General features: G+C 48.3%; 2 protein-coding genes across 2 annotated transcripts; one reads left to right on the top strand and one right to left on the bottom strand.

The window, feature by feature from the left end:
* Positions 1-38948: 38948 nt before the first annotated feature.
* Positions 38949-41143, bottom strand: LOC146425713 (uncharacterized). Its single transcript, XM_085041537.1, has one exon. The coding sequence runs from the start codon at positions 40059-40061 to the stop codon at positions 38985-38987; it is 1077 nt and encodes a 358-aa protein (XP_084897663.1). The 5' UTR covers positions 40062-41143; the 3' UTR covers positions 38949-38984.
* A 25954-nt stretch (positions 41144-67097) lies between these two features.
* Positions 67098-68933, top strand: LOC146425714 (uncharacterized). Its single transcript, XM_085041506.1, has 2 exons — positions 67098-67190; positions 67506-68933. Exons 1-2 carry the CDS (start codon positions 67098-67100, stop codon positions 68931-68933), a joined length of 1521 nt encoding a protein of 506 aa, XP_084897632.1.
* Positions 68934-71623: the final 2690 nt, after the last annotated feature.

The following is a 71623-nucleotide window of genomic DNA, read 5'->3' on the forward strand; positions in this document are numbered from 1 at the left end:
TGTATCAACCAAAAATTCAACATCATCTTTCCCCAGCTTAATTATAACCGAAGGCTCCGCTGGGGTGGATAATGCCTTCGGTCCCCGTCGATTCCCATTCACAGCTAATTGAGAAGATGTGGGCATCTCCTTCGCCCGCATTGGACACTCGTTCTTCCAGTGTCCCTTCTTCTTGCAGATGGCACACTGGTCCTCGGCTAGAGGAGGGTGAGGTGGACCCTTTCTTTTCCCTTGACCCTGTTTCTTCTTGTAGTGGGGTTTACCAGTATCCTTATCTGTTGAATCCCTATTTTGGTATACTTTCCAGGCTGCGTTCAACAACCTATTTATATCATACTCATCCAATTTTTGCAGCTTTTTCCTTATATCAGGTGTAGATTGGCCTACAAATATGTAGGATAAATGAGACTGCTGCATTGGGGAATCCAAGTCCAAGTTTGTGTACTTCCGTGCAGCCTCTTTGAGCCTGTTCAGGAAATCTGTGGGGGTCTCAGTTAGACCTTGCCTAATTTCATATACTTTGGCCCAATTAATTGCTTTAGGAATAGCACATTTTAGTCCAATAACTATCCACTTTTGATACTGTTTTAATTTGGCCATTTCCTCTGGCACATTGGGATCCCAACCTGGATCTATCAAAGGAAAAATATTACCAACAGGTCCTTGAATGGTTCCAGCTGCAATTTGAGTTTCCACAGCATTTACAGCAGCCTTGATAACCATCTGCTTTTCTGTACTATCCAGTACCTCATCTAACATTACATTCAGGTCACTCCAATCTGGGTTTTGTGCCTTGATAGCTAATTCAAACCGCATGGCTACTTTCTCCGGATTATCTCTGTATGTTCCAACTGATTCTTTCAATTGTCGGAGTTCTCCGAGGGAAAAAGGAGTTTTGATATAAACCATCCCTTGATTCCCGACAGCCTGCCTTAGGGGTGCTTCCAGGACAGGCTCCCCCTTCCTTGGTTCATCCATCTTAGACCTGGTACGCTTTGCCACTGGACTGGGAGCTCCGATAGCTTCCCGGGCTATTTTCCCCCTTTTCTTCCCAGCAGGTTTGCTGCCTGCAGCTTCAGCCTCGGTTTCCCCTTCTACTTCTGAGCTATCTGCATCTGCACTGGATTCATCTGACTCACGCTTGATTTGGATTTTTTCCTTCTCAGCTCTAGTGGAGCTGTGGGGAGGGTGCCGCCCACTGCCCCCCCTTTCCCCAGTCTGGGAGGGGCCAGCGGTGGATGTGCTTCCCTCTCCGTCCTGGTCAGTCCCGGTTCCGCCCTTCCCTCCGCCCCGGTCCCTCCTTTTGCCTCTGCCCCTGCTTCCACCCCTGTCTCCACCCCTGTCTCCGCCCCTGCTCCCGCCTTCATTCTCGTCATCAGACCGCTCCGGGGATGGTGGCAGTGGGGGAGGAGGCGGCCACACCTCCTCTCTCCCCCGTGCTGTATCAAGTAAGTGAAGGGGAGGAGCAGACGGCCAGAATGGCGGTGGGGGAGGAGAAGGAGGAGGGAGAGGAGGAAGAGGGGGGAGGAGAGGGGGCACCGGCCCCTGTTGCGGCTGGGGTGATGCCCCCCTTCGTAAATTTGGTGCCACCAAGTCTGTGTCTGTCATGTCTATCTCCTCATCTTTTGTCGGAGGCTTCTTCTGTCTATCTTTCTTCTTTTCTAATTTTTGTAAAGCCATCTCAAAGCGGTTCTTTTTCATTTGCTTATACGCTTCTTCTCGATTTAGAAATATAGAAAACAATTCTGCATATCTTAACTCCTTAAAACTGCCCTGAACTCGGAGTTCCACGAGTAACTTTGTAATAAGTTCATTATCTAAACTGCCTAACCGAGGCCATTTACTCCCCCCTTCCAGCTTCAACGCAGGCCACACCCACAGTGAAAGTCTAGTTAATTCACCAGAATGTAATTCAACACTTCGTACTGTCAGCATATTCCAGTTTTTCAAAATCAAACCCAGTGGGGAATCCTGTGGGATGTTTGGATTGGTAGATAACACAGCGCCCATTCTCTTACTTATAAACAGAAAGAAACAGTAGGATAAAGTTTCTAACCTATAAATTAGCACAGAACCAGCAGAGCAAAGAAAGCAAGCCTGAAAACAACGTGTGTTCAGCTTAGAAACCCTGGCGGGATTCGAACTTCTGTTCGAACCCACACCCCAACCTGTGGGCTGCAGCCCCCTCTGAGCCACAGCCCCCTGTGAGCCCTATGCGGCTCCCTGTGAGCTTTACGAGGGGCGTCCCCCCACCCTGTGGGAGCAGAGCGGTTAAAAAACCCCCTTTATGGCCCCCCTGGCCACGCTCCCACCCTCGGAGATCTCCCGACTGCTAGCAGTTATCTATAAAACCATAAAACAACCCCTTTGATCTTACCTCCCCAGCTGTGTTCCTGCAGTCTTGGGAAACTCCCGGATTCCGATCCTGGAAATCACTGCCTCTCTCCCCAGTGCCGGCAGTGGGAGATGCGGCAGGGTGTTCTTCGGTCCAAAATCAAAACCCGGGGTTCCTTCTCCTGGCTGGCTCGCCAGAACTGATGCCTTAAATTGCTAGGAAAAATTTTAGACGCAGACACACAGTATGGGATAGGGGTTTTACCTTGGTTTAATAGGATCCCAGATGCGCACCGACGAACAATCCAGCTCCAAAGGCCAGCCCAAAAAGCCCCCCCCCCGTATACAATTTATGGACAGCCTAGATTAGAATATCTATCTAAAAGTCTCCAATAAGAAGTCTAACACATGAAGTAACTGCCCCCTTATTAAAATCGCCCTCCCCCCAAAAGATTGCTACTTAGTTTACAAAAAACATGTCTCAGTGGTGGGGGCCCTCTTCAAGGTTGTGCGTCATGCTTTTGAGATTGAGGGTTTGTTTCGTCTTCCCAAAGGATTCTGAGCAGGGCAAGGGGTACTAGGGTGATAGAATGCAGGGTTAAGATACAGGGAGTAAAAAGTACAGGAACGGGGAAGGGTAAAAGGTTATATATAAAGGATATATATATAAAGAGAGTATAAAAGTAAAATAAAAAAATCCAAAAACCCATCAGGCATCAAAGACACCTTGCTGATTTTTTGGGCTAAGCTAATCCACCGCACTGCAGGAACGCACTGCGATTTCTGCCTCAACTGCGGAGTTTCTGCCACTTTTTGCTTGCTATCCCAGCCAGCCCTGCTGGTCCAGGTTGCTGCTTTTGAGCTCCCTGCACCCCATCTTGCTGCCCAGCTCTTCTACCATTATCCACGTGAGACATGGAGCCGACCTTGCGTCACAGAGCCCCCTGCAGCTGAGCGGGAGTCCAACAGCGCCCCTGCTGGCTTTTACTGTAACTGCACCAAAGGGGAAAGTGCCTGGTAGCCCAGAGAAAACTGCTACCGAGTTTTCTGGTTTTTGTTCTTTTTTGCTACTGTTGTTGTTGCTTGTTTGCCTCATTATAGATGCTAGTAAATAACTGTTATTCCTTTTCTCATATCTTTGCCTGAAAGCCCTTGATTTCAAAGTTATAATAATTTGGATGGAAGGGGGGTCATATTCTCTATTCTAAGGGAGGTTCCCACCTTCCTTAACAGACACCTGCCTTTCAAACCACGACAAACTGGATGAATAGTCTAACCCTGAGGCTACAATAAAATACAGTTAAAAATACAATTAAAAAAATTCCCCAAACTAAAATAAGAAAAGAGAGAAAGCCTGCTGCAGCACCCTAACACAAGGATGTCATCTCTGTAATACCAAACTGCACCCTGAGGTTTAGGGCAGATGGACACTGCTGCAGGTCCCTGGGACTGTGTTATGAATGGAGATGAGAGCTTAGACAAGTCCTGCCTTTGGCTCAGATTTCTGGCAGTAGCTCTGTTTAGGGCGGCCAGCACCCCAAATGTCTCTTGTTAGCAAGTTCTTTAATAATGGCCAATTAGGTCTATTACAAAATGATTTATTTATTTAATAGACACAAAATTAACAGGCATAAGACTTTTAAACAGACTATTTACTACACAGGAATAAAACAAAAAGAACTACTAGTAGATAAAATGCAGTGCACGATAAAGGTACCTATATTACAGCTAACAAAGAAATAGTATAGATTAGGATTCAATGCAGCTTTCCACCAGATTGATGATGGGGTACACATTTCACTCAATTCCCTGGGAAAATAACTGCAAAGTTCGCATCCGAACTTGGGGGATGTCGGTGATTGATACGGGTACTGAGCCTGGTTCATGCAAAGTCCCATTTATTGTACAGAGCACGTCTTTTTATACTGTTACAAACTATAGCTTAGCTGTTACAAGAACTGTGGTTTCCAGGGTTGCATGTTTTACTTTTCTTAAAGGCTACTAATCACCGTCATCTCACTTAACCTCTTCTATAAACTACTTATGCATAAGGTAAACACAAACTTGTCTTACTCTTTGTCTCAGCCTCCGCTAGGGATGATTCAGTTTATGTCTCTTAATGTTTCACATTAACTGATAACAAAAGACTTCTGCAGCCCTCCAACCCTGCAGCTCCACCCTGAACTCCCACATCTTCCCCTTTCTGTTCAACAATCAAAATCTGCTTAATAGTTTTGTTAACTATACACTGCTGTGGTGGTTTTGCTTAGCCCAGACCATTGGCAAGGTATCTTTGACATCTAAGAGAGATTTAAACCACTCACAAGCTGTTATAGTAGGCCTGAGGAAGCATCTGAGGGGAGGGAGTGGCACAAAGATGGCTCCTGTGTGTCCTGAGTAAAAGTTCTGGAAGATTTTCATCAAGTCCAGCAGAGCCAATCTCTGATGGCTCTGAAGGTGATGGACATGCTGTCGGCCAAGCGTGGGCCAATTAAAGGTTCTAGTTACTCCTCTGTGAAAACATATTTAAGAAGAAATCAAAACAAAAGTAGGCACACACTTCTTTGTAGTTAGAGGAGGAGGAGGAGAAGGTGGAGGTAAAAATATGTGAAGGGAGAACAACATGGAGACACCAAGGTCAGTGGAGAAGGTGGGGGAGGAGGTGGTCCAGGCACCAGAGCTGAAAACCCTCTGCTAGTTATGGTGAAGACCATGGGGGGAGCAGGTGGTCCCCCTGCAGCCCATGGAGTAGACAAGGATGCAGAAATCCCCCCCCCAGCCCACGCCAGAGGAGCAGGTGGATGCCTGGAAAAAGCTGTGATCCACTGGGAGTCTCATATAAAGAGTTAAAGTTGCAAAGGACTTGCAAGGGAGAGAAAGGCCTTGCTCCTGGGATGGAAGCAGCCTGGCCTCGGCTCGGGAGAGTCTGCACCTTATGGAAGAGAGAACCCCTTACCCTGCTCCCTGCCCGTGTTGTTAGTTTGGAAAGGGGGGGGGGTGAACAGAGAAACAGCTTCTTAAGAGGGAGGGGGTGAGAACAGAGAAACTGTCTAGAGAGAGAGATAAGTAGAGATAAACAGTATTTGTAGTAGAAGAATTGTGGTGATGAATAGATTTATGGACCTGCTCTATGGACTAAGAAAATACCCCACACCCTGCCCCCCTACCCGAGCTGTTGGTTAGAAGGAGGAAGAGGGGTGAATAGAAAATGGGTTCGTAAGTGGGAGGGGGATGAGTGAACAAATGGTGTATGAAAAGTTTATTTTTACCTCTCATTTATCCTCCAACTCTGTTAGATAATTAAGTCCCTTTGCAACTTTAAGTTTGAAGCCTGCTTGCCCTTTTCTTCCATGTGTCCTCCTACCAGTGTCCTATCTCACTTAACTCATGAGATTGGTGTGTGTTTAACAGTTTTTTTTCCTCTCTCCTGCACGTTTGTGGCAGGAGAGAGCCAGGGTGCCTGGCATTTAGTCAGGGTCAAACCCTGACATCTGCAAACATTGTAATAAACAAGGTACACAAATTAATATACACAATATGACTCCTATAACATATATTCCTGTTTTTATCAAATTCTTGAGCTGCCCACAGTCCAACCCATGACAATCCCAGTCGTCGTTTTCTCAGCTTGACTTCAGGGGGAAGGTTGTGATGCCTGATGGGTTTTTGTCCTTTCTCTTTATACTTTTTATACCCTTTTTATATATTTATATATATATATTTTATATATTTATACATATTTCTCTCTGCAGCACTTAAGTCCCATGGGGCTCACCAACAGAGGCTCAGCTCAGCATCTTACCACTCCTGACACAGGGCACCATTTGTCGTTGTTTGATATGGGTACTGAGCCTGGTTCATGCAAAGTCCCATTTATTGTACAGAGCATGTCTTTTTATACTGTCTGTGTTTGATGTCTTTGTTTTTCTCGCCTCGGTCATCTTCAGGTGGCATTCGTCCTTCTCTGTATGGGCGAATGTTTTTTGCAGGGATCCACTTGGGTCCTGTATCTGTGGAAACACAAGCATAGCTTCTTTCCCATGTAATAAGAGGAAAAGTTCCAATTATTTTGCCTGATTCTAAGTCCTTTACCAGGACCGGAGCTTTAATTTCAGTGACTGCTGCACTTTGTCAAAATGCTGCATTTTGCATGGAGTTTTGGTGTCTGAATACCAATTAAAAAAATTGAAAACATATAAGGCTTTGTGTAGCCTATCCTGGGGTGTTGCACCCTCCATTCCCCCATTTTGTTGCCCCAATAAGCATTTAATTGTGCTGTGAGCTCGCTCAATGAGGGCCTGTCCTGTAGAGGAATGAGAAATGGGTTAGCAATCTCCTGCAAAACTGCAGATTTGGCTCTTTCAACAATTCCTGCAACATAAAAGAGTCTGTGATAGGGTTAAAGGGAGAGTCCCATTTTTCAAAAACACATACCGACAGCTGCCAATTCTACAATTTGAGGTGAACCTGAAACAATGGCAACATCTGATGTCCACTGATGGGTGTCTGGGTCCATCCACAAAAGCACCGATTTGTGTTAATCCTGACCAATCAGTGAAGACCCTCAGGGCTTGCAAAGGAACTTCAGATCATTTAGGTGTGGCTAATAGTTTGAATGAAGCAGTTAGCAAGCAGTGTGCATGCGAGTGTGGAGCGATCTGACCTGCAAAATCAGATAAAGCCATTTGTAAAACATCTGAATTTTGTAGCAACCACTGCAGGTAGGGTGAAACCACAGGCAAACATATCTGCATAAAATCCTGCCTTGCTAAAGCAAAAAGGCGGTTCTGCACTCTAATAATCAAAATGGCAAACATTTCATGCTGTGTGGCAATAGTTTTTGTCATTTGATGTGGTAAACAAACCATTCAATAATTAGCAGAGGGTCTGGCGCAGAAAGATCCTGATTTAGGGTAAGCTAGAAATTTATTAATTTAAGAGAACTAGAAGCTGGATAATAATAATAATAATTTTTGAACTGATTTAGAAGGACAGAGATTGGATAATGATTTACTAAGATTTGCCTGCTGAAGACAATTTATTATTCGCTTAATGATTTTGTGCCTACCTAGTGTTGGGGAGGATAGAGAGAAGAGAGCCAAATAATTGAGAAAAACTACTGAGTGTGACTGAACATCCTGCCCTCGGCTTGGACCCCAGAACTGGTACAAGTTGGTTCTAAGGCTTGGACTTGGACCAAGAACCAAGGGAGCATGCGAAAGGGAACAGGGTGAAGAGTTCATCGTGAGGAAGACTACTGACTTCACCCGCATTAATCATTCGGGACCCTTGCCCACAATTAATCTGTGAAACTGCGCTTGCGTGAGCATATTTAAATGAACTTTGAACTCATTATAATACAAAGCGGGGATAGGTAATGAATATGTATAGGGGCTTTGTGTAACTTTATGCATATGTAACCTATAACCTAATATAAACCAAGTGAAGTGCTGCTGATGGTGTGCATGCTTTTGGAGGGGCTACCCCCCATGCACCCCAGCTGGAATAAACACATACCTACTTCATAACTGAGTTGTGGAGTCTATCCCGCACCTCAATCCCCTTGGTAAATTAAGGCATATGGCTGTTTTGCTGGATTAAAAAGAATTAGGCAAAAAGTTAGTTCTGGAGCATATTGAGATGCCTGCCTTTTCTGCAAAGCATCAGTGACCTTTTGCAGGGTTTCAGTGGCCTCCTGTGTCACTGTGCCGGGTGACAACAAATTAGGGTCCCCTTTCAGCAAGGCAAAAAGAGGGGCTAGCTCTGCATTGTAAATGCCTAATAGAGGACGTACCCAGTTAATAGTCCCCAATAATTTTTGTGCATCATGAAGTGTAGAAATTTTTGACTGTAATTTCAATGTTTGAGGATGAATGGTCTGGGATCTGATGTGCCAGCCCAGATATTGCCAAGGGGGTTGCTTTTGAATTTTTTCTGGGGCTATATACAGTCCCGCTTTGTTTACGGCATCTGTGGTAAGGGCTCGGGCTTCCTCCATGAGTTGAGGGCTTTCAGCTGCAATTAAAAGATCATCCATGTGATGGTAAATTAATACGCCTGGTACTTTTTGACGTACTGGACTTAAAACGTGCTACAAATTGCTGACAAATGGTTGGGCTATTTTTCATCCCTTGGGGTAGCATTACCCAGTGAAATCTCTTCAAGGGGGCTTGCATGTTTGTGCTAGGAACTGAAAAGGCAAATTTAGGGGCATCAGTGGGATGCAAAGGAATAGTAAAAAACCAATCTTTTAAATCAATGACTGTTAAAGCCCAATCTCGTGGGATCATTGTGGGGGAAGGGAGTCCTGGCTGTAAAGCTCCCATATCCTCCATGGCATCATTAATTTTTCTCAAATAATGGAGTAAGCGCCACTTACCTGTTTGTTTTTGTATTACAAAAATAGGAGAATTCCAGGGACTTGTTGAATGAACAATATGTCCTTTTTGTAACTGGTCTTCCACTAATTCTTCTAGTGCGCGCAGCTTCTTTTCAGATAGGGGCCATTGATCAACCCAAGTAGGTTTAGTTGTTTTCCATGTTAACTGTGGGGTGGTGTGCACTACAATGGCCCCTGCTAAAAATCAGATTGCAATCTTAGACCGAGCTGAGAGAGGAGATCTCATCCCTACAACACTATGGGAACTGCCAAAACAAAAGGTGTGATGTTAACACTGCAGTTATCAGGACCTATGATTTGTATCATATGTTTACTTTGTTGGCTATTGCTCACTCCACCAATTCCTGAAAGGTTTTGTGAAACGGGAGCTAGAGGCCAATTAGGTGGCCACTTAGCTTGAGAAATTACAGTAACATCTGCTCCGGTATCTACAATCCCAGTACAAAAGCGTGCATTGGCATATTGGACCCTTTTCTGAGATTTGGTGTGTCCACCAAATTTCCGGGGCTCCTGTGGAGCCGAATATCCCTTCCCCCCTGTTGAAATCATGCAAGGGTAATGTAGGAGATACAGAAAAGAAAAGCAGTTGAGCAATGCAGGACCCTCCAGGTACAGTGCAGGGTGGAAAGGGAGTCTAAGCCATAATCTTGATTTCACCTGTAAAATCAGAATCAATTACTCCAGGGAGGACAAAAAGACCAGAAAGGGTAACAGATGTCCCTAGCAACAATACACTGCGACCCCCCCCCCCCAGAGGTCCAAATGTCCCAGTTGATAGCAAATGCACTTGAGGAGTCTAAAAGTGTTACTGTTGCGGACGTGAGCAGGTCCACACCGGCGCTGCCAGCTGTAGCTGGGCATAAGGCTGAGGCTGGGGTTGAGGAATCTCTCCAGCATTTACTTGTACAGGGGACGGGGATATCTGTGTAGTTGTGCGGTGCTGTCCCATGCTCCGCGACCTGTTTCGTGACAATGGTTTTCCTTCATCTGGGATCATGTTCCGAATTCACCAACAACATGTGAGGAGGTTTAAGAGTGACCTCCATAGCAGGCAGGTTTTAGGGATCAGGGCGCGCGGGAGCGGAGAGTACAGGGGGAGTTGGAGAAGGCACAGCATCAGCCACCGCTCCCTCCAAGGAGGGGGAGCTGTTTTTAGAGGCAGCTTTCTCTTTGTTAGTCTTTTCCTGCGCTTTAATAGCCTCCAGTATAGCCCTCCATGCAGGCAGCATTTGAGCAGCTGCCTCATCTCCTCTCATAGCGCAATCCCACAACTCGTCTCCCGCCTCTTCCCACACCTCCGATGAAAAAGCGATGCTTGGGTTTAGCTCCGGCACTCTAACAGCTGCCCAACACAGCACATTTATAAGGGATTGGAAAGGCACGGAATTTCTATGTTTTTTGATTAAAAGGGACATAGATTCGAAAACATGGCTATCCTCTGAGGACTGTCCTGTCCCCATTGTCCCCCGTGGCTCAGCTTCAACTCTGAAGGAATCCGTCGTTGGCCAGCTTCCTGCTTCTCTAAGCAGCACTTAAGTCCCAGGCAGGGGAGAGGGAGTGAGTGGCTGTCACATGTCGCTGTTGCACCAGTAACAGAGAGAAACTCAGTTAACAGCAACATGATTTTCAAGAGAGAAGGGCCTTATTGTAATTCATGCCTTATATATATACAGATGAGAAGTATATCTGGATTGGCCAGTGGTCACCTACCCCCTGGGGTGAATGGCCGAGGTGTCTCAACACCCAATTCCAAACATACTCTGTTTTCACAGTCTTTATCTTATGCTTCCCATACTTAACATGGGAAGGAAAGGTTTCCCAAGAGAGAAGTCCTGTGCAGCCACAGCACCCCCTTTTTGTTTAAAAACCAAAAGGTATTGCTTGTAATCCTCTGCAGGTCCCTTGAAGAAGGGAGAACAAACTCAGCATAAAGGATCTGCTTGGTAATGGCCAGTTACCAAACAGAGCCTAAATTGAATACCGATAAGGGGTCTGCTCGGTAGTGGCCAGTTACCTAACAGAGCCCAAACCAGATGCTGATTTAAGGTGGACAGAGAGACCCTCCAGCAATACCACGGGTGATACATCTATCAAAACCCAATTCTATATCACAGTTCTATCAAAATTAATTCTAAACATAGCTTTCAAAGTCCTTGCTTCTGACTCCAAAATAAAAGAAACTTAAAGTTCAGTCTCTGCTTGTGGAAGGACCATCTGCCTGCCTGATGGTGGATATCCTGGCCATCATCAGAAGGATCATTCAGTTGATGCTCTGCATTCTGGCCATCATTTTGATGTTGCCTGTTCTGCCTCTGGTGCCACAGGTCAGAGCGAACGCATTTTGCAGGCAGCCACCGTAACCAGCATCGGTGGAAACGCAAGTGTACCCACAACCCCAAGCAATAAGCTCATGTGGGCCTTCCAAGGTGTTAGTAAGTAGGTTCCGAAACCAGACCTTCGCCCAGGGCAAACGCAACTTGCCTGATGACTGCAATGAGAGAAAATGGTTCAAAATCACAGGATTATTTGAATTTGGTGGCACTGTGAGGTGATTAATTGTATACAAAGCTTTTTCCAGTCGGCTCTGTGGGCTTTCTGCATGCATTCCTCCTTTTTGCCTTTCCAAAACATGCTTCAAAGTACCATAAGGGCGTTCGACAATGGCTTGGCCAGTAGGAGAATGCAGAATACCAAATTTATGGTCTACACCCCATAGGTGCAAAAACTGCCGCGTCTTCTGCGAGGTGTAGGCAGGACCATTATCGGTTTTCACAGTAGATGGCACTCCCAGGACCGAGAGCCAATTTCCAATGGGCAACGACATCATGGCCCTTTTCTCCAGTATGAGCAGACCTGTCCCTGTTGAGCCGCTAGCAGAGAAAAGAACCCAGTTCTCAGTGGCAAGAAGGAAAAAAGGCCTTTATTGTTTTGATTTCAATATATATATAGTTTTTTCAGAGGTCGCCCAGATTGGTCAGCCTGAGACCTCCCCCTAGGCCTGATTGGCCAGGTCTGAGCTGTCCAAATCTTGGGACACTGTTTTAAAAAACATCCAAACTTTATCTTTGTTTATGAAACACAAAAAGAATTCTCATGGGAAAGACCTGTGCTAGCCACACAGACCCCCACATGGCTGAGGAGAAAGTGTCAATAGACACGTGCACATATTTGAATCAGCCAAACTCAGGGATGTGCGTCACATCGTTCTGCCAGAGCAGCAAGGCCTTTAGGCCTCTGGGGTTTACCCCTGGTGGCAGAGGTGCAGCGAGTCCGTGGCAATCAGCACAAGCACTGACAATGTCATGAGCCTCAGTTGGCATCAATTGAAACTGCCTCTGCAGGGTATGTGCACTCTGATGAAAGAAATTGTGCGATGCCTTGGCTTGTGCAATTTTGTCAGGCTGAGGTGCCACCCATGCAGGGTTGGCTAGCATGTCAGCCCTGGCATTGCCTTCTGTTAGAAAACCTGGTAATTTGGTGTGGATTCGAATGTGCAGAATGTAATATGGGTGCACTCGAACTTGAATTGCATTCCACAAAGTTTGCAATAGTGAAAACAGAGCCATATTATTGACTTCCTTTAGAAGTGAACAATCTAAATGTTTAGTTATATCTGCTACATAAGCAGAGTCAGTGACCAAAATCAAAAGTACCTGAGAGAACCGCTGAAAAGCCATGGCAACTGCTTTCAATTCAACCAACTGAGCAGAGCCTGTCTCGTGGCCTTTCAGCACTTGCCACTCAGATCCTTCCTTCCAGGTAACAATGGCCTTTCCTGTTTTCCCAGAACCGTCCGTGAAGATGGTGGGTCCATGAACTGGCACCCGACTGTTCTTGGGCCGCAACGTAAGACTGATTGAATTTGCCAGCTGCAGCAATTTGTGGCTGGGCAGGTGATAAGCAATCTGCCCTGAGAAACTTTGCAGTGCACTTTGCAAAGGAGCGCTATTAGCAAGGCTCCATTCAAAGTTGTCCCTTGATACTGGAACAACAATCGTTGCAGGACCTGCTGCCATCTATTGTAAACACCAATAACGGCATTTAGTTATCATCAAGCTATCAACTCGAACAATGTGGGTGCTGTCTTTTTTGGCTGATGGGGCAAAAAGACCCATTCCAGGATGTGCAAAGGGTCATCCCATTGTTTGTTCCACTGGCCAATGATGCCTGTAGGATGGAGGTCTGGAGCAGTAATGAAAACAGTGATATCAGAAGAGGGATCTACTCGATAAACCTGATGAGCAGAAACAGCTTGTTGCACCTCATTCAGCACCTGTGGTGCCTCAAGAGTCAATTGCCAAGGTGATTTTAGATCAGAGTCCCCCTTTAAAATTTTAAAAGGTGGGGAAAGTTGTGCATTGGTTAGTCCCAAATATGGACGTAACCAGTTGATGATACCCAGCAATTTCTTGGCATCATTCAGGGTCTTAATAGAGTCTGAGAATTGCACCTCTTGATGCTGTATGGTTCGATCCAAAATTTTGACTCCCAAATATTTCCAAAGAAGTTGTTGTTGAACTTTCTCCGGAGCCACTTGCAACCCATAGGAATGCAGGGCAGTGAGCAATCGAGGCTGTAACCTCTGCAACTCATCCTGGGTGGATGCTGCCACCAGGATATCATCCATATAACGGTAGCAGAATGCCTCAGGAAACTGCTCGTAGATTCTGGACAAGGCCTGAGCGACATACCATTGACAGATAGTCAGGCTATTCTTCATGCCCTGAGGCAATAGTTTCCATTGAAATCTCTTTACAGGCTCAGCCTTGTAAATTGCATGCACAGTAAAGGCAAATTTTTGTCTGTCATTGGGGTGCAAAGGAATTGTGAAAAAGCAGTCCTTCAAATCAATGATCAAAATTTCCCACCCTGCGGGGATCATTGTGGGTGAGGGCGTGCCAGGCTGCAGTGTCCCCATACTTTCCATCACTGCATTAACTTTCCGGAGATCTTGCAACAGTCTACATTTCCCCGATTTTTTCTTAATTACAAAAACGGGGGTATTCCAGGGACTAGTAGGAGTCTCAATGTGTCCCTGCTGTAATTGCTCCTGAACCAGCTGACAAAGGGCGGCTAATTTGTCTTTTGGCAGGGACCACTGTGGTTTCCATATGGGTGTTTTGGTCAGCCTTCTCAGAGATAGCGTGGAATATGGTGCGCCCTTGCACACAGTGACCCCTATCAAAAATTTGTCATGATCCGCACCCCCCAAGCTGCCAACACGTCCTGTCCCCAGAGGTTAACTGGAGCTGAAGTAACATAGGGCCAGATTGTGGCCGTCTGTCCCTCCAGGTCTTTTACCAACACATGTTGTTCGCTCAGTTGGCTCAGTGTGGTTCCTTCTTGCCTCACGATGGCTGATCCCACAGGGGCTAGAGGCCATGAAGAAGGCCATGAAGAGGAGGAGAGAATCGTTACATCAGCACCCGAATCAATCAAACCTTGGAGCCGAATCCAGTGAGGACGAGCTTTCGGCAGGATGAGGCTACATGCCATCTGTGGCCTCTGACTAGAAATGTCTGCAGCCCAGCAGACCTGCGGAAGTCCCGGCGATTCAGTGCTGTTACCTCCGCAAGCTTGTTGTTCTGCCCTGGGGACACAAGACTCAAAAGGCACTAGTCGAGCAATGTGAATCTTTTCTGGGATAGTGACAGGGGGTTTTGACGTGCAAAACCATAGCGTGAATCTGGCCTGTAAAATCGGCATCTATAACTTCTGGGTGGACAAAAATCTCTTGGTGAGTGACATCAGGTCTTCCCACAAGCAGCGCACTGAGTACCTGACTTAGGGGTCCATGTGCATCCAAGGGAATCCTATGGATGCTACCAGCTTCTAGGACGACTGTCCTTGCGGCTGTGATAAATACATATCATAATGTTGGCTTTTCGCAAATATTACAATGGATACTATGTGTATTATTTTAATTCTTTTCTTATAGAGGTAGCCTTGCTGTGAAAAATTGTTGTATAATGATGACTAAGGTCTTTCTTTCTGGTGTGTCCTGGGTTAATGATAAAACTCTTTTTTTTTCAAGAGCGAAGGGCTCTGACATCCCCTCCCCCACTCACAACAGAACTTTTTAGATGGAAGTGAAGAAAAAACTATTTATTTAACAAAACTACGCAGAGTGCCCTGCAAGGCACAGGGGAAGGGGAAAACCAAGGTGAAAAGGAGTTATTCAACTTGATAAAAGTCTTTTTCCGCAGACGCAGCCTCTCTCTTCTTCGCCCTCCCCCCCCGGGGCTGGGTGGAGCTCCCTGAGAGCTCTGCTGTTTTCTGGCTTTCTTGGGTTTCTGGGTGATAAAGCAGATTGAAGAAAAGGGGTCCAAATGAGGAAAAAAAATGAGAAAAAAGAAGAAAAAAAGAACTGGAACAGAGCTCACTTCGACCGCCGTCTAGCGCGCAGTTTTTGCCGAGCCAAGAATCTTCTCTCAAAGCGAGGCTTGGGGAAAAAGTTTTTAAAATAACTCGCGTTTCTTTCTGCAGCATGAATGTAGTTAAAGCGACACGACCACATATTTTCTTGAGCATATAAGCCAACGATAGGGGATAAAGGATTATCATAACATCAACCCGAGATATGGTGCTAGCTGAGTTTAGACATAGTAGTAAAATAGCTGTTATAGTTTTGTTAGAATGATTGAACTGTCTGCTTGAACTGGATAACATCCCATGAATGGACCCTGCCACTGACACTCCAACTATCAGCACCTGTTGCCTGCAGAATCCACAAACTGGGAGTGATAACAGAACCAATTAAAGACGACTGCGCATGCTCCGAGGAGGCGGATCAGTTCCCAGAACATGCAAACTAGTTTGGAGAAAAATATGAATATACATAACTGTTTATGAATGTGCATAACTGTTTATGAATATGCATTAGGCTGAAGGGTATGTAAAGGGTGTCTCTCTTCATACCAGGTGTGCTTTTTTGGCTAAATGCCAAAGCACCCAGCACTGACCTTTTGCTTTTATCTGTCTCCTATTGTCTTTTTTATTAAACCTTTTTAATCCTAACAGGAGAGTGGACCTCGTTTTTCACACAGCGTAGACATCCACCCGGGCTGGTCCTTGGGTGCCGTCTCTAAATTGGCTGGATAGGCCTGTGCCGTTGCCCTTTTTTGGGGGACCGTTTCCATCAGAGGGTAACTCCCCCTTTTTGCACTCCTCCTCACGTTTCCCGTCAGAGGTTGACCATCTACATGGTACTTAGACCTGCAGTATTCTGGACAGTGACCTGGCCTACCACACCTCCCACACTGGGGAATCCTGGTCCTTGTATTTTCCTTCTTTTTCGATTTGGCTCGTTTCCATTTGTTCCCGGCCTTGGGCTGCTTTTGTCCACGGTCAGGGGGTACCTGACCAGGTGGTAGAAGTGAAGCCAAGGCAGACCTCTTTTGGTTCCCTGATCCCACCTTAGAGCAAGCTTCTACCATTTCTGTGAGTGTAGGTTCCCCAGGAAGGGCATCTACGATCTTTCTACACTCCTCATTGGCATTGTCTCTTGCCAACTGTTTGCACAATATCTGTCTCAATGAATCATCTTCCATGTCTAGGGTCCTCAGAAGGCAAGTGAATATTCTGTAATGTGTGTTTTTCAGCCAGTTTTCTCCAGTTATTCTCAAAAACTTCAAATTGTACCGGTGGAAACAGAACTTGACCCAAATGCTTAATATTGAATGGAGCAAGCAGGTCAGTATTCATCACTCTAATAATTTGCATAACTTCAGATGATCCAAGGCCATACTGGGCTAATTTTGTCTGTAAATCCTGTATTATCTTCCTTGCAATAGCATCATGCTTGTGTTCCTGACCCGAATTCGGGGGAGCCTTGAACACAGGAATAGCTTGGGCATCCCCTTGCGGGGTGTTAGTATCACCTTGATCTGCTGGTACACCTCCTAGAGGCGCTGTAGCAGCCACCTGATTCTTTTCAGGGTTCCCTGTCTGGTCTGGCATCCCCATTCTTTCTATAAGATTCCAATCTCCCGCCTCTAGAGCGCCCAACTTTACTGATTCCCAGAAACGCTGAGGATTTCTTAGGTGCAGTGTCACTGTACAGTCTGGAAATGTCCAAGGGCGGTTCTGAAGCAGGCGCTTCTTTTCCCGCCCTTCCACCACACCTTTCCGCCCTGGAGCAAGCACGTCGTCTACATCGCTGTCTGAGTCATCAGACTGGGGCTTCTCCGTGAGCCCTATCACGAATTATGTAGTTTGGCCAGGTGTAGACATTGTGCCGAGAAACGGCATGGCGGTGGAGCTTGGAGTGGAGTGCAGAGAAGGCAGCAACACACGTAGAGCATTGGGAGGCCCCGCTGGCTGCACTGGCACGTTATCAATTAAAGCTGTCTGCTGCGCCTGCGTAGAAGGGGCAGCTCGGCGTGCCTCGCTGGGGTCGCCTCTGCCACCGGAACTGTCGCTGGGACCGGCGTATTCTGCCTGGAATCCGTCTGGGTCCCTGTCGTCACTTCCACTTTCGCCGCGGGATGAGCCCCGGCCGTCTTCCGGGTTGCCGGAGCAGGCACTTCCGGCCCACGCTGCCACAGGTCGGGAGTCTCTCGCGAACGGGTGTCCGCTAAATGCTGAGAGATTCTGGTGAGCTGGTGCAAGATAACCATTAAAAGCCGGTCCGAGAGGGTGGGTGGAGCCTCTGGGAACCCAGGCATCTGCGCAGCCGGCGCATGGGGTTTGCCTCCCAGAGGGACCGCGGCCGACCTGGGAAAAGCCAGCCGGCGTTTGCGCAACCAGTGGGTGGCGTTTGCCTTCCGGGGCGACTGCGGCTGCAGTCTGCGGAAAGCTGCCCGGGGCATGCGCCGCTGGTGCTTGGGCGGTGCCAGCCGGAGCGATCACGGCCGCCGCTTGGGGTCGCCTGGGCCGCGCCTGGTTAGGTAGCGCAGTCTGCGCTGGTGTGGGCTGCCCTGCTCCTGCACTCTGAGCAGGTGTGAGTGGGCTCGACCCTGGCTTGGGGAGGGCCGGGGGGTTCTTCGCGGTCCGCACCGGAGCGGTCTGCGCCGGCGCGGTCTGCGCCAGTGCAGGCAGCCCCGGCCCAGGAGGGGCTGGGGCGTTTCGCGGGAGAACTGGCAGCGCCGCGGAGGCAGCCGAGGAACTCTGCCGGTTCTTCTCCTGTTTCAACATCTCTGCCAGCTGTTCCACAGGAAATGGATATTTTGGCGGGACGTAGTCCCGTGGCAAAGTATATTTCCGCTGCACGGGCCCGCTCGCTATAGCTTGCTCAGTCAGGGGCGGGGACTCCTCGCCGGCCAAGATCAAGGAATCTAGACAGAGAGGCATCTTCTCCCCCCATATCAGCTTCCTGTTGTTTTAAGGAGTCCCATATTCGTCTCCATGTATGATATAAATGTACGGTTTTTGGATTTCCATAAACCAACTCTTGCCAGAGCGCCCCACTGACTTGCAACCACAAACCCGTGTTCACATCCGCCTCTAACACTTCCGAGAAGCCATGGCCCACAGCCCAGTCTAACAGGGTACTGACCAAGCGCCATCTCCACTTGACCCTCGGACCGCCCCAGGTATCCTTCAAGAGCGACAGCAGAATGCCGTCTTTTGTGGGGGAATGATCCATTTTTCTCCCGATCCCCAAGGCGAGCGGGGGGGTAAAAGGGGGGGTGAGGTCCGTACCTCTGAAACAGCAGGTGTAGTACATGTCGGTGATCACCAGATGTCACTGTTGTAGAAGTAACGGAGAGACTCAGTTAACCGCAACATGATTTTCAATAGAGAAGGGCCTTATAATTCATGCCTTATATATATACAGACGAGAAGTATATCCAGATTGGCCGGTGGTCACCCACCCCCTGGGGTGATTGGCCGAGGTGTGTCAACACCCAATTCCAAACATACTCTGTTTTCACAGTCTTTATCTTATGTTTCTCATACTTAACGTGGGAAGGAAAAGTTTCCCAAGAGAAGAGGTCCTGTGCAGCAACAGTCGTGGGTGCCTGGTGTTTGGCCAGTGTCAAACCACAACACTACACAATCACCTAGCTTTGGCAAATTTCGAGTCAAGAAGAAATTCTGGTTTTGAAGCAATACTACAAGAGGAAAACACTGTTACATTAAGATTGATGACACTAAAATTAATTCTACTTTTATTGTATATAGAACAAAGAGCTATATTTTTATTGCTCTTATTCCAATTTGAGGAATATTTTGGGTTATATCATCACTAAAATGATAGACAACACCAAGAATACAACTTTAAGGGGAAAAATTGCAACTGGAACAGAACTTAAAGGAAACTTTAAATAAAAAAAATCAAACAGTGAATATTACTTTAAAGAAGGGAACCACAGTTTGAGTGAGATGTACTGTAAGTAGCTCTTTTTTTGAAATAAACAATCAAGTTTGTTTGGCCATAGTTCTGTTGAAAATCAATTATTATTTTGCTCTACAGAACTAAAAGGCACCCATACAGATGTTTGCAAGTGCACACACATACACCCACATTACCTCTCATTCTGTCCTGTATCAGATTGTATCAAATCTGAAAACATGCAAATATTTAATAAAAATGTTATCTACATTACATCCATGACCCTTTCTATTTCATCCTCTTTTACTTGCAATTCCAAGAGGCTTGTAGCTGGGGTTTGTGAGAACAGCAATCTAATAGCTGAGCTGTACCTGTCGGCGACAGGAAACATGGACTCTGCTGGGTGAAAGCAAAATCAAATTTATTTCCAGCAACACTGCCTTTTTATAACACCATACAATCAGTTTCACAACCCCTTTTCTCCCAGCAATACAGCGTCCTGTATGCAGTGTCCTTGTCCAACATCCTGTTACATAGTAGTAACCAGACATGCGGGTTAAACTATTCCATTCTTATCAAGGTCTCAGTTTCTTGCTTCCTCTACATGTTTATCTCTCCCAAGGCTTAACATTCACCAAGGCCAAAAGATCACTGTTGCTGTCCATCCTTCCAAGGGCTAATTCCCCACATTTCCCCCTTTCTTGTTTTCTGAAGGGTTCATATACCCTGATGCTAAAACAATCTGCACCTGTAAAGCCATTACCTTATTAAGACTATTACTGATCATCTGCTGGATACAGGATAAGATACATGGAGCACATATTACAATCACTAAAAACCCATCAGAAACAATCATGCCACTGACAAAGAGACCCACAGTATGGGAAACCAAAAAGGTGGTGTCCAATGTCTCCAGGAAGAGAGCTGCTTCTTCTGCAGTTCGAAGTAAGTGGCTACTCTTCCAGAGATCATATGGCCAGAGCTCGGGGGTTGTGCTGCTAAGCAAGAGAGAAGTCCATTAGCTGGAAATGCTAACTTTGACATTACTGAATGTCTTTCTGGAAGCGTGGGGCAGGGAATAACTGAAGAACGTCAACAGGAACACAACAGTATGATGGTGGCTATAGTGGGACACAAGGTCTCTGTTGGCAGGCTGCCTTCGTAAACTTCCAGGCACGTCATGGTCCTGGCAACCCTGCCCCTGCTCCTGCCTTGGCTACGAGGGCTGGATGGTGACTAGGTCATTTTTTCTCTCACTGGGCCTTGCTCCTTGGAGGTGATCGATGTTTGTCCAGAGGAATCGCAGAATTCTTATGGTACTGTCGCTAGCTAGGTAGGCCAGGAAGGTGTTCTCTGGGGCTGGTGCTGCTGCTACACCGTGCATCAGGATGCCAGTTCTTTGTTGTAGTGGCTTCAACATCCTCCATGTTATCTCTGGGTTCACCCGCATACTGATGGTTGGTTTCGTGTCTTTAGCTGGGGTTTTGAGTTGTTGGACTGGTCCTTCAGACCCAAGGTATGTCTTTACCAGATGAGCAGGTAACTGCTTTGGACCTGCTGGTGATAGAACACATGCATACCCTCTTCCCCAGGTTAGTAAATCATCTGGGCCTTGTCATTATGCACCCAATTGTGGATCCTTACATAAAACTTTTAGAAATTGGCTCTGCTTGTGCAAACCTTCACAGCAGCACCGCTCTGTCAGGGATAAAAACTAATGATCTGCATTCAAAATTTTTTTAGCATAAATATTACATAATCTAATTGTTCTTGAGGAGCCATACACCACGTTTTTGGCAACATGTTGTCCTGGGGTGAGGGTAATCCTCTGTATTTCCAATATCGTTGTTCGTATGCTCAGAAAATGTGGTCCTGTAGCTTTAACTGCATTCAGCCAATGGGAGGAGAGTGGGTTGTTTAAAACCCTTCCTCAAGCCTCTCTGCGGGGGGGGAAAGCGAGGCGGAGGAAAAGACACTCCTGGGACTGGCTGGCGACTGCTGTCGACGCTGCGAGTTTTCCCCTGGGGGTGCCTCTTCGTCATCTTCGTTTTTGGACCCTTTTCTCCGATTCACTTTCTCGCCAAGAAAACCCAAGGTGCTCCGGATGACAGCAGACAAGAATCCTCCAGGGAGCTACTGGAGCAACTCCACCCAGCCCCCGGGGGCCCGCGGAGAGGGGAAACTACATCTGAGGAAAGGACACTAAAATTCACCACCTGTCAACTCAGGTTTATTACCTCTTTTTCCCCTGCTTTCCCCTTCCCCTGTGCCTTGCAGGGCACTACGTGTGTTTTGTTAAATAAATAGGTTGGTTTTTTTTTCACTTTCATTTAAGAAATTCTGTTGTGGGGGGGGGGGAGGGGGTACCAAAACCCTTGGCTTTCTGGGGAGGCATTTGTTCAGAGCGCTCTCCACCTAGAGAAGTTTGTCTCTAATCCGAGACAATATTTGGCGCCCAACTTCAAAGGGCTTGACAAACTTGGTGCCCACCTTTTGTGGGGTTAGAGAAAGTGAAAAAAAAACCAAAACAAAACCTAATAATTGCATTCTGGTTTTGAACGCTTTGTATTGGATTACAGCTATCAGTAGTCACCATGTTGTTTAATGGGAGGTTGTTTGATGTGATACTGTCTGTTTGGCACATAGGCCTGTTTCCCTACCAACAGGTAGGGACAATTTTGTCCCTAATGTATAATTTTCACAGATCAGGGACACGACTCCGGCTTGGTATAGTGATTTGCGTGATACTGACGATCTGTAAAAAGGTATTGGAAACAGTTAAAAATGTACATGCTCTGTTGCTTTCCTCTCCCAATTTTAGTAGCTTGTTTTGGGGATTCGTTTGTAATACTGATGCCTAAAATGCTGGTAAAAATGAGACGCAGACACCGCAGTATAGGGAAAAGGGTATTACCTTGGTTTAATATGATCCCAGGAGCACCATCGTCAAAGGTGGTACCACGATGAAAAAATGGGCCCCAGGTACAACGCGTATACAATTTTATGGACCTCACCAATTAGCATACCTATCTAAAATTCCCCAATAAGAAACCTAACAAATGAAGTAATTGCCCCCTTATTCTAATTATCTCCCCCCCAAAAAGGCATTGGCAATGTCGATGGTCACATACCACTTTGCTGCCTTGGATTCCAGCTCGTACTGAAGTTCCAGCATGTCCGGCACGGCGGCACTCAGAGGTGGAGTCACCTCATTCAAGGCACGATAGTCCACAGTCAGTCTCCATTCTCCATCAGATTTGCGCACAGGCCAGATGGGGCTGTTAAAGGATGAGTGGGCCTTGCTGACTACCCCTTGGCTCTCCAGCTCACGGACCATCTTGTGGATGGGAACCACAGCATCTCGGTTTGTTCTGTATTGCTGGCGGTGCACTGTCGAGGTGGCAATTGGTACTTGTTGGTCCTCCACCTTCAAAAGTCCAACTGCAGAAGGGTTCTCTGATAGTCCAGGCAAGGTGTTCAATTGCCTCACGCCCTCTGCTTCGACAGTAGCTATTCCAAAAGCCCACTTGAGTCCTTTTGGGTCTTTGAAAGAGCCACTACAAAGGAAATCTATGCCCAGAATACATGGGGCCTCTGGACCAGTCACAATGGGATGTTTCTGCCACTCCTTCCCAGTCAGGCTAACCTCGGCTTCCACCAGGGTCAACTGCTGTGATCCCCCCATCACCCCAGCAATAGAAATGGGTTCTGCTCCCACAAGTCCCGATGGCATTAGGGTACACTGCGCACCTGTATCAACTAATGGTTCATATTTTTGTGGCTCTGATGTACCAGGCCATCGAATCTAGACAGTCCAAAAAACACGGTTTTCCCGTACCTCTACCTGGCTAGAGGTAGGGCCCCTCTAGCCCTGGTTATCATTCCCTTCTTGGTCATACATTCTAGAGGTTCCTTCAAGGGGATCTGACCCATCATCTTCCCTTCTATTGTACCTAGCAGGTCGGCCACGGGAAGCTGAGGCTACCTTCGCTTTAGCAGAACCTCTTCGGCCAGCGTTTCCCTCCTTAAGCTGATGCACCCATGCTGCCAGGGCAGTAGTGGGCTTCCCATCCCACCTTCTCATGTCTTCCCTGTGGTCATGGAGAAAGAACCACAACTCAGCTCGTGGGGTGTACCCTCTCTCCCTAGCCGGGGGACGTCGGGCCCTGGTGTTGGGGCCTGTGACTCTCACTGGTGCCACATTGTTCCTCCTCATCTCTTTCCTAATCTCTTCCCTCAGGTCCTTCATATCCTCTTTCATCTCCCTCATCTCTCTTATCTCCTCTCTGAGGTCCTGAACCACAGCAGAGACCTGAGCCTGCATTGGACCACTTATCACACTTGCATAATACCTGGGCCTGTCAGCTATGGAACCTTGATTGTCATCGGCATTAATTGTTGCAATGAAGGTGGCATATTGGGATGGCCCTAGATTTGCAAGGTTCCACAACATTTGCCCGGTGCACCTGACCCTGTCAGGATCATTTTCATGCTGTCCATCCCTCCCAAAAAGCACCTCCATTACTGCTGCTTCTCTCAGCCATTGGATCCCTTCCTAAACAGTCTTCCAGGGCAGTCTACAGTAGTGGTCCTGCATTCTGTCTTTGTGGACAAACTTCTCTCTTACACCCATTAAAAGCCTCTCCCAGAGAGAAAGAGGCCCTGGCTCCCTTGTGAACACTTTGTCAACACCCGGGTCTTGGGCCAAGGGTCCCAAATTCTTTGCTTCGTTATTATCCAACTGCACACCTGGGCCCATAAGGTCCCAAACCCGAAGTAACCAGGTTGGGAAAGCCTCGCGCCCCCGTCGCACAACATCATTTTGCAGATTATGGAGACTATCGATGTGGAAGGACTCGGTGATGATTATGGGCTCAGACTCCACTGCTGGTTGTGGGGGCAATAGCTCCCCATCATCATTAACTGGGCATACTGATTTGGTCTTATACTTCGTACGCACCACAGGGGCAACTGCTGCTGGCTGTGGCTGCTCTTGGGGTTCAGCTGGAACCTGGACGGTTGTAACGTCTGTGGGTTCTGCTCCTGCATCATCACACTCTTTCCCTTTGGGGCAAGGAGAGGGTTTTCCACCTGCTAGGGAGATGTATTCCTTCAGCAGCTGGTGTATTTTGTGTATCTCCTCCACTAGCACCCCCACCCACTCCGGACAGTTTGTTTCTGAGGCAGGCTGTTGGACAGGGTCAGGCCATGGGGTACCCCCAGGCTCTGGGACAGCCCCGGGCTCTGTGGCTGCATCCCTATTCCATGGCACAGCTGTTAGAACGGTAACCAAGGAAAGTTTCGCCTTATCCCAGAGTGCAAAGTAGGATAGACCTGTCAGCAACAGCAACATCACCCACTGTATGGTATCATTAGCATTTAGAGAGTATCTGAACTTTTTGAGCACTAGTTGGGTAGGCCCAAAGTAATAAGTGAAGGGTTGAGAAAAACTTTCCCCTGGTGTTATCTCCTCACAAAAGGTACCATTGCCAAACACACTCCAAAAACATGTACTGACAGTTAAAAAATGTTTAAAACCCTTCCCCGAGCCTCTCTGCAGGGGGAAAGCGAGGCGGAGGAAAAGACACTCCTGGGACTGGCTGCTGCGACTGCTGTCGACGCTGCGAGTTTTTTCCCTGGGGGTGCCTCTTTGTCATCTTCCTTTTTGGACCCTTTTGTCTGATTTGCTTTCTCGCCTGGAAAACCCAAGGTGCCCCGGAGCACGGCAGATGAGAATCCTCCAGGGAGCTACTGGAGCAACTCCACCCAGCCCCCGGGGGCCCCCGGAGAGGGGAAACTACGTCTGAGGAAAAGGACACTAAAGTTCACCACCTGTTTACTCAGGTTTAATAACTCCTTTTCCCCTGTTTTCCCCTTCCCCTGTGCTTTGCAGGGCACTCTGCATGTTTTGTTAAATAAATAGGTTGGTTTATTTCACTTTCATTTAAGAAATTCTGTTGTGAATGGGGGGAGGGGGTACAAAAGTCCTTGGCTTTCAGGGGGAGGCATTTGTTCGGAGCGCTCTTCACCTAGAGATATTTGTCTCTAATCCGGGACACCTTCAAAACTCAATATCTGCCTAAGCCCAAAAAATTAAGAAGACTTACAGTGATCAGGATGCAGTCATCTTGTGTTTTGGCCGCAATCAGGATGTCATCAACATATTGAAGGGTTTCTCTTCTTGATTCTTCTTTTTCTCCAGTCCTCTAGTTCCTTTGACAGCTGATGTCCAAATATAGTTGGGCTGTTCTTGAACCCTTGGGGTAGCACTTGTCCAGGTGAGTTGAGTCTTCCTTCTTGTCTCAGGATTTTCTCACTCAGAAGCAAAGAGCTGTTGACTACTTTTACTTATAGGAATACAGAAAAAGGCATCTTTGAGATCTAACACTGTGAACCACCCTAGCTTATTTGTCAGTGTGGTCAGAATTGTGTAGGGGTTTGGTACAACTGAATCTATGTCCTCTGTGATTTTGTTAATTGCCTTTAAATCCTGCACTAATTTGTATCTGTTATCATCAGCCTTCTTTACTGGCCAGATGGGTGTGTTGTACTTATACTCACATTCTACCAGCAATCCAAATTTAAGGAATTTTTTAATTACAGGTGCTAGTTTCCTATGACTTTTTAATTTCAGAGGGTATTGCCTCCGCCTTACTGGTGTTGCCCCTGCTTTGAGTGCAATACTCACAGGTTCAGCTCTTTTGGATATCCGGGGAAAATTACTGGCCCATACTACTGGAATGAAAGCATCCTCAATTTCTTTAGGAACTTTTCCATAACATTCCTGTATGAGAATAGTAGCTGCTTTCACAAATATAGATTCAGGAATTATAACTTTCACCACCTCCTTGTTGGAAAATTTCATTTTCACTTCCAATTTCTCTAATAAATCTCTGCCCAATAATGGCTTTGGGGTATTTGGCATATATAAGAATTGGTGAGTCACCCAGTGGTTTCCCAGTTTAATTTTTAAAGGTTGGAAGAAAGACCTTGTTTCACTTACCCCTATGGTACCGATCACATCTACAGTATCTTTATTCAATGTCTTTGATTAGAGACGAATTTCTCTAGGTGGAGAGTGCTCCGAACAAATGCCTCCCCAGAAAGCCAAGGGCTTTAGTACCTTCTCTCCCCCACGCACAACAGAATTTCTTAAATGAAAGTGAAAAAAACCAACCTATTTATTTAACAAAACATGCAGAGTGCCCTGCAAGGCACAGGGGAAGGGGAAAACAGGAGGAAAGGAGTTATTGAAACTGAATAATCAGCTGGTGAACTTTAGTGTCCTTTTCCTCAGACGTAGTTTCCCCTCTCCGGAGGGGCCCCCGGGGGCTGGGCGGAGTTGCTCCAGTAGCTCATTGGAGGATTCTCATCTGCCGTGCTCTGGGGCACCTTGGGTTTTCCAGGGGAGAAAGCAAATCAGACAAAAGGGTCCAAAAAGGAAGATAACGAAGAGGCACCCCCCAGGGAAAAAACTCGCAGCGTCGACAGCAGTCGCAGCAGCCAGTCCCAGGAGCGTCTTTTCCTCCGCCTCGCTTTCCCCCTGCAGAGAGGCTTGGGGAAGGGTTTTAAACAACCCGCTCTCCTCCCATTGGCTGAATGCAGTTAAAGCTACAGGACCACATTTTCTGAGCATACGAACAACGATATGGGAATACACAGGATTACCCTCACCCCGGGGCATTCCACCCCTTATTCCATATAATTTGCTTAAAGCCCACTCTAACAAGTTTCAACTCTAAACACACACATACGTATATATATATATATACACACATCTATGTACAAATAGTGTCAGTGTCTCTCAACATTACACGTGGCCCTCACCCAAAATTAAATCTTCCTGAGGGACACATCGTGTTTCTCCATCTTCCTGCATTATCCACCAAGTACACCCTGGTCCCTGAGCAAAGACAACCCCACGGATGAGTTTGTCCTTACGTGAGGCAGAATTAATCCAGACTGTTTTCCCTAACAAGCCTCTGGCATGTACTGCTGGGACCTTGTCTCCATCCACTGTATGCAGAGGCTCAGATTGGGCAGGACCTGCTCGGTTGATGGAGCCTCGGGTATTGACTAACCAGGTGGCCTCTGCTAAATGTCGCTCCCAATTCTTATAAGTTCCCCCACACAGTGCCTTTAGGGTAGTTTTTAACAGTCCATTGTACCGTTCCACTTTGCCAGCAGCAGGTGTAATAAAAGGCGAGAGGGAAGCTCACGACACGTCCCAATATGGGTCATAAAGTAAGGTTCCATTTATTCTACTTTATTCAGGATTTATATACTCTTACAATGTTACTAATTATAACTACACAGATTACAATTCATATTGCATTCCACTCTCACACTGTCAGGGTTTTTTCCTCTTCATTCCTTGCTAATCACAAGTTCACTAACAGCACACTTCTCACGGTACTCTCAAAGCATACAGGCACAGCTGCACCCCTCCGGCACCTTCTCACGAAGCGTTCTCAGGGAAGCGAAGTGCTGCGGCCTGTATATGGCCCATCACTTTAGCTTAACAATGATCTTGCTAGTAAAAACCTTATTTCCCAACACAGGTGCATGATAAGGAATGTGGTACACGCACTCAATGCCATGTTCCCTAGCCCAGGTGTTTATGAGGCTATTTTTAAAATTAGTCCCGTTGTCTGACTCAATTCTTTTAGGAGTACTGTGCCTCCACAGGACTTGGTTTTCAAGGCCCAGGATGGTGTTACGGGCAGTGGCATGAGGCACAGGGTAAGTCTCCAGCCACCCAGTGGTGGCTTCTACCATTGTGAGCACATAGTGTTTACCGTGGCAGGTTTGAGGCAGTGTGATGTAATCGATCTGCCAGGCCTCACCATATTTGTATTTTGACCACCTTCCACCATACCGCAAGGGTTTCACCCGCTTGGTCTGTTTGATCTCAGCACACGTCTCACAGTCATGGATAACCTGAGAGATACAGTCTATGGTTAGATCCACCCCTCGGTGTCGTGCCCACTTATAGGTGGCATCTTTGCCTTGATGGCCTGAAGCATCATGGGCCTGTCGAGCTAGGAACAAGTCTCCCTTATGCTGCCAATCCAAGTCTACCTGGGACACCCTTATCTTTACAGCCCAATCTACCTGTCCGTTGTTTCGGTGTTCCTCATTAGCTCGGGTCTTGGGGACATGGGCGTCTACATGGCAGACCTTCACAGGTAGTTTCTCTGCCCGGCCAGCAATGTCTTTTGACTCTTCAGCTGCCCAAATTGGTTTTCCCCTATGCTGCCAACCAGCCTTCTTCCACTTTTCCAGCCAACCCCACAGAACATTGGCTACCATCCATGAATTGGTGTAGAGGTAGAGCTTTGGCCACTTCTCTCTTTCAGCAATGTCCAGGGCTAGCTGAATGGCTTTGAGTTCAGTGAGTTGGCTCAATCCACCTTCTCCTTCCTTAGTTTCTGCGACCTGTCGTGTGGGGCTCCATATGGCTGCTTTCCATTTTCGTTTTGCCCCTACAAGATGACAGGAACCACCAGTGAAAAGAGCATAGCGTGTTTCATCTGCTGACAGTTGGTTGTATGGTGGAGCTTCCTCCGCACGAGTCACCTGTTTCAGCTCCTCTTCCTCAATAAGACTAAAATCTTCACCTTCAGGCCAATTTGTAATTATTTCCAAAATCCCAGGGCGATTCAGATTTCCCATATGGGAGCGCTGTGTGATAAGGGCAATCCATTTGCTCCATGTGCCATTGGTGGCATGGTGAGTAGAGGGAACCTCTGCTTTAAACATCCACCCCAGCACTGGTAGTCAGGGTGCCAGGAGGAGTTGTGCTTCTGTGCCAATTACCTCTGAGGCAGCTTGGACTCCTTCGTATGCTGCTAAGATTTCTTTCTCTGTTGCGGTGTAAATGGCTTCAGACCCTCTGTAACTTTGGCTCCAGAATCCCAGTGGACGACCCTGAGTCTCACCAGGCACCTTCTGCCAAAGGCTCCAGGACAGACCATGGCTCCCAGCTGCAGAGTACAGCACATTCTTTACCTCTGGTCCTGTCCTGACTGGGCCAAGGGCTACTGCATGAGCAATCTCCTGTTTGATCTGGGTGAAAGCTTGCTGCTGTTCAGGGCCCCAGTGGAAATCATTTTTCTTACGGGTAACCAGGTAAAGTGGACTCACGATTTGGCTGTACTCAGGAATGTGCATTCTCTAAAAGCCTATGGCTCCCAGGAAAGCTTGCATCTCCTTCTTGATGGTTGGTGGAGACATTGCGGTGATTTTATTGATGACCTCAGTGGTCACTTTACTCCCAGGAACTGGATCTCTTTGGCAGGTCCCTTGACTTTGCTCTTTTTGATGGCAAAACCAGCTTCTGGGAGAATCTGGATGATTTTCTTTCCTTTCTCAAATGCTTCTTCTGCCGTGTTCCCCCACACAATGATGTCCTTGATGTACTGCAAATGTTCTGGAGCCTCACCCCTTTCCAGCGCAGCCTGGACCAGCCCATGGCAGATGGTGGGATGTATTGGTTTGAAAACAAACCAGTGGGAGATCACAAGTCAAGATTGAAATTAAAAATAAGTGAAATAATACAAGGAAAAGCACTGACAAAGTCAGATACAACCTGACACCCTGTTAGGGTGGTAGTAGCAGTCCAACTGAAGTAGTCCAGTTCAAGCGGCGATCCTGTGAAGGTCTAGTCTCCAGCTGAAGGTCCAGTGGTAGCTCTTGTCCTCTGGGAACCCAGTAGACAGGGCTAGCTCAGGCATTTCCAAGGCCAGGTTATATCCAGGTGGGAACACCTGGCTCCTCCCTCCTGGGCAGAGCATCCCACAATGGGATAAGTCCATGAGTCATGCGGTGGGTCCCTGATGGCCCATTGCCTGTCATCCGGGGTGGGTCATTAGCAGGTGATAACGGCTAACGGCCCACAGCTGGTGGTAATAGAATACTTAAATACATCTATATTGCAACCTAGGACATGGGACTGTTTCCACCCCGGGGCAGTCGATTCCAGGTATATTGCACGCCCCTCCAGGTGAAAGCAAACTGAGGTCTGCACTCTGCTGCCAGAGGAATGGAGAAAAATGCATTAGCAATGTCAATAGTGGTGTACCACTTTGCTGTCTTGAACTCTAGCTCATACTGGAGCTCCAGGATGTCTGGCACAGCAGCACTCAGAGGTGGAGTCACCTCATTCAGGGCACGATAGTCCACTGTTAATCTCCATTCTCCTTCAGATTTGCACACAGGCCAGATGGGGCCTTTAAAGGATGAATGGGTCCTGCTGACCACCCCTTGGCTCTCCAGCTCACAGATTAGTTTGTGAATGGGAATCATGGCATCACGAGTTGTCTGGTACTGTCAGCGGTGCACAATCAAGGTTGCAATTGGTACTTGTTGTGTGGCTAGCACAGACCTTTCCCATGGGAACTCTCTTCTTTCTTTTCCTGTGTTTTATAAACAAAGATAAAGTTTGGATGTTGTTAAAAACAGTGTCTCGAGATTTGGACAGTTCAGGCCTGGCCAATTAGCTCAGGGGGAGGTTTCAGACGGACCAATCTGGGTGACCTTCCAAAAGTCTATATAAGTTGAAATTAAATAACAAAAGACACTTTTTTGATGCCATTGAGAACCTGGTCCTCTTTCCTCTGCTAGCGGCTCGACAGCGACACTTGTTGCTCTTCCCCTTTCAGGAGTCCTACTGCAGATGGGTTCTCTGACAGTCCAGGCAAGGTGTTCAATTGCTTTATGCCCTCTGTCTCCACAGCAGCTATCCCAAATGCCCACTTGAGTCCCTTTGCGTCTTTGAAATATCCATTTCGGAGAAAGTCTATACCCAGAATACATGGGGCCTCTGGGTCAGTCACAATGGAGTGTTTTTTCCACTCTTTTCCAGTCAGGCTCACTTCAGCTTTTACCAGGGTCAAGTCTTGTGATCCTCCTGTCACGCCAGAAATAGAAACAGGTTCTGCCCCCACATGTTGCAATGGGATTATCATGCACTGTGCACCAGTGTTAACTAAAGCCTCGTATTTTTGTGGCTCTGATGTGCCAGGCCACCGAATCCACACTGTCCAAAAAATACAATTTTCCCTGGCCTCTACCTGGCTAGAGGCAGGGCCCCTCTAACACTGGTGGGCATTTGTGTTAGAGGTTCCTTTGAGGGGTTTGGACATGTTGATTGGAGCTACTTCCCTTCTGGTGGAGTTCCCTCTCTGAGTCTTGCCCTCCTCCAATTCACGCACTTGTCGTGCCAGGACAGTAGTGGGTTGTCCATCCCACCTCTTCATGTTTTCTCCACTTTCACACAGGAAATACCACAACTCACGTGGAGGGGTGTATCCGGTTCTCATAGCTGAGGAGCATCTGTGTGGGGTAACAGAACCTCTGATCTGTACTGTCGAGATTTGGAGAAGGCTGTCTTTAATCTCCTTACTGAGTTTCTCATGATTTTCTTCTATCTTCTAGTTTCTGCAGATGTATTTCCATAGCTGAGATTCGTGCATTCATTGGGCCATGCATGGCATCTGCATATGCTCGGAGCTTCCTTGTCATATCACGCTCAGTCTCATGCCCGTCATCTCGCTTCATTATTGCTAAAGCAGAAGCATACTCTGATGGCCCAAGCTTTAGGAGTTTCAGCCACATCACAGGTGTACATTCTACCCCATCTGGGTCCACAAGCGGGTTTCCTATGTCCTCTAGGAAGACAATCTCTACCACCGCCATTTCTCTCAAGCATTGAATCCCTTGTTCTATGGTCCTCCACGGGGTTTGTTGTATATAGAGATCGTCGGGGCATAGGTATCTTTCCCTTGCACTTTTGATAACTCGTCTCCAGAGGCTGCAGCAGTCAGTCCCATCCTCTATCGCTTGGTTGATATCTGGGTCACGTGACACAGTCCCCAAATGCCTTGCCTCAGTAGCGTCTAGAAGTGTAACATCGCCTGCGGCATCCCAAAGACGGACTAACCAACTATAATTATAGATTCACCATCTCGTTGGACATAATCTTTTCTTAGGCCGCGAAGGTCTCTCACAGTCATGGATTCGACAATGACCTCTGACTCAGTTGCTGACTTTGAGGATCCCTCCCCACCATCACCTGGGCGATCAGTCTTGACTAGGGTTTTCTTGCTTCTCGTAACTGCCACTGGCTTAGGCTCCCTGACTTCCTGTTCTATAGTATCTGACAGTGTATGATAAGCATATGCCAGGGCCCAACATATTGGACTGCAGTTGTCTCTGCACTTCTCTTTCAGATACTTCCCCACCTCCGCTGGTCTCAGGATTTGTCCAGGGGGAAATTCCCAATCTATTGGGTCAGAGAATTTCTTTAAAGTTTTACCTATGTCCTCCCAAATTCCACACCATTCAAATTTTCCCACATCTGGGTCAGGTGTCTGCTCCTGCTCAGCCCCTCTGGATTTCTCAGCCCTCATTCTGGAAACATTGAACATCATATACATGGAATCTACCAGGTAAAACAGCAGTATTACCAGGATAATCGTCTCTTTAACATCCAGGGGAAATTGAACATTCTCAAAAGGTGATATATCAGATTTACAGGGAAAGAAATAGGTGAGGAGCCAGGAAGCTTCACCCTCTACTTCTCTAGCAGGTTGGGTAATATTACAAACAAAACCCCAAAACAAGCTACTAAAACTAGAAGAGGAAAGCAACAGAGCATGTACATTTTTAACTGTTTCCAATACCTTTTTACAGATCGTCAGTATCACGCACATTACTATAACAAGCTGGAGCCATGTCTCTGATCTGTGAAAATTATACATTAGGGACAAGATTGTCCCTACCTGTTGGTAGGGAAACAGGCCTATGTGCCAAACAGATAGTATCACATCAAACAACCTCCCATTGAACAACATGGTGACTACTGATAGCTGTAATCCAATACAAAGCATTCAAAACCAGAATGCAATTATTAGGGTTTTTTTTTTTTCACCTTCTCTAGCCCCACAGAAGGTGGGCACCAAGTTTGTCAAGCCCCTTTATGTTAGGCACCAAATATTGTCTCGGATTAGAGACAAATATCTCTAGGTGGAGAGCGCTCCGAACAAATGCCTCCCCAGAAAGCCAAGGGCTCTGGCACCCCCTCCCCCCACTCACAACAGAATTTCTTAAATGAAAGTGAAAAAAAAAAACTATTTATTTAACAAAACACAGAGCGCCCTGCAAGGCACAGGGGAAGGGGAAAACAGGGGAAAAGGAGTTATTAAACCTGAGTTGACAGGTGGTGAACTTTAGTGTCCTTTTCCTCATACGTAGTTTCCCCTCTCTGGGGGCCCCCGGGGCTGGGTGGAGTTGCTCCAGTAGCTCCCTGGAGGATTCTCGTCTGCCGTGCTCCGGGGCTCCTTGGGTTTTCTTGGCGAGAAAGCAAATCGGAGAAAAGGGTCCAAAAAGGAAGATGACAAAGAAGGAACATTAGGGAGAAACTTGCAGCGTTGATAGCAGCCAGTCCCAGGAGTGTCTTTTCCTCCGCCTCGCTTTCCCCCCCCCCCGCAGAGAGGCTTGGGGAAGAGTCTTAAACAACCCGCTCTCCTCCCATTGGCTGAATGCAGTTAAAGCTACAGGATCACATTTTCTGAGCAAACAAACAATGATATGGGAATACACAGGATTACCATCACCCCAGGACACCCAGTCAAAATTGGGACAAACTGGTGTAGCGATGAGCTTGAATTTGAATGCTGTTCAAAAATTGATGTTTGTCCACATAGTCTTTACCTGCATTAGTTCTACTGGTGATGGGGAGTAGTGCAAAAAGGCAGGGTCCTCTGCTTGCTGCCAGATTGCTTTACCCCTGCTCCTGAGAACTGTGGCTGATGCAGCTGTGTCAGTCTCTGCTCCAGGCCCATCTCTTCCAGCCCCATGTCCATGTACTGGTCTGTCTGCAGTAGAGAAGTGAGGTTCACAAGTTATATCCTGAGGTGGACATGACTCATGCAGCAAAAGTCAGGGTGTGAACTGGTTTGTCTTTGTGCATTGGCACACCTGCCACTGTCCTTACCTGGTGTCCCCGCACCAGCCAGCCCCATCAGCCTGGGGCCACAGCACAGATCTTCCTCTCTGTCAGTCATGCCCCTTCCTCCCCACTGCATCAGGCCAGGGTGAGTGGGTGGCATGTGTGGCATGTACAGATCCCCCATGCCACAGGCAAATGCTTGCTGGGCTGGTTAATCCAGGCAGCAGCATGCTGCCACCAAGACCCTAAGGCATGTGTGGCTGAAAACCTCAGGACATGCTAACATGGATCCTGCAATAACAAACCTCTGCCCTTGGCTGCTGTGAGCTGCAAGTTCCTGCCATGTGGAGTTTTGTCCTGACCCTGCTCTTAGATTTTTGAGATGAAGCAGACACACTGCTCTAAGAGACTCTGGTCCTTCTAAAAATACCTTATATCTAAGCAGTTAATAAATATTACAATAACCTATTAAAGAGTGTATAATATATTCCCATCACAACAAAATGTCATCTCCTATAAAAACAAAGGTATTTTTCAGCAAATAAAAACTCTGTAAAAATAGCACTTGGGGAAAAATATTTTTAAACTTCCACTGTTGTTTATTTTTGAAGCCCTGAAATTTAAATCATGTGTTGAATAAATCCCTTTCAGATATCTGAAAGCTGAATGGCATTGCTGTGGCACTATATCCTTCCTACTAGTGTTACTTCTTAATATTCAGCTATGGAAAGCAGATGCACTCAAAACAATTTTGTGTGGCTCTGCAGGTGCATCAGGGTTACTGTACTCTAGGAAAAGCATGCCCATGTGGTAGTCTGTTACTGATAGGTAAGGCTTTGTAAAGGAAATGGTCTTTTAACATGGCTCCAGCCTGTCACTTAGGCTAAGTAGAAGGGAACTATGGGAGAATGATTCAGCTGGAATAGAGGGATGTGAGAACCTGAGAGATTACTGCGTGACATTCGTGTGTCCACCTTGTGGTGTTTGGTGGTTGGTTGACTTGGGCTTGTTGTGCCTTAAAACTATGTAAACTGATAACCAGTTAACTGCTTAAAAAGACCGGGTTTTTTCCAATAAACGGTTCTCCTTTGCACCTGCCTGGGGTCTCTGCGTCGCTCATTAGCACCATAGCCGGCAAACAAACGCAACAACTGGCGCCCGAAGAGGGATGATCAAATTACTGCGAAGAAGCGAACTATGCCCGGGGCTGAAGAGCCCGGGCCCCAGGAGCCACCCTGGACAGCCATTTACGTCGGATCCCTCGGACCCAGACATCGGCTAAGCCCATGTACAGGATCCCGGCGGCAGCTCTGTACAGCGCATTCCAACAGGCAAACTTCGGCAGCATGCTCAGACCCTGCGAGCAATCCTCGGCTTCACCCTGTCACATTGCAGGGCGCATTCTTCAATTTTAAGGTGAGCCGTGGTTTATCATGGGGATGAAAATATCATTTGAGCAAAAACAGATTTTAGAGACTTTACAGCGGCTTTTACAAGAGCAGAACAGAGACATTCCCGATGCTAGATTGCTTGATTTGTTAGATTGGATTTCTAGGCATGTGGGAGAAATCCCCTCTACTAACATTTATGAATTAGATGCCTAGCAGGGGGTTGGACATAAACTTTTTAGTCTTGCTAGTACGGGGGATCCCTGCACTTCTAGGCACCTCGCAACTTGTGGGATTGTTGTAGCGACTCACAGAATCTAAAGCAGATCTGTTTTTCCAGCCATCCCTGGAGCCTGCAACAACCCCCCCCCGCCCCCATACAGCTGGCCTCCTTGGTAGCGCTTTCTCTCAGGGAGACCCTTCCTACATAACAACTCCCCCTCAGGCCGGGCTCTGCTGCCACCTACAGCTCTCTCGCTGCCAAACCCCCACATCTCCACCTCCCCCGACACCGCCTCTGCGCTGCCGGCCTTACCCGCGGTACCGTACTTGGCGCCCACCCCCCGGCACAAGCTCCCCCCTCGCCTGCGTCACTTTCGCTGGCCCCTAATCTAGATTTTGGCCCCTCAGATCTCTATGATTTTACGGCCAGTCTTAAGGCTTCCTCACGAGTGGAATTTGCGGCCCCTATTGCCAGTTATAAGGCCCCCTCGGTCGCGGAACCAGTGGCCCCCACGGGCAGTTCTAAAGTCCCCTCAGGTGCGGAATTAGTGTTCCCCACGGCCAATTTTAAGGCCTCGTCAGCCGCGGAAACTTCGGCTAGCCCCCGGTCTTTGTATGGTTTCCCGAACGCTGAAGCTGCAGACGAAACCGAGATTTAACCCCCCCCGCCCCTTGTTGGGCCCTCGGGCGGTATTGCTCCCCCACTGGATGCCTCCCAGGAGCTGCCGGACAGCTCTGCTGCCATGGCAACCCCTCTGGAGAACACCTTGAATAGCTATTCACACCCCACACCCTTTAATGCCCAGGCAGTACAGCCGTATAATATACGAGCGTATCCAGTGGTGTATGAGCAAGGTAGACCTCCAGTTTATAAAGATATAGAGTACTCTGCTATGAAAGAGATGTGCAAGATAGCACAGGAAACTGGTCCGTCTTCTGATCAATTTATAGCCTATATACAGACCATAAATTCAGCTTATGTACTAAATCCTGCTGACTGGAAAAACATTATGAAAATGATACTAATGATGACCCAGTATCTTGTCTGGTTCTCGGATTATGTTGCATCCTGCATGTCTCAGGCAGGACGTCTACAGTGGAGAAATCCCCCTGTACTTGTGGTTCAATTAACCAGTGAGGGTGTTTATGAACATGCTGGAACCCAGACTATCCGCGCGATATTTATGACCTTATTGCACGCCATTCTATTGTGGCCCTGCGACAGGTTCCAAAGACAGATAAGACTGATAACATTCCTTACACTAAGATTGAGCAGGACACAACCGAATCGTACACGGCTTTTACGGACAGACTCCAGGCAGCGTTATCCCGACAGGTCAATGATGAGGACACACGACAGAATCTGTTGCGGCAACTCGGGTTTGAGAATGCTAGTTCTGACTGCAAAAAAGCACTCTCATCTATTCGTAATCGACGTACTTGTGATATAGTAGAGATGGTTAGAGTTTGCCAGGATATACCTATTGTGTCCAACAATGCAAATCCCCCCAAAGCGGCTTCTGCAGCTCATTTACAGAAAGTGACTGGGACCCGTTGCTATCGCTGCGGCTCCCTTGGTCACCTGAGAAAAAACTGCCCTCTATTACAATCAAAATCCCAGTCTCCTCCCACTGGCCCTCCCCCTGGTCTTTGTTCCCAGTGCAAAAAGGGGTACCATTGGGCTAAAGATTGCCACTTTTGCCCTCCTATGAACCGTAAGCCTGCGGTCTCAGGAAACCTCCTGCCGGGGGTGTGCTCGTGCGCCCCTCTGAATCAAACAAATATGAAGCACCACACGAAGCATGGCATCTGGCAAGTCAGCTCGTCCTCGCAACCTCTGGAAGCGCAGTCTTGGACCTGGTCTCCAGCCAACCAGTAACTCTGCAAACCACCTCAGTTCGCTTAGTCCTTACGGGTGTATGGGGACCTATTGGTAATAATATGCATGCTTTGCTAATCATTCTTCTATTACTAAGCTAGGACTCTTTGTGTTACCTGGTGTCATTGACTTGGACTTTGAAGGTGAAATACAGATCATGATCTGGCCACCTGCTCCATCTTGCTTCATACCTGCAGGCCAGCGTCTGGCACAACTCATTCCATTTTACAGCACAACCCCAGGTGGAAAAGGTAAGTGTGGCACTGCTGGCTTCGGAAGCACTGGCCAGCCTCAAATTTTTTGGGCAAGCACTATCACAGCAGCTCAGCTGACCATGTTTGCAGTATTGATGGTAAGGAATTTAAAGGACTTGTCGATATTGGGACTGATGTTTCCATTATCTGAATCCAGGACTGGCCAACTGATTGGCTCACGGCTGATCCTGCCTCGACTCTGGTTGGGGTAGGAGGGCTTCAACGCCCTCGACAAAGTTCCCACCTCTGCTTTATTGTTGGCCCCAATGGGAAAACTGCCCACACTGCACCATTCATTGATCCAATGCTATGTACGTTATGGGGACGTGATGTCCTGGGACAGTTTGTGTTGGGGTTTGACCCTGGCTAAATGCCAGGCACCTCTGCTATCTCCTGCCGCAGACGCAGACGTGCAGTGTTGTGATAAAAGCTGTAGCTTCCCCACCCATTTCTTCCTTAATGTGTTTACCCTTCCCCTATTGTCCTGCTTTCCCCACCCCACGTGGTCCTGGCCATGCCCCTGGGTTTTCCCTATTGGTTCTTGTACCCTAACTCCGCCCATGTACTCCCCTGTGACCAGAGATCATTGGGCCAATGTAACGCGGAGGGGGAGGAGGGGTGGAACCAGGCCTCTGCGTTTACCGAAAGTGTCTCTATGGCTATCGAGAGATCACTCCAGCCAGCACTGCTCTGGTGCTATACAGAAAGGCCCTTCTCACACCCGTGCCGGTGTAAGGCACAGATTCTCACTCACCCACGGAGTTGGATAACTCGTGCGTCACCAGAGACAAAGAACTCAGAGCGCTCAGTCAGCTGGAGGTTCCAGAGGTTTATTCTGAAGAGTTCCAGGGTGAAAGAGGGCGAGAGACCCCAGCCGTCTACATTTAAAGGGATGGCTGGAGGGTCAGGGGAGAGGAGGCGGGGGGAACACCACAACCAATGGGGAGGAGGAAGGGATGGAATCAGGGGTTAGGTTACAGCTGGGGGGATTTACATAATTTGGGGAGGGACCATCGTGTTCTCCAGAGGGGAGGACTAAGAAGCCTCCCACACGTGGAGTTCTGCTGTATTGGAACCACTCAGCTCCTCAGCAGTTCTTGAGGTGGTATCATCCACCCCAACAACTCCCCCTTCCTTATTTAAAGGAAAGGCCTCCCCTACTTGCTTAGTTAAACACTTTTTGAGGCAACTGAACAAGCTTAGAACAAGGAAAATTATTAGGATCACCCACAGTCCATTTTTGACTAAGGATGTTAGCCATCCTTGAAGTCCCCATTGTCAGAAAACATCGCCAATCCAGTCTGCTTCTTTTTCTGTCTTCAGTTCTTTGATTTGATCCTTTATTTTCTGTATCGTCGCGTGGATGCTCTGGCTATGAGATGACAGGTTAAAGCAACACAGTCCTTCGAATTCCTCACAGCCATGTCCATGGGCCAATAAAAGAAAATCGATGGCTGCTCTGTTTTGCAGTGTTGCATGCCTGGTGGTTTCTTCATCTTCAAGAAGCTGAGAGAGGGCACTCGAGGTTAGGTTAGCATGCTTTCCGAGCCAGCACTCAAGGTGGCTAAGTTCACCTAAGGCTTTTGCTGCTGCTACTCCAGGCAGGAAAAACGATGCAGCAATCCTTTTAGACAATGACCAATTGATAATTTCGCTATCACAATTAGGATCTAATTGTTGTATATTTCTTTTTTGGCGGGCCAATCGAGTATGGTTTCTCCAATGTAGAATTTGGGTTTTGTTGGGTGCTAGTACAGAAAGCCTGCCAAGAGTGCACGGTCCCCCTTGGAGCTGGGATGGGATTCCAGACCACGCCTGATTCCCGCAAATCAGGAACATACCTTTGGACAGCGCTTTGGGGTGTACAGATGACTCTGTTGGGATGACCTTTTTATCCTGACACCAATTACTGACAGAGTAAACCTTTCCCTGGGGTGTTGCATTTCTACTATGACTTAATTTCTGGTGTTCTGACCAGGATAATGCCATCCCTCTTTTCGGGCTGAAGACAAACTTGAGGCAAAGGGTAGCCTGGGAGGACCCCAATAATAGTAATTCGTGGGGTTCCTCTGGTGCTGTTGCCAGCGTGCTTACCCATTTCTCCCAAGCTTCTTTCTGGGGGAGCACCTCGTTTGCAAAAGGCAGTTCATCTTTGTGGAGAGGGATCCCCACCAGGCATGATGAAAGTGGGTCACTGACGCTGCCCATAGACAGGCACATATGGTCTTGCTGGAGTGCTTTTGCCAATGTAACCCATATATTGGTCTTTGGCTGAGGGACAATCCATGCGACAACCTCTGGTGGTAACAGGATGCAGGAGGTCAGGAGAATGCAGAGGTAGGCAATTACAGGCATGGTGGTAAGAGAGGTATAGGTAGTCCTTTTTTCTGTGGGATTTCAAGCAAAAATCATTAAAAGATGGTTTTCTGTTACTTCTTTCTTTTTCCCCTCTCATCCCCCCTTTTTTTTCATAAGACACAGGTAATAAGGTTGTGGGTTAGGGAAACACATGAGGGTAACAGAAAAGGGATTTGTGGGTTTGGGGAACTGCTTGAAGGCGGCACAAATAGCTGTTCACGTGGCTGGAATCTTGCGCTGACGTCTTCTCCAAGCGGCACTGGTTTCTTTGTCTGGAGTTTCTTTGTCAGTGTCTGGTGTGTCATCTTTCGCCTGCTCAGGAGCTGTCGCTGACGGTCGGAGGTAGGGCTTTACATATTTTCCTGGTATCCACTTGGGTCCTGAAGGTGTGGAAACACAAGCATATCCCCTCCCCCATACAATTAGTGAAAAAGGGCCTGATATTTGATGGCTTTCTGGATCTTTGATTAACACTGGTGGTTGTTCTTTCAATTTGGCTTGGGTCGAATTGGTAAAATGCCGGAACACAGGGGGGTCAGGCTCTTCAAACGAATTGTTTAAGAAATTTATTGTAAAAAGGGCTTTGCAGAGTCTCATAATGGGAGAATTGAGTTCTGACCCTCCCCGCTGTTGGTCTAGGACCCTCTTAATTGTCTGGTGGGTCCTCTCAACTATGGATTGTCCTGTGGGGGAGTGGGGGATGCCTGTAATGTGTTTGATGCCCCATGAGCTAAAAAACTCTTGAAGTTTGTTAGAGATGTATGCTGGACCGTTGTCAGTTTTTATCTCAGCAGGAACGCCCAGGGTAGCAAAAGCAAGGAGAAAGTGCTGTATAACATCTCTTGCCTTTTCTCCTGCATGGGCAGATGCAAAAACAGCTCCAGAAAACGTGTCTACAGAAACGTGTACATATTTTAATCTGCCAAACTGGGGGACATGGGTCACATCTGTTTGCCAGACTTCACAGCTGCCTAGACCCCGGGGGTTAACCCCAGACCCTAATGATGGCACTTGGTAGCTCTGACAGCTAGGACAGGTTGCTACAATTGCCCTTGCTTGGTTACGAGGTAGGTTAAACATTCTCATCAGTGCTGGTACATTCTGATGGCAAAATTGATGGCTCAGCTTTGCCTGAGCAAAGGTGTCTGGAATGTTAGGAGCTTTCACCGGCATAGCCAGAGCGTCTGCCCTCCGATTCCCTTCAGCAACTGGCCCAGGGAGATCGGTGTGTGACCTCACATGCATCACATGGAACGGCTGCTTTCTGTGGGAAAGCAGAAAAACAAGTTTTGAGAGCAGTTTATACAATTTAGGATTTGACACTTCTTTTAGCCATGCATGTTCTGCTCTGGCGACTACCCCAGCTACATAAGCTGAATCTGTTACCAGATTAATAGGTTCTTCGAACATCTCAAAAGCTCTAACAGCAGCCGCAAGCTCCGCAATTTGCGGTGAGCCTTCGATTATTTGGATATCGTGCTGCCACACTTGCGTTTTGGGATGTTTCCAAGTCATGACTGACTTATGGGATTTCCCGGAGCCATCTGTAAAAACAGTCAGAGCCTTGAGAGGGGTTCGACTTTGGAGTTCTTTTGGGGCCAAATGAAAAGCCGAATTGAATAATTTGTGTTTTGGATGATGATTTGAAATCTTGCCTGGATAACTATCCAGAGCAAATTGAAGGTGTTCATTTGTTTGGAGTATGTTTGCTAAGGATTCATTTTCCAATGACGGATAGATGCAGGTGAAATCACACCCTGCAAGGGTACGGAGGCGTGCTCTGGCTCTCATAATTAGTTGGGCTACTTGTTCCTGTCGTGTTGTTATGGTTTTGAGCGGCTGATGTGGTAAGAAAATCCACTCTATTATAAGAAGTGGGTCTTTTTGTGCAGTGTCCCATTGAAAAATCAGTCCATACAGCCTAGGTGACTCACCCAGAACGATGAAATTAAAAGGCAACTCAGGACTTGTCCGATGGGCTTGGCGAGAAGATAGGGCAAGCTGTACCTTAGCGATGGATTCCCGGGCCTCCTCTGTGATGACTCGGGGCGAGTCCAGGTGGTCACAGCCTTTCAGGAGGTTAAACAGCGGAGCAAGGTCCTGCGTAGTAATTCCCAGCAGAGGACGAATCCAGTTTATAGAACCACACAGTTGGTGCAAGTCCCGGAGTGTCCTCGGGTTGTCTTTGATGGTGAGCTGCTGGGGTACGATGGTCCGTTCGCTGATGCGGAATCCCAGGTAGGTCCATGGGCAGGTACGCTGAATCTTTTCCTGCTGGATCTCAAACCCTGCTTTCTCAATGGCTTGAATAGTTTTTTCTAGAGTTAAGTCCAGGTATTTATCATTTGGTGCACAAATCAACACATCATCCATGTAGTGGAGAATGATAGAACGTGCAAACTCTTTGCGGATGGGGGACAGGAAGCGAGCCACGTACCATTGGCAAATAGTTGGAGAATTTTTCATACCCTGGGGTAACACACACCAGTGGTGTCTGCGCTGGGGGGCTTCCTGGTTTAGGGATGGCACGGAGAAAGCAAACCGAGGAGCATCACTTGGGTGTAGGGGGATTGTGAAGAAACAGTCCTTAATGTCAATGACAGCAAGCTTCCAATTCCTAGGAAGCATTGAGGGCGAGGGCAGGCCAGGCTGTAGGGGTCCCATATCTTCAATGACTTCATTGATTTTCCGGAGGTCTTGGAGGAGCCTCCATTTGTCTTTTCCAGGTTTCCGTATGACAAAGACAGGGGAGTTCCAAGGGCTATTAGATGGTACAATGTGACCCTTGGCGAGCTGTTCTTCTACTAGGGATTCTAAAGCGCTGAGTTTCTCTTTGCTTAGGGGCCACTGGGTCACCCAAACTGGGTCGTTTGTCTTCCAGTTAAGGGGCGGGGTGGAGCGCACCCCAGTGGCCCCAATTAGAAATCCGGAGATGGAGGTGGGATTACCAGCTGAGTCCCCCACTGGGTAAGGAGATCTCTGCCCCAGAGGGTAAAACCAGAGTCAATTACGTATGGGCGGATGGTGGCTGTGTGTCCTTCAGGGCTTTCTATGATGATATTATTTGTACTCCTCTGGGAAGTTGCTGACCCTCCTATGCCTGTGATTCTGCCGCCTGCTGGTTTGGTCTTCCAGTCCTGGGGCCATTCTGCTCGAGAAATGATGGTTACATCGGCCCCTGTGTCTACCATCCCCGTCAGGTAAGCAGTGGATTTATCATTGTGTAGTTTACAATGCATCATGGGCTTGTCTGCGCCTACAACTTCTGCCCACCATATGGAAGGTGTTCTGTGGCACCTGGGGTGGTTTACAGGTAGTATGATAGCTTGTGCTACCACCTGACCCTTTGATAGAAACCAGGGAGTGTTGTTACAGGAGACAGAAATTTGTACTTGTCCATTGGGGTCTATTTTGTGCACTTCAGGTAAAATAAAAAGTTCAGGTGGGCCATGCTTAGTGTCCCCGACTACTAGAATGTCCACAGTCCTGTCAAAAGGTTTTTCAAAGCCCACATATATGTGTTGTTGATTTCCATTGCGGAAGTGGTGTGTATCAGTACTTACAAGACAGAGTCTCTTGTCTGTTCCGCTGTGTGGTGTGCTGTTATCATCCATGGCAGGGGTGGCAGGGCAGGGAGAGACGGCTGTAGAATTTGTGTCCTTGCGCGGAGCCGTGCCGCGCTTCAATGTCCGTTTCCCTGGTCCTTCTGATGGTGATGCTGGCAGGGACAGCCTGGGGGCACAGCCTCAGTATTTTTGTTAGTATTTCTCTTAACACACTTTGGTTCAGGGCAGTCTTTGGCAATGTGTTCAAAACTCCCACAATTATAACATCTCCGTGGAGGTTTCTGAGATGCTGCTAGTGCTTCTGCTACCCCTTTTGAAACTGCTTGGGCTATGGCTGCCTCAGGAGATGCTAATTTGGTGCAAGCCTCAATCATCTGATCGAGGGTAGGAGGTGGATCTAACGGAAGAGCTTGGAGGACTTTTTTACAACTCTCATTAGCATTTGCCATAGCTAATGCACGCAGCAGCTCCTTTTGGGCTTCTGGATTCCCAACTTGCTTTTCAACTGACTCTTTTAGTCTATCGAAGAATTTTATAAAGGACTCATCGATAGTTTGTTTTATGGTGGAGAAATTTAGAGAGGGAGTGGAGTCCGAGGGGGTTGAGAGCAAAGCTCTGTCAGCTTCTCTTTTGATATCTTCTAAAATCAGTTCAGGCAATTGTCTCGCCTGATCCTGGGGTTTAACCCGGTTTCCTTCCCCGCAAAGATCATCTAGTGTTATGTGAGCCCTGTTGGGATCTCTGTGATATACCTGGAGGAGGTCTCTTAATTGTTTTCTCCAAGTTCTGTCCCACAGCATGTATTCTCCGGGTGACAGAAGGCATGCCATAAGATTTTTTATATCATGCGGAACTAGTACATTTGCAGCAAAGGTAGCTTGGAGTAGGTTCTTAAAGTAAGGGGAGTTACGTCCAAAATCTTTCCCTGCCTTGCACATCTCTTTTATCTGTGCATATGGGAGGGCATCCCAGCGGGGGTTTCCTCCAGCTCTATTATAATGGACAGGAGCAGCAGTGACAGAGATTTTGTTTGCTATTTCCCAGTGCCCCTCGTGTGCTGCTTGTCTGTGTATATCAAGCCAGGGATCCTCTTCAGAATCGCTGCTCTCCTCTTCCGAAGAGGAACAGGCAGCCCGAGGCCGGTACCGGCAGGGCTGGCTCCTCTTCTGACGCTGGCTGGCTCCGTTGCCGTGGGAACCGGGGAGGAGCAGGGCCGCAGGAGTAGCACCGCAGGGGAGGGGGGGGTGAACGAGGGAGGGACCCACGCCCAGGTGGGAGCTCCCCGCGGGGGGCAGGGCTGAGCCAGGGACGACACCCGACACCGCGGGGGGGAGTGGACCCGACGCAGGGATACCCGATGATGCAAGGGGCGGGGCCGACGCTAGCCCGGGAATTTTAGGCTGATATGAATCAGGCATGTTAGTTTGTATCTCCACGTGGGCCGCGCCATATTGTTCCCGCGGGGGGGGGAGGGTAACGCGTGGTTTGTGCCGTCTCGTGAGAAACATGGAGTCAAGGTAGGGAGGTTTTGGGGAGCTGGGAAGAGGGTGAGGGACAGGCTCGAGCCGGGCTGGCCAGACCCTGCTGGAGCGGGGAATAGGGGGGATAGCGCTTCTCCCCCCTGGGGTTCCGAGGGTTTGGGGACAGCGGGGGAGGGAACAGACATGGGGGAGGCAGCACGAGAGAGATCTGAATTTTTCGGCAGAACTGATTCAGTCTTAGCGTTCTTAACAGACTTATAAATCACTACAAACAAAGGGAGAAAATTAGCAACCTTTCGATCCCCAGCCTGTGTGAGAACAGTCAGCTCCTGTCCGATCTTATCCCAGAAACTAAGAGACTGAACAGCAGCTACAGAAACATTTGGAAAGATGTTAAAAATCCAGCGAACAAAACATTTTAAATTCCCCTTAGAAAACTGGGAATTATCTGACTTAAGAGTAGTTTTAAGGGAGGTATAAAGCTCTGATTGAGGACGGGTTAACTTCCCACCCATATTCCCCAAATAAATTCTTCCCAACACCGAAAGAAAAAAATAAGCAAAAAAAACAAAAGAAGAATTCACCCCAGCAAAGCCTCACTTACCACCTCGAGGCTTCCGAGAGTGTAAAAAAAAAACTTTCGGCATGGTTCTCTGGTTTCAGCTGACTTCTCCCGTCCAAGACAATCGGAGATTGGTCAGCTGCCTCTCTAAACAGGTCTAATAAAACTCAAACCTGTTTTCTGAGGGAAGTAGCTGCTCTGATCGTGACATCTATGGCATAAAGCCTTCCGAGACACTTTCAGGGATTTTTTCAGGTCCCTGTATCGAGCGCCACTTAACACGGAGGGGGAGGAGGGGTGGAACCAGGCCTCTGCGTTTACCGAAAGTGTCTCTATGGCTATCGAGAGATCACTCCAGCCAGCACTGCTCTGGTGCTGTACAGAAAGGCCCTTCTCACACCCGTGCCGGTGTAAGGCACAGATTCTCACTCACCCACGGAGTTGGATAACTCGTGCGTCACCAGAGACAAAGAACTCAGAGCGCTCAGTCAGCTGGAGGTTCCAGAGTGAAGTTGTAAGGTCCGGAGCGGGTCCGGCCGCCTCAGTCCCAATGGCTTCCGGGGCTTCGGGAGACCTCGGAGGCCTCACCTGGGCCCAAGCTCTCAGCCCTCCCGGCTGTTCAGCTCTGTCCCAGAGGCGGCTACGGTCAGCCTCAGTGTTCCCAGGCTCGCTCCTTGGAGCGGCAGGGACCACGCGGCGGAGGCGGGTGCCTGCCGGGCAGGAACGCCGTGGAGTCGCTGGTCGCTTCCCGTGATAAAGAGAGTGCGACGAGCTGAGAGTCACCAGTGTGCAGTGTATTCAAGGAGAAGCGGCGCGGGGGAGGCACACCGGGGGCTCTCGGGTGGGGCGGTCCATGCAGCTACCGGGTGCAGAGCACGGCGGGGCTGGGGTCGCGGCCACACCACGCCGAGAGAACAAAGGGAGGGGGTTTTTAGGGGGAAATACAGGGTTTCCCGGGGAGGAACAACAGGGGCGGAGCCAACGGGGCTCTGGGACAACATGAGGGACAAGCGGGGGAGCAAATGAAATATAACTAGGGAGGGGATTACAAGCAACTCATGGGGGAAGCCCGGCAACAGAACATTCTAGTGAGGGCAAGCAGCAGGGGCGGTGCTAGGGGCGGGGAGGCAAACTTTAAACCAATAAACTTAGGAAAAACTTTCCAGGGGAGGGAGAGAGCGGTTTACGGCCCGGCCTCTTCCGAGTCCCGGGCGATGGCATCCTCGGCAGAGTCCCATTGGATTACGCCGACTGCCGGCCTCGGGGACTCGGGATCCGCAGCATCGGGCCGCCGCACCCCCACACCTCCCCCTTCTTTACTAAATAAGGAGCGAACGTGCTTAACTAAATATTTCTTAATCAATGCAAATGAAGCAGCAATTAAAGCAATAGCAAATAAAACAATAACGCAGTCTTTTAAAAGCGTGGCTCCCCATTCGGGCAGTCCCAGTCCTTTCAGTGCTTTGTGGGCCCATCCTCTGACGGTGGAAAGCGTGGAGTTCACAGCATGACGGACGCCATCCACGGTGCTTTCAAACCAGAGGCTGCTCTCGAAGGTGATGTTTCTTATCAAGGCGTCCATATCCTGCAGCCTCTGGTGGATGCTACGGCTCCTGGAGGATAGGTTGAAGCAGCAGAGCCCCTCAAACTGTTGACAGCCATGTCCATGCGCAAGGAGCAAAAAATCGATGGCCACTCGATTTTGTAAAGTCGCATGCCTGGTTGTTTGCTCATCTTGCAAGAGGTCAGCAATGGCCTCTGACGTCAATCGGGCTTGCTTTGATACCCAACATTCTAAATTGCCGACCTCCCCAAGGGCCTTGGCTGCAGCTACCCAAGGCAGGAAGGCGGACACTGCTATCCTTTTTCCTTTACGCCAATGATAAATTTCAGTGCTGCAATCTTCCTCATCAGGCTTTTTTGGGATCGAATTGTTTGACCACACCGGGAGGTGGGTCATGTTGGGAGAAGCAAGAGTCAGATGGCCAAAAGTGCACGGACCCCCCACAAGGTGAGAGGGGACCCCGGCCCAGGCGCGTTCTCCGCAGATTAAAAACATTCCCTCCGGGAGCCGAATCGGGTGAGCATAGTGCCGATTTGAAGACGAGGGCGCTTTGACATGGGTAATATGGGTGCACCAATTCTTCGCAACGTAATTAGGATTGCCCTGTCTCAGCCCCTGGTACAGCTTTTGATCCGACTTATGCGGAGTTTGGTAATCGAATTGGACACAGGCGGGAGCTTTTAGAGAACCAATAAGCTGAAACTCGTGGGGCTCTTTCTCCATCTTCGCTTCACCCATAACCCACTTCTGCCACAGCAAAAGAGGGCTTTGAATGGGAAGAGGGAGAGAAAATTCTTGGCGGTCCTTGTAAAATTTATAGACATTTTGGCTCAAATTGAAAGTGGACCTCCACAAGGAGATGAGGGATGGCGGGAACGCATCTACCTGCACCGGAGCTCCTACCAAGGCAGACGAGAGCGGATCTCGGACCGCATCTGTAGACATACACATTTGCTCCTTGTTCATGGCACGGGCTAATGTCACCCAGATGTTGGAGCTCGGCTGCCTCACAACCCACGATTGGACTGGGACGATGGTCGGCATGAAGAGAAGGAATGACGCGAGGATGGTAGGACGCATCTTGGCCTTTGAATGGGGGAGCAAACAGAACAGCATTAACCAAAGCGATAAAGATTGGGGCAGGTGGAGGAGGGAGGACGGGAAGGCCATAGGGAAGAGGGGGAAGGGAAGTGGAAGGCTGGTTCAGGGAACTGCGGGATGGACTCTTGGTGACTCAGACGCTCTGCTTGCGAGTGTGGGATCGGAGGCGGCGAGGTGAGGAAGGTGGAGTCTCCGCCTTCTTCTTGCGGCGCCAGTGGGCCGATGTCACTTCCTTTGGCTCCGGTCTCGGGGACAGTGGCCCTGCTTTTAGGAAAGGCTTGACAAATTTAGCTGGGACCCATCGTGGCCCTTCAGAGGTGGAGACGCAGCAATAGCCACGCCCCCAGATGACGAGAGGGAAGGGGCCAACGATCTTTAGGGAATCCGGTTCCTTGATCAGGACAAGGGGGCGCTCCTTCAGCTTGGCTCGCGTGTGGTTGGCAAAGTGGCGAACCACCGGGGGGTCTGGCTCCTTATCGGAGCAATTGAGAAAATTTAGAGTAAAAAGAGCCCTGGTGAGCCGATTTGCCGGGGTCTCTGTTTCTGGCCCCCCCTTTTGCTGCTGAAGCACCCTCTTGAGGGACCGATGGGCCCTTTCCACCAGGGCCTGACCCGTGGCTGAGTGGGGAATCCCGGTGGTGTGGGAAATGCCCCACTGGAGGAAAAATTTCCTCACTGGTCCAGAGGTGTAACACAGACCGTTGTCCGTCTTAACCTCTTTAGGAATACCCAGGACGGCGAAGGCCTGCAGGAAGTGCGAAATCGCATCCTTCGCCTTTTCCCCCGAATGTGCGGTGGCAAAGATCGCGCCTGAAAAGGTGTCTACGCTCACGTGTACATATTTTAGTCGGCCAAATTCAGGCACGTGCGTGACATCTGACTGCCAAAGCTCCCCACTATTAAGCCCTCTGGGGTTGATTCCAGACCCCATGGATGTAATCTGGAGGGGTTGACAATGGGGACAGGCTGCCACAATGGCCTTGGCTTGGTCCACTGTTAACTCAAACATTCGCCTCAAGGCCGGGACATTTTGGTGAAAGAGTGCATGGCTCAGCGATGCCTGCTGGAATCGATCAGGCACGTTGGCAACATGCACGGGCGCAGCGAGCGCGTCTGCCACCCTATTCCCTTCCATGATTGGACCCGGAAGGTCAGTGTGTGAGTGCACATGCATCACGTAGAAGGGTTGGTCACGGTGGGAAATGGCTGTCTTGAGCCTCTTGACCAAGCAATTAATTTTTGGGTTGGAGGAGCCGGACAGCCAACTGTCCTCAGCCCTTGAAACGATCCCCGCTATTAGGCCGAATCAGTAACCAGATTGAAGGGTCCTGGAAAGCGCTCAAATGCTCTGATGGCAGCTGCGAGCTCGGCCACCTGGGCGGACCCAGAAACGATCTCGACATCGCAATCCCACCGCTCTGTCGAGGGGTTCCACCAGGCAATCACCGATTTTCCTGATGTGCCCGAGCCGTCAGTGAAAAGTGTCGGAGCACTGAGGGGTTTCCGACTTTGGACCCGGTCAAGAACAATTTTTAGTTCAGATATTGCGAATATCTTATGTTTTGGAAACCAGGTAACAACCTGGCCGGGAAACGATTCAAGTGCTAGCTGCATCTCCTCACTCTTTATCAAGGCGAATTCGAATGATTTTGTGTCGAATGGAACGTGGATGTATGCGAACTCACGTCCTGCTAGGGTGGACAGGCGGGACCTCGCTTGTCTAACAAGCTGCGCCGTTTTGTCCAGTGGCGAAACTAAAACTTTGGGGGACGAGATAGGCAGGAAGACCCACTCAATAATGAGCAGTCAGTTCTCCATGTCTTTCAGGTCCCATTGAAAGATGAGCCCGTGCAGGTGGGGCATTTTACTGAGGATGGCCAAATTAAAGGGCAATTTGGGGTCGCATCAGTGAACGCGACATGTTTTCAGGGCGTTCTGTACCTTTCTGATGGATTCCCGCGCTTCCGGGGTCAATGTCCTTGGGGAGGTCAGGTCGCGATCTCCACACAGGAGGGAAAACAGCGGGACCAGGTCTTCCGAGGAGATGCCGATCAGGGGCCGAATCCAGTTGATGGCACCACAGAGCTGGTGCATTTCCTGCAGGTTAGATGGATTGTCAATAATTTTGATCGGCAAGGGTGTTATTGTTTGCTCCTCAATTTTCGCTCCCAGGTATCTCCACGGCGCCGTCACCTGTACCTTGGAGGGTTGGATCTCAAACCCTTCGCTCTCTAGGGCCCCCACGACTCTAGAGAGTGGTGTCCACAAGATGGCTTCGGTTGGCGAACAGACCAATACATCATCCATATAATGGACGATGATTGACTCATCCGTGACCTCTCGCACTGGTGCGAGAATGCTGTCCACATACCACTGGCAAATGGTGGGGGAGTTTTTCATCCCTTGTGGGAGCACTCGCCAGTGATAGCGGCGCATTGGGCGTTCCCTGTTGGTGGAGGGAACTGAAAAGGCAAACCTGGGCGCATCGTCTGGGTGCAGGGGGATCTGGAAGAAGCAGTCCTTTATGTCCACCACTGCAATCTTCCAGTCCCGCGGGAGCATTGAAGGCGATGGCAACCCGGGTTGGAGAGGCCCCATGTCTTCAATGACTTCGTTTATTTTCCTGAGGTCATGGAGGAGCCTCCATTTGGTCCCTCCCGCCTTCTTGATAACGAAGACGGGCGAGTTCCATGGACTGGTTGAGGGCACGATGTGCCCCTTTTCCAGTTGCTCTTCCACGAGCTCCTCGAGCGCTCTTAATTTTTGGATGGGCAACGGCCACTGGTCGACCCAGACAGGTTTATCAGTGAGCCAATTCAATGGCTGGGTCGGGCGCTCACCAGTGACCCCAATCAAAAATCCCGAGCCGGAGCCAATTCGACTCAGGCACCCCATTGGGACATAGTGTCTCTCCCCCATAGGTTGAATCCCGAGTTAATGATGAATGGCCGCACGGTGGCGATGCGACCCTCGGGGCCTTCAATTAGAACGGGGATGGAACTCCGCTCCGCAGGAGTATATCCTCCCACACCTTTCAATGACTGAGCCACAGGCTCCTTGGCCCATGCCAATGGCCAACTCGCCGAGGAGATGACCGTGACATCCGCACCAGTGTCAATCATGCCAGTAAGGGAGATGTTGCTTCCCTTCTGGGAAAGGCCACAAGTAAGCATTGGCCTGTCCTTACCAACCGCCTCGGACCAGGCAACCAGCGGTCGTTCCGTGAGGATAGCGTGGAACGGGATGACCTTGATCCTGGCCACGACCTGATTCCTAGAGAGGATAAGAGGGGGGTCGGCAACTTCAACCTGGAGTGGAAAGAACCCCTCTGCATCCACTCTGATCAAGGAAGGGATGATGGCAATCCCTTTGGGTCCAGCGTCCGCATCTGAAATGGCAAGGACAAGAGCGTCAGGAAAGTCACATTTGAGTCTAAAAAGAAAAGAGTCACATCCGGGTATGGTACAGTCATTGTCGACCCACGCCTGCTGGAAATCTGTGGGGTCGAGGCCGGCTGGTGGCTGTTGGCAGCGTGAGGCCGGCATCTCACGCTGCGCTCTCAGTTTCCCTGGCCAGCAGGGAAGGGAGGTGGAAACGAGGAAGGGTCAGTTAGGGACATGGGGGAAGGACGCTGGGCGCAGGCAGGGGCAGGAGAACGGGAAAACTTGGAGATTTCTTCGACCGGTGTGGGGCAGTCTGCGGCGTAATGTCTTCGCTTGCCACACCGGTTACAGGTGGCATAGGTGTTTCGGATGGCCAGTGCCTGAGAGGTGTTAGCATTCAGTGCCTTGACAGCAGCCAGGTGCCGACAGGCACTGACCATCTGGGCGATGGTCGGCCGTGGGTCATGTGGCAGGGACAATATGATTTCTTTACAGATGGTGTTGGATCTGGTGATTGCCCCGTCCACAAGCAGCTGCTCCCTGATGGTGTGGTCGGGGGCTTGACGATCGATGGCCTGTTTGAGTTTATCAACAAAACTGGGGAAGGCCTCATCAGGCCCTTGGAATATCTCCAAGTAGGGGATGGTAGGGGCATCCACCGGAGGGATACCAAGCAGTACCCTCTCCGCTGCACCAGCGAGAGACACCAGAACGTCTATGGGTATCCCTCGGGCTTGCGTCTGGGGTTTAGAGTAATCCCCCTCACCCAACAACAACTCGAAGGTGGGGCCGTTTGGAGTGCCGTGCCCAGGAAGCAGTCGCTCTAGCCCCCTGATCTGCCTTTTCCACTCGTCCTCCCACTCTTGGTATTCAACGGGGGACAGTAGACAAGACATCACTAATTTAATGTCGGAGGGAACTAGAGGGACGCCGGTTAGAGTGGCGTGAAGGACTGCTCTGAAATAGTTCGAGTCCCGGCCAAACTCCTTTTGCGTTGTGGCCAGGTCTTTGAGAGCGGCCCTGTCAAAGGGCTCCCACCGTGGGTGATCGCGTTGCCCCGAAACGCGGACTGGTGCGGCGAAGGGGGCCTGGAGGCTCTCCGGTTCCGGATCCAGGTGACAACCTTTCCCAGCTAAGCTGGAGGACCCATCCAAGATGGCCTCCTTCCGGTCAGGGACCGTTGGAGGACCAACAAAGATGGCCTCCTTCCGGTCATCGTGGGAAAGGGGATCCAAGATGGCGTCCTTCCGGCGGACGCCGGAAGGGTAGCCGTGGGAACCGGGAAGACCCGCCTCCGGGGAGGGGTTAGGAAGGGGCGGAACATAGGGAGGGGTGACTGACGAAGGCTCCGGGGAGGAGTCAAGGAAGAGGTGGGGTTTTGGTGGGAAAGGGGAGGTAGGCGGAGTAGGGATAAAGGGGTTGGGTGCAGGGGCGGAGGGTCCGAGGGAGGGGGTGTGCCCACACGGTGATGGATAGGCCGCCCAGGGGGAGGGATCAGGGAAGGGACTCGGCGGGAAAGCCGAAGAAGCAGAGGGAAGGGGAGGATTATAGGGAGAAAGAATGGGGGATGGAGAAGCCACGCGGCAGGCACTATCTTGGTGCCAGCCGCCGCTCCTTTGTGGCTCTCCGGGGAGACAAAAGGATACACAGCGGGGATTGCGGGGGACTACCAGGGACGAATCAACCCGGGAAGAGGGGTTAGGAGAGACAGAACCGGGGGTGCCCGAGAGGGTCGCGCTTTCTCCCTCCCAGGCCGGGGACGAAGTGACCGCGGGGGCGCCGGAGACTAGATGAGAACTCCGCGTCCGCGGACGTTCTGAGCCGCCGCAGTCGCCTAGAGAAGGACAGGGGCTGGGGTTAGTTGAGGAACGGGCAGACGGGGAAGGGTTAGCAGGGACTCCCGCGCTCCGAAGGGAGGGACGGAAAGCGTGGAAAATCTGCGTTAAAATCCTGAAAAACTGGTCCGCTCGCTTATCCCCTTGGGATATAAGGTGGTTCATGCACGAGCGGACCCCACGCCAAAATTCGATGGAGTTAGCATCTTGGGGAGAAGCATCGGGAAACTCGGCAAAAATAAATTTAACAAAGCGTTTCAGGAGCGGGGAGGGAAAAGAAAATTTCGCTACTCGGAGGGAGGTTTTAACGGAAACATAAAATTCTCGTTGCGCCTTAGTCAGGTTAACCCCCATCTCTACCACCCGAAATAAAGGTTAACCGAACTAAGCTCTCACCTACCGATCCGAACGAAAAATTAAATTAAAAGAGGGCAAGCTAGGGGACCCCTTCCCCTACCAACTCACCCGAACACAAAGCGGCGCGGTCGGTTCACGGGGCTCACGGGGCTGGCGGTGCCGGCGAGGAGCACCTCTCGAAGGAGTCCAGGGAGGGTGCTGCAACTCGCCGGGTGGCGGAACAACGGATCTCCACTCTTCCCTTCCAAGGAGCGAAGGCAGGTTCGGAGGGTCACGTTGAAGGCGCCACTTGAAGTTGTATGGTCCGGAGGGGTCCGGCCGCCTCAGTCCCAATGGCTTCCGGGGCTTCGGGAGACCTCGGAGGCCTCACCTGGGCCCAAGCTCTCAGCCCTCCCGGCTGTTCAGCTCTGTCCCAGAGGCGGCTACGGTCAGCCTCAGTGTTCCCAGGCTCGCTCCTTGGAGCGGCAGGGACCACGCGGCGGAGGCGGGTGCCTGCCGGGCAGGAACGCCGTGGAGTCGCTGGTCGCTTCCCGTGATAAAGAAAGTGCGAGGAGCTGAGAGTCACCAGTGTGCAGTTTATTAAGGGAGAAGCGGCGCAGGGGAAGCACACTGGGGGCTCTCGGGTGGGGCGGTCCACGCAGCTACCGGGTGCAGAGCCCGGCGGGGCTGGGGTCGCGGCCACACCATGCCGAGAGAACAAAGGGAGGGGGTTTTTAGGGGGAAATACGGGGTTTCCCGGGGAGGAACAACAGGGGCGGAGCCAACGGGGCTCTGGGACAACATGAGGGACAAGCGGGGGAGCAAATGAAATATAACTAGGGAGGGGATTACAAGCAACTCATGGGGGAAGCCCGGCAACAGAACATTCTAGTGAGGGCAAGCAGCGGGGGCGGTGCTAGGGGCGGGGAAGCGAACTTTAAACCAATAAACTTAGGAAAAACTTTCCAGGGGAGGGAGAGAGCGGTTTACGGCCCGGCCTCCTCCGAGTCCCAGGCGATGGCATCCTCGGCAGCGTCCCCGTGGATTACGCCGACCGCCGGCCTCGGGGACTCGGGATCCGCAGCATCGGGCCGCCGCACCCCCACACCAGAGGTTTATTCTGAAGGGTTCCAGGGTGAAAGAGGGCGAGAGACCCCAGCCGTCTACATTTAAAGGGATGGCTGGAGGGTCAGGGGAGAGGAGGCGGGGGGAACACCACAACCAATGGAAAGGAGGAAGGGATGGAATCAGGGGTTAGGTTACAGCTGGGGGGATTTACATAATTTGGGGAGGGACCATCGTGTTCTCCAGAGGGGAGGACTAAGAAGCCTCCCACATGTGGAGTTCTGCTGTATTGGAACCACTCAGCTCCTCAGCAGTTCTTGAGGTGGTATCATCCACCCCAACACCAATGTGCTGTCCCCGCCTCCCTTTCTCCCTAGAAAACTCCTGACCCTCTGCCATGTTGTCGTCTATGCACATGGTCTATGCACATGGTCTATGTAGCACGTGTGTCTATGCAGCACATGTGTCTATGCAGCACATGTGTCTATGCAGCACGTGTGTCTATGCATGTGGATGTCTGTGCACATGTGTCTGCGCATGTGAGGTCTTCGCCCATGAGGCATCTCTGCCTCTGGGAGGTCTTTGGCCTCTGGTGCAGCCATGGGAATAAAATCTTCCATGGACACTGTGCATAGATCCTCCTCGCCTCCTTTACCACCACCAGTTGCGAAGAGCAGACGAAACCAGAGCTAGCCACATGGCTCCCCGGCCGGTGAGAGCGCAGTGACTGGCCCTGGGACAGGGGGTTTGCTGCACTGAGGCACTGAACCAGGCTGGGCAGAGACGCTCTCGAGTAAGGTCTGCTATAATATCCTATTAAACTGCAACAGTGCAGGAGAAGGAAGGGAAAAAACTGTTAAACACACGCACTGGACTCATGAGTTGAGATAGGACACTGGTGGCAGGATGCACTGAAGGCAGAACAGGCTCAAAACTTAGGGTTGCTAAGTGATTTATTAACCTAACAAAGTCAGAGGATAAATAAGAAGTAAAAATAAGCTCTTCAGACACCGTTTATTCACTCAGCCCCCTCCCTCTTAAGACATCATTTCTCTGCTCACCATCCTCCCTCCTTCCAACCAAAAGCTTGGGTAAGGGGCACGGTATGGGTATTTTTTTATTAGTCCATAAATCCATTCATCACCACAATTCTTCTACTACAAACACTGTTTTTCTGCTCACCCCTCTCCCTCTAAAGACACTGTTTCTCTGCTCAGCCCCCTTCCCTCTCTCCAACCAAGTCCATCAGGGAAAGGGGTCCTCTACTTAGCCATGGGATCCCTCCCACGGGGGACAGTCCTCTGTGAACTTCTTTAGCGTGGGTCCAATCTCACGAGCAGCAGCCTGCCCGAATTCTTTTGCAATGTGGGGGTTTTGTCCGTAGGATGCAGACTTCTGAGCCGAGGCCAGGCTGCTTCCATCCTGGGAGCAAGGCCTTTCTCTCTCTTGCAAGGCCTTTGCAACTTTAACTCTTTATATGAGACTCCCGCTGGGTCACAGCTTCCTCCAGGCATCCACCTGCTCTTCTGGCATAGGTACCTCCCCATGGGCAGTGGGTGGATCTCTGCACCCCTGTGGACTCCATGGGCTGCAGGGGGATCACCTGCTCCCCCCATGGTCTTCACCACAGCTGGCAGAGGGTTTTCAGCTCCAGTGCCTGGAGCACCTCCTCCCCCACCTTCTCCACTGACCTTGATGTCTCCATGTTGTTTTCCCTCACATATTCTCACCTCCTCCTCTAGCATAGTTGTGTAATAATAACTATTGCCTTTTTCTTCTGTTACTAACTAAACTTAGACACAGTGGTGAAATAGCTGATATGGTTATTTTAGAATACTTGTGATTAATTTACAATAACTAAACTGCCTGATTGGTTGGATAACATCCAACAAACGGTGTGATGAAGACCCCTGCCACTGACATTTCAACTATCAGCCACTGTCATCTGCAAAGACCATGGAACAGAGCTCAAGCTGGGGATGATAATACGACTGACCAAAACCATAGCCAAGAGGACGGCGCATGCTGTAAAAGGCGGACCAGAGGAGGGGCCATGCTCAACAGTTCCTGGAACATGCAAGCTAGTTTGGGGAAAAGCTTGAATATGTATAATTGCTTATGAATATGCATTAGATTGATGTAATAGAAAAAGTATTTAAACAGTCTCCATCAGTGACAGGTGTGCTTCTGGCTAATTGCCAAGCACCCAGCACTGTTACTTTGCTTTATTGTCTTTGTCCCCTATTGTCCTTTATTAAACTTTTAAATTTTAACAGGAGAGTGAAACCTAATTTTTTACATATGGGAGCTTCATCCAGGAGAAATACCTTGCCCCGCCATGGCCCTGGAAGAGCCTGAGTGGGGGCGGGTGGCACGCCCTGCCGAGTTTGGCAGCTCGCTCGGCTTCTTCTGGCATCACCGGTGGTCGCAGGTTGAAACCTCATGGACAAAAAGAGACACATAAAGCAAAAGAAAGGGGAAAAGAAAAAGGCTCCCTAAGAAACAGCAGCAACTACCCCACAATTCTTGTGCATGAAGACCCGGACAAGAAAAAGGATTGTAAGTATTGTCAGGGGGCAGGGTATGGGGGATTGACTGGTGTGTGTGTGAGATACCAGATGGGTACTCCGGACCTGCGAAGTGAGTGCAGAGTCTTTCTAGCCACGGTTCTGGTATCCCTGTGAGAGGGCTGGCAGGCAAAGAGATGAAGCAAAAGGCAAGAAAAGAGTGAGAGATCCCCCAGGGTAACTGGGACTGGGTGATGCTTTAAAAGCTGGGAAAATATGAGGCAGATACAGCAGTATAGGGAAAAAGGGTATTACCTTGGTTTTAATAGGATCCCAGGTGCACCCTCGTCAATGGTGGAAACACTGATCAGCACTCCCGTGTACAATGCGTATACAATTTTATGGGCCTCACAAATTAGCATATCTACCTAAATTTTCCCAATAAAAAACTTAACAAATGAAATAATTGTCCCCCTATTCTAATTACCGCCCCCCCTAAGTGAGACTACAGCCCAGTTTACAAAAACATGTTCCAGAGAAAGGGCTTTGTCCAAGGTTGGAGCCTTTAGTTTTGAGATAGAAATGTTTCATCTTCCCCCCTAGAGACCCCCCAAACTAATCTAAATATCAGACTAAAAGAGTTATAAACATGTAGGGCTAAGGTACTAGGAGTGTTTGTGAAGGGTACAAAGAAAGGGAAGGGGTATAAAAATGTATAAAAAGGGTATAAAATGAAAGGACAAAAATCATCAGGCATCATTTCTTCCCTTTTTAGAGACTAACAATGTTGGGGTGGATGATACCACCTCAAGAACTGCTGAGGAGCTGAGTGGTTCCAATACAGCAGAACTCCACGTGTGGGAGGCTTCTTAGTCCTCCCCTCTGGAGAACACGATGGTCCCTCCCCAAATTATGTAAATCCCCCCAGCTGTAACCTAACCCCTGATTCCATCCCTTCCTCCTTTCCATTGGTTGTGGTGTTCCCCCCGCCTCCTCTCCCCTGACCCTCCAGCCATCCCTTTAAATGTAGACGGCTGCGGTCTCTCGCCCTCTTTCACCCTGGAACCCTTCAGAATAAACCTCTGGAACCTCCAGCTGACTGAGCGCTCTGAGTTCTTTGTCTCTGGTGACGCACGAGTGTTGGAAAACGCAGTTTTCCAGCAAAACTCATGCTAACTGAGCAGGCCTGAGCAAGGCTTCAGCATGGTCAGGCCTCAGTAAAATTCCAACAAGCTACAGTGGTTTGTTTGCCTGAGAATGTTCTGTGGGAAGAATGTCATGAGAAAGATTCGGGAGTCAGAAGTGTTATGAGAAAAGAATAAGAGAGTTAACAGGAGGATCCCTGAATGTGTGAGAGCAGACTGCAGGTGTGTGTATCTATAATTAGAAACATCTGTAACAGTATATAAGTTTCTCGTTTGGTGAAATAAAATGGAGCTTACTCTATATCTCATATTGAGACTGCCGTGAGTTCCCTCTCGTCGTTTCTCTTTAAATGGTGACCCCGACGACTACGGACCCTGACAGCGGAGTTTTACGACCCTGCTTCTGAGGGCGGCGAGAACGGAGAGGCGCTGAAGCCGTGCAGCGACGGTGTGTCAAAATCTTCGCCCGAATCGGGGGAGATTCCAGCGACACAGGCCGAATAGGACCTGCCTACCATGGGGCTACACTTCGGTGAACTGCACGAACTCTGGCAACTGCAAGCTTCAATAGAGTGCTTAGACGGTGTTGACCAGGACCCTGAAAACCAGCTGGACCAAAATGGAATCAGAGGTAGCCCAAGACTTATTATTACGCTTTTTAGAAAAGCGCGGAGTAAGCAAAGATGCTTTAAAATACTTAGCCGCTTTAGTTGCTGCAGGGAAAGATAAAGGGTTGTTTGCTGACCCTGATTTATTGTTTGATGAGGTCGAATGGCGAAAGGTTGAACATATCTTGTTTGATGGATTGCTAGAGGGTGATAAAACATGCAATAAATTAGCGAGACTGTGGAAAGAAGTCATTAATTGCTTACAACAGTTTCAAGCAGAAAAGAAAATAGCTGCCGTAGCTACTGACAAGTTGGGATCAGATGCCGGGGGGGAGCACTTTGAATTGGGAAAAGGAGTGGGAGAAATTGAGCGTCCTGCTCCGGGCATGCTTGCTGTGGGCGCAGATCCACCCAGCTTGCCCCTGCTGGGAAAGTGCAAAGTGTTAGGAGCGCAGGAATCTTTAACGAAACACTGTACTACATCTGATTTAAACCCTGTTAGTACACCAGGCTCTGAAGGGTGGCCCAGCGCACCTCCCCCGCCTGCTGAAATTTGTGTTCCTGTCAGACAGGCTCTTCAGAGCGATTCTCGATTATTAGGCAAGCGCAGATTTAATTGGAAAGGCGTTGCAGAAAAAGCTGTACAAGAAGGTAATATACAAATTGCAGAAACACTAACATTGCTAAGTCAAGCTGAGCAAGCATTTCCTGTAGTTTTTGAACCGATAGAAGGGGGTGGGCAGCAAGCGACCCATGTTGCTACCGATTGGAAGCTGCTCACGCAGCTGCGTAGCACAGCTACTGAATCGGGTCTGCATGGTGAACCAACAAGAGTAATGTTGAATTATATTTGGGGAAATTATATACTGTGCCCAGAAGACATCAAAAATATTATTAAAATGATTATGACCCAGTCACAACAGCTGCTGTGGCAGGCTCACTGGCAAGAGCTGTGCCATCAGTCAGCAAGTCAGCCACGGGGGGAAAATGACCCCTTACAAGGGGTCATTCCAGAACAATTAATGGGCCAAGGCCGGTGGGCTACAATTATTGAACAATTGCAATTGGGTCCAGACATTTTAATAGAATCCATGAGAACTGCACGAGATGCTATTTTCAGAGTGCACACTACCCCCCCCACACCATCCTACATGTCTATTAAACAAGGAAGAGATGAGTCTTTTGCTAGCTTTGTTGATAAAGTCTCAGCTGCAATGCTGAATGCTGGGGTAGAACCATGGATGTCAGGAGCATTATTGCGCCAGTGTGTGACAGAAAATTGTAACCAGCAAACGAAAAGTATTCTTGTCACACTGCCCATAAATGCTACCCTGGAAATGATGTTAGAACGTATGAGTCGTGTACCAGTAGGCACCCAGGCGTTTGTAGCAGAGTTAGTGACAGCTATGGGAGATAAGCTAGGAGAGAAATTAGCCCAAGCACAGTCTCAAGCCTTTGCTGCTTTAGGGCCACTGCGACCCCTTAGCTTGCCTGCAGGAGGGGAAAAATTAGGGAAAGGTATGAAGTGCTACTGTTGTGGGCTTGAAGGACACACAAAGAAGCAATGTAAAGATCCAGTCTGGTGTAAGAAATGCAACAACAATACCCACGCCACGCTAGCTTGTCGGCGATCGGGAAACGCGAAGAAGAGCGCGTCCAGCCGCCGCGCCCTGACACAAATAGCAGCTCCAGCCCTCACCCCCGCGACTATCCCACCACCTCATCCTTCATACACAACGACATCTCCGCCGATGAGCTCGCCCGCCGTCAATCCCTTCGATCAGCAAACATCCTCCGACCTGCCACCAAGGGAAGCCTCGGCCTGGACCTGGCAACAGCAGTAGGTGTAACAATCATCGATTTGCGCCCTGTAAAAGTTCCCACTAGGATTCAAGGCCCGCTCTGCATTAACAACGAACCTGTGGGCGCGCTTCTAGTGGGTCCTTCATCTGCTAGCATAAAAGGACTGTTCGTATTACCAGGAATAATTGATGCTGATTTTACAGGTGAAATTCACATCATGGTGCAAACTATGTTTCCCCCCATTTATATTCCTAAAAATACAAGACTAGCTCAACTTGTCCCGCTCCCGCAAATGGTCGCACAGATGCAACAACACGAGGCACTCGTGGATCGCGGAGCCGGTGGATTTGGCTCTACAGGAGAACTTGCAATGTTAACAGTCCCATTAACAGAACGACCAGTTGTGGAAACTACTTGGACTCGGGGAGATATCTCCCAAACATTGCCAGCATTACTTGATACAGGTGCAGATATTACGATAATGTCTACCGCCTGTTGGCCAACTGAATGGCCACATCACCATACTTTGAGTGGAATTGAAGGCGTTGGGGGTTCAGTTTCAGTACAGCGGAGCTCTGACCCAATTCAAGTAGCCATCGAGGGCAGAGTGGCGACAGTCCATGTAACTATTATGCCCTTACCTGTTGGAAAACGCAGTTTTCCAGCAAAACTCATGCTAACTAAACAGAGCTGAGCAAGGTTTCAGTATTCCCAGGCCTCAGTGAAATTCCGACAAGCTGTAGTGGTTTGTTGGCCTGAGAATGTTTTGTGGGAAGAATGCCATGAGAAAGATTAGGAGTCAGGAGTGTTATGAGAAAAGAATAAGGGAGTTAGCAGGAGGATCCCTGGGTGTGTGAGAACAGCTGCAGGTGTGTGTGTGTATCTATGAATAGAAACTTCTGTAACAGTATATAAGTCTCTCGTTTAGTGAAATAAAATGGAGCTTACTTTATATCTCATATTGAGACTGCCGTGAGTCTTCCCTCGCGCCGCATCTCGTTAAATGGTGACCCCGACGTGATACGGAGCAGCAGGATTTACAACCGACGATTACAGACCCTGACAGCGGAGTTTTACGACCCTGCTTGTGAGAGCGGTGCGAACGGAGAGGTGCTTGAGGAGTGCGGCCTCAGCGTGTCGAGTCTTTGCCCGAATTGGGAAAGGTCGGAAGACACAGGTGAAATAATACCTGCCTACCGTGAGGGCTATACTTCGGTAAACTGCACAACTCTGGCAATTGCGAGCCTCGATCGAGTGCTTAGACGGTGTTGACCAGGACCCTGAAAACCAGCTGGACCCAAAATGGAATCAGAGGTAGCCCAAATTTTATTGTTATGCTTTTTAGAAAAGCACGAACTCAGTAGCCTGTTATATTTGGCTGGCCTGATGGCAGTAGGACAAGCTTATGGATTTTTTACAAATCCTATTACAGTATTCAGTGTAACAGAATGGTTGAATTACGGAGCTGTTTTGCTTTTGGACTGTGATAAAATTGCAAGAAAGCTTGGCAAATCATGGAGTAAAATTGTAGCCTGCTTACAAATACATGCCACAGAGCAAAACCTTACGTGGCTCACGGCGCAGGACATAGTACCCGCATTAAGCAGAGAAAAGCCTGTGAATTACTGTGCCGCTTTTGATATGCGTAATACTTCGGCAGCCGCGGCACAGCTGCCAGGGAAACCCCCCCCGCCAGGGAGGGGGGGGGAGAGACTGCTGATAGCCGAGAATACAAAGTTGCTCGATTGGATGAAAAATCTGTTCCTGTCTCAATATATCACAGAGTATGGCAATGTTACAACGAAAAACATCTTAGCTGTTTTGTTTGAGAGAGTCACTGTTAGACTTTTGCCAGAACAACTGAATATTTTGTTAGAACGAGCTCCGATATCGCGGGTAAAGAAACAGAGTAACCAGAAATCATTCCGATGTTACCGATGTGGGAGTGGGGAACATATAAAAAAAATCTGCAATGAAAAAACTTGGTGTTCCCACTGTAACAAAGATACTCACAGCACAGAAGCTTGCAGAAACAAAAAGAACAAACGGAAAGTGACCAGTGACCCCGGGAGCGGCGGCGGCCCCTACCCTGCAGCACGCCACACAAAGGAGGCTCCTACCGGAAGTTGCTCCAACCGTGGTTTCCAGCCGAATGACAACCAGAGCGGAAGTCCCAGAGGGTACCCCGGTGGGCGGAGCCGCGAGCCATCCACGCCTCCTTCACTGCCCAACGGTGACGTCTGTGGGGAAACTCTAAACTCTACACCTCCTCAAGGCTGAGGAAATGATTGACAGCTTCAGCAACGAACCAGAACTAACCAACAGCGTTGCCAGCAGAAACAGCCTGAGCAGAATGGAGCAGATCAGCTCTTCCTTCAGCCTGGCTGCACTGACACCGAGACCAAAACCTATTTCCAGCAATTTACTAATAAAGAAGCATTGTAACAAGATATTATCCTGATAAAAAATAATAACACCTTGAATACTAAAAGCCTTAAACGAAAATTGAATTTTGCTAAAGCATTTGTGTGTATGTGTGAATGTTGTAGGCCTACTGAGAGTGTTTGTTTTTTGAATGCTTTAATGTGTAAATGAAGGCTGTGATTGATGAGAGTGTGATTTTGATTTCTTGAGAGTTTTAAGGTGTGAATGAGGACCTGTGAGTGAAGTTATGCTGAATAGTTTAAATTACCTGTTAAGTATCTTTAGTTAAGCATAGATTCTATTAAAGTTAAGTAATAGTGAATTTAAATTCTATTAAGTTGTAAGTTCTGTTAAAGTTAAAATTCTGTTAAGTAATATTAAGTGATGTTAATTTTAAATTCTATTAAGTTTTAAATTTTAGAGTTAAGTTGTTAAGATAATATCAATTTTAAATTCCATTATAGTTAAGTCCTAATTGTTAGTTCAAAATAAGATTTATTAAGATTAAGTTTTATTCATTTTTAGTGATATTAATTTTAAGTTTTAAATTTGTTAGTTTATATTATTATTCACAAAAGCTTTGTGGTTTTATCTTTCTTAGTTAAAGTTAAGTAATAATATCTACTGTTTTCAAATATTTCATCTCACCTTATATAGCTATCTACAAAAATAGTAACATGTTAAGATACTCTCCTTATTGATATTAATCAAAGCTTGTTTATAAGATGTTCTAAGAAAACCCTTCCACTTAGCACCTGAGCTCTGGCCAAGCTTTGGTTCTAACTGGCTGGGAAACATGCCATGAGTCCAAAGTGTTCTGCATCAAAATGTGATCAAATAATTTTCATTTATCAAATTGAGTTTATAAAAGCTAAACCTTCTTCCAGGTTAACTTAGGGTCCTTGTCCGGAAAAGGTTCTCTAAGCTTTACCTGTGAAATGAATGTTTTCAACAATGACAATTTCTAGACCATGGCAACATATCTAACTAGTGAAATTTCCTTAGGTAAATTTATAGCAATTCTAATAATAACAATTACTTATAGCAAAGCAAATTAATCTGATAACAAGACAATGTCTGTTCTCACAAGAGAAATGGGGGAATTGTTGGAAAACGCAGTTTTCCAGCAAAACTCATGCTAACTAAACAGAGCTGAGCAAGGTTTCAGTATTCCCAGGCCTCAGTGAAATTCCGACAAGCTGTAGTGGTTTGTTGGCCTGAGAATGTTTTGTGGGAAGAATGCCATGAGAAAGATTAGGAGTCAGGAGTGTTATGAGAAAAGAATAAGGGAGTTAGCAGGAGGATCCCTGGGTGTGTGAGAACAGCTGCAGGTGTGTGTGTGTATCTATGAATAGAAACTTCTGTAACAGTATATAAGTCTCTCGTTTAGTGAAATAAAATGGAGCTTACTTTATATCTCATATTGAGACTGCCGTGAGTCTTCCCTCGCGCCGCATCTCGTTACTTACCAAAAAAGGTGAATGCCTTAATTGGCCGGGATGCGCTAGACCAACTGGGACTTGTGTTAACCAATCAGCATTTTCCCCAGCGGTCGCTGTCGGATGGACTTTCCCGATCCAGCTCACATGGACTACAGACAAGCCTGTATGGATAGGGCAGTGGCCGCTAAAAGGGGAAAGTCTAGAACAAGCACAGCTGTTAGTGCAAGAACAATTGCAACAAGGACACCTGCGACCTTCCACGAGCCCTTGGAACACACCCATTTTTGTCATCAAGAAAAAATCCGGCAAGTATAGACTGTTACATGACCTGCGAGCAGTTAATGCACAAATGCAGGCAATGGGGGCCCTCCAGCCTGGATTGCCAAACCCTGCCATGCTTCCTGAGGGATGGCACCTGTTAATCATCGACCTGAAAGACTGCTTTTTTACAATTCCGCTGCATCCAGTGGACACTGCACGATTTGCTTTTACCCTACCAACAATTAACAGAGAAGCCCCTTTCTTGAGATTTGAATGGACTGTTTTGCCACAGGGAATGAAAAATAGCCCCACCCTGTGCCAACTGTTTGTAGCCAATGCGTTACAACCCATTCGTACAGCATGGCCTGAGACAGTGATCTATCACTATATGGATGACATTTTATTTGCCCAGGCCTCAGCCTTTACTAGCGAACAAGAAAATATGCTTCAACAACAATTAGGCAGACATGGACTAGCCATTGCCCCTGTAAAGATCCAACGTTCTCCTGTTTGGAAATACTTAGGATGGCAAATAACACAAGCCATGTGAGACCACAAAAATTACAGCTTAACACACATGTGAAAACGTTACATGACGCACAGCGCCTCCTAGGCGATATTCAATGGTTACGTCCAGTTATTGGCATTTCAAACGATGACATTGATGCCTTGCGACCACTGCTACAAGGCACCGACCCAGCACGGACAGTACATCCAACCCCGCTGCAACAGCAGATTATTCAGAAAATCGGCACACAAATTGCACAACGCTGGGTTGATCGTTGCGACCTGGACATTCCAGTAGACCTTACAATTTTAAGCAGCGAAAAACAAATCCTTGGTGCACTTACGCAGTGCAAAAAAAAAAAGAGGGAGAATAAGGTGAAAATATTGGAATGGCTGTTCACTAGCATCCAGCCCAAAACTACAATTCAACAAAAGGTTGAAAACATAGCAGAATTGATCCAGAAGGGTCGCACCAGGATTTTACAGTTAACAAGCCAAGAGCCGGAAACCATTTACCTGCCGATGAAGCGACGAAACCTCGAGTGGTATCTTCAGCATTCACAAGCGCTGCAAATCAGCCTGTTGTCTCAAGCAGTGAAAATTAGGGTGGAGCCACTGCGATCTACCACCCTGCGTTGGGTGAGTAACCAAGATTGGATTACAATACCAAAAAGGAGTGAGCGCCCATTGCAAAACGCAGTGACAGTTTTTACAGATGCAGGACGGAAATCTCGACGCGCAGCAGCAACTTGGATGCAAGACGGCAAATGGCATCATCACATATTAGCCGCGAAAGAAGAAGATTCACTGCAAACCTTGGAACTGGCAGCAGTCGTTTGGGCCTTTGTGAACTGGCACTCTACGGAGTTAAATGTAATTTCTGACTCCATGTATGTCACTGGCATAGTACAGCGTATCGAAGATGCCCGGCTCAAAGATTGCCAAAATAAACGACTGTTCGAACTATTGAGACAGCTGCAGGCTGCAATTTATCAGCGAGAATGCGCCTATGCTGTCATTCACATACGAAGCCACAAATGGTCAAAAGGCCTTGGGGAAGGCAATGAGAGAGCAGATCGTTTAGTTTCAGTAGTGGTGCCACTGAGCGAATTTGTTAAGGCCAGAGAAGCTCACAACACTTTTCATCAAAATGCCAAGGGACTCTTCCACCAATTTAAGATTACTATGGAAGAAGCAAAAGGCATTGTCAGAGCTTGTCCAAGTTGTAGCCATCATGGACCAGGCCTAGGAATTGGAGTAAATCCACGAGGGTTAGGCCCTTGTGAACTTTGGCAGATGGATGTTACCCATGTCCCACAGTTTGGTCAATTAAAGTATGTGCATGTTACAATTGACACATACAGCAGATTTCTGTGGGCCACGGCTCAAGCAGGAGAAAAGGCCACCCACGTCATACGGCATTTGACAAGCTGTTTCGCAGTTATGGGAGTGCCGCAGCAGATCAAGACCGACAATGGGCCCGCATATATCGGCGAAAAAATGCGACAATTCTGTCAACAGTGGGGGGTCAAGCATGTAACGGGCATTCCCCATTCACCAACGGGACAAGCCATTGTTGAGCGAGCAAATCAGACTCTAAAACGATAGACAAATTCAATGATGTTCGTGATGTTAGTGAAAGGCTAGCTAAAACATTGTTTGTGTTAAACTATTTGTGTATTTTTTCAGACCAGGATTCTCCTCCTGCACAAGTGCATGGCCGAGCTCCCGCTTCAGAGCATAAGGAACCCATGATGGTCATGTATCGTGACCCGTGCTCAGGCCTGTGGCGAGGCCCGGCAGAAGTGAAATATATAGGGCGCGGTTACATGTGTGTGCTTACATCCACAGGTACACAGTGGGTCCCTGCGAAGTGGACCAAAGCTGTTCCTCGTGCTGCTAGCGATCAAGGCTCTAATATCGGGCTCAGCCACGACCCTCATAACGAAGGTTGAAGAAAGACAGAACCTGTGGGTGACTTGGGCCAGTGCAACGCATAACCCAGAATTTTGCCTCAGTTTGCAATCAGCTACTGCACCATTTAAAACATGTTTAGTCGGTGTGCCTTTGTTCAGTTTTGAGGCGTTTAGCAATTATAGCACCTATCTTAAATGTTCTATAGTGAAAAGCACCTCTTGGTGTGCTGCAAACCTAATCAATCAGTTAAATACTACCTTGCCTTGGGACCCAGAGGAGTTGCATCTCTTGGGGTCCATGAAAATTGGTAATACCTCCAGCAATTGGACCCAAACATGCATTTGGTTTGGAAATAGACAACAAAACCTAACCCTAAGTTATTCTAACAAAGGCTGGACAAATGTCAGCCCGATAAATATAGCAGATTATTCATACAATGTTAAAGGCGGCTATTGCGGAAGTAACAACACTGCTAATCAAAGTTTGGGTGCTTTGGGAGCTGAAATAAAGAAATCACCAATTACGATTTGGAACAACGGAACGCCAAAAGCGTTACCCCCATCTGTATTCTTAATATGTGGAGATAGAGCATGGCAAGGAGTCCCTCATAACATCTTTGGAGGGCCATGTTATTTAGGAGAACTAACTCTTTTAGCACCCAACCAGCGCATGTGGCTTAGCGTAGTCGCCGAGCCAAAACGCCAACAGCGCTCTCTGTCTCACCAACTAAATTCACGGTGCAAAGATGATGTTGAATTATGGTCAGTAACAGCTAAAGTATTCACCTCCTTGTTTACCCCCGGAATAGCTGCTGCAAGAGCCCTCAGGCAAATTGAAAAACTTGCATGTTGGACAGTTAAACAAGCAAATGTTACTACTAATATCCTTTCCCAATTGCTGCTTGACCAAAAGAGTTTGCGACATGCCGTGCTTCAAAATCGAGCTGCTATTGATTTCTTATTATTAGCTCAAGGCCATGGTTGTAAAGACTTTGAGGGGATGTGCTGCTTTAATTTGTCAGATCATAGCAATTCCATCCATAAGCAATTAGAGTGGTTGAAAAAGCACACCTCCACAATTACAGTTGATGTCAATCCCTTAGACAAATGGTTGTCATCCCTGTTTGGAGGTCTGTCACCATGGTTGATACCCTTGCTTAAAGAAGGTCTACATTGGTTAATGATTCTTATATTAATAGTTATTGTAGTGAAAATTACTTATAAGTGTGTTGTTAAGCAAATTAATCAAACAACTGACGGAATCTTGCTCGCCCAAAAGAGAAAAGGGGGAATTGTTACACAATGGCTTAAAGATCACGGACATGACTTATTAGAAGGATTGTGCGAGCAAGATCACTGTTAGGCTAAGTAGCACTTAGACCATGTACAGGCCGCAGCAGCTCGCTTCCCTTGGGAATGCTTCGTGAGAAAATATCAAAAATTCAGCTGTGTGAAGAATGTACGGGAGGAAACTTGTGATTAACAGAGAATGAAGGAAAACACCTTGTAGATGTGGGAATAGAGTGTGAAAGAAATGTAAGTTGTAAAGTTATATTGAACAGTCTAAACTACTTGTTAAGTACCTTTAGTTAAATATAGATTCTGTTAAAGTTAAGTAATAGTGATTTTAAATTCTATTAAGTTCTATTAGAGTTACAATTCTGTGAAATAATATTAAGTGATGTAAATGTTGAATTCTGTTAAGTTTTAAATTTTGTTAGAGTTAAGTTGTTAAAGTGATATCGATTTTAAATTCCATTATAGTTAAGTCCTATTTGTTGGTTTAAGATAAGATTTATTAAGATTAAGTTTTATTCATTTTTGGCGATATTAACTTTAAGTTGTAAATTTGTTAGTTTATATTATTGCACAAAAAGCTTTGCAGCTTTATATTTCTTAGTTAAAGTTAAATAATAATATCTACTATTTTCAAATATTTCATCTCACTTTATATAGTTGACTACAAAAACAGTAACATGATAAAACACTCTTCTTATTAATATTAGTCAGTTTGATGTTCTAAGAAATCCCTTTTACTTAGCACCTAAGCTCTGGCCAAGCTTTGGTCCTAATTAATTGGGAAACATGCCATGAGTCCCAAGAGTTTATAAAAGCTAAACCTTCTTCCAGGTAAACTTAGGATCCTTGTCCGGAAAAGGTTCTCTAAGCTTTACCTGTGAAGTGAATGTTTTCAGTAATGATAATTCCTAGACCATGGCAACATATCTAAATAATTAGTGAAATTTCCTTAGGTAAATTTATAACAATTCTAATAATAAGAATTACTTATAGCAAAGCAAATTAATCTGATAACAGACAACGTCTGTTCTCACAAGTGAAACGGGGGAACTGTTGGAAAACGCAGTTTTCCAGCAAAACTCATGCTAACTGAGCAGGCCTGAGCAAGGCTTCAGCATGGTCAGGCCTCAGTAAAATTCCAACAAGCTACAGTGGTTTGTTTGCCTGAGAATGTTCTGTGGGAAGAATGTAATGAGAAAGATTAGGGAGTCAGGAGTGTTATGAGAAAAGAATAAGGGAGTTAACAGGAGGATCCCTGAATGTGTGAGAGCAGACTGCAGGTGTGTGTATCTATAATTAGAAACATCTGTAACAGTATATAAGTTTCTCGTTTGGTGAAATAAAATGGAGCTTACTCTATATCTCATATTGAGACTGCCGTGAGTTCCCTCTCGTCGTTTCTCTTTACACGAGTTATCCAACTCCGTGGGTGAGTGAGAATCTGTGCCTTACACCGGCACGGGTGTGAGAAGGGCCTTCCTGTACAGCACCAGAGCAGTGCTGGCTGGAGTGATCTCTCGATAGCCATAGAGACACTTTCGGTAAACGCAGAGGCCTGGTTCCACCCCTCCTCCCCCTCCGCGTTAAGTGGCGCTCGATACAGGGACCTGAAAAAATCCCTGAAAGTGTCTCGGAAGGCTTTATGCCATAGATGTCACGATCAGAGCAGCTACTTCCCTCGAAAAATAGGTTTGAGTTTTATTAGACCTGTTTAGAGAGGCAGCTGACCAATCTCCAATTGTCTTAGACGGGAGAAGTCAGCTGAAACCAGAGAACCACGCCGAAAGTTTTTTTTTTTACACTCTCAGAAGCCTTGAGGTGGTAAGTGAGGCTTTGCTGGGGTGAATTCTTCTTTTGTTTTTTTTGCTTATTTTTTTCTTTCGGTGTTGGGAAGAATTTATTTGGGGAATATGGGTGGGAAGTTAACCCGTCCCCAATCAGAGCTTTATACCTCCCTTAAAACTACTCTTAAGTCAGATAATTCCCAGTTTTCTAAGGGGAATTTAAAATGTTTTGTTCGCTGGATTTTTAACATCTTTCCAAATGTTTCTGTAGCTGCTGTTCAGTCTCTTAGTTTCTGGGATAAGATCGGAGAGAAGCTGACTATTCTCACACAGGCTGGGGATCGAAAGGTTGCTAATTTTCTCCCTTTGTTTGTAGTGATTTATAAGTCTGTTAAGAACGCTAAGACTGAATCAGTTCTGCCGAAAAATTCAGATCTCTCTTGTGCTGCCTCCCCCATGTCTGTTCCCTCCCCCGCTGTCCCCAAACCCTCGGAACCCCAGGGGGGAGAAGCGCTCTCTCCCCTATCCCCTGCTCCAGCAGGGTCTGGCCAGCCCGGCTCGAGCCTGTCCCTCACCCTCTTCCCAGCTCCCCAAAACCTCCCTACCTCGACTCCATGTTTCTCGCGAGACGGCACAAACCACGCGTTACCCTTCCCCCCTGCGGGACAATATGGCGCGGCCCACATGGAGAAACAAGCTGGCATGCCTGATTCATATCAGCCTAAATCTCCCGGGCTAGCGTCGGCCCCGCCCCTTGCGTCATCGGGTATCCCTGCGCCGGGTCCAGTTCCCCCCGTGGTGTCAGGTGTCGTCCCTGGCTCAGCCCTGCCCCCCGCGGGGAACTCCCATCCCGGCGTGGGTCCCTCCCTTGTTCACGCCCCCCTCCCCTGCGGCGCTACTCCTACTGCCCCGCTCCTCCCCGGTTCCCACGGCAACGGAGCCAGCCAGCGACATAGGAGGAGCCGTCCCC

The sequence above is a fragment of the Lichenostomus cassidix genome, chromosome W (assembly GCF_008360975.1).
Source record: "Lichenostomus cassidix isolate B80296 chromosome W, HeHo_3.0, whole genome shotgun sequence".
Taxonomy (NCBI): Eukaryota; Metazoa; Chordata; class Aves; order Passeriformes; family Meliphagidae; genus Lichenostomus; species Lichenostomus cassidix.

Coding starts and splice junctions, on each gene's coding strand:
- LOC146425713 (XM_085041537.1), bottom strand. CDS start 40,061: ATGCCTGTAATTGCCTACCTCTGCATTCTCCTGACCTCCTGCATCCTG.
- LOC146425714 (XM_085041506.1), top strand. CDS start 67,098: ATGGGAGTGCCGCAGCAGATCAAGACCGACAATGGGCCCGCATATATC. Junction 67,191..67,505: donor AACAGTGGGGGGTCAAGCAT/GTAACGGGCATT, acceptor TTACATCCACAG/GTACACAGTGGGTCCCTGCG.